Source organism: Littorina saxatilis, linkage group LG11 (assembly GCF_037325665.1).
Source record: "Littorina saxatilis isolate snail1 linkage group LG11, US_GU_Lsax_2.0, whole genome shotgun sequence".
NCBI lineage: Eukaryota > Metazoa > Mollusca > Gastropoda > Littorinimorpha > Littorinidae > Littorina > Littorina saxatilis.
This window is the reverse complement of record NC_090255.1, coordinates 39,020,519-39,092,607: the sequence shown is the minus strand read 5'-3', so window position 1 is coordinate 39,092,607 and position 72,089 is coordinate 39,020,519. Positions and strand designations below refer to the sequence as shown.

General features: G+C 44.8%; 4 protein-coding genes across 4 annotated transcripts in view; 1 reads left to right on the top strand and 3 right to left on the bottom strand.

Moving 5' to 3' along the window:
• LOC138980435 (DENN domain-containing protein 3-like) overlaps positions 1-5,248 on the bottom strand; it is a 56,012-nt gene extending 50,764 nt beyond the window's left edge. The window contains exons 1-4 of the mRNA XM_070353314.1: positions 5,117-5,248; positions 3,777-3,947; positions 2,417-2,631; positions 1,414-1,571 (exon numbers count right to left, since the gene is read on the bottom strand). Of these exons, the coding sequence (XP_070209415.1) occupies positions 1,414-1,571; positions 2,417-2,631; positions 3,777-3,947; positions 5,117-5,140 (568 nt within the window). The 5' untranslated portion in view covers positions 5,141-5,248. The remainder of the gene's footprint in view (positions 1-1,413; positions 1,572-2,416; positions 2,632-3,776; positions 3,948-5,116) is intronic.
• Positions 5,249-8,136: 2,888 nt separating this feature from the next.
• Positions 8,137-22,250, top strand: LOC138979564 (uncharacterized). The gene is made up of 5 exons (XM_070352278.1): positions 8,137-9,083; positions 10,444-10,753; positions 14,062-14,231; positions 14,565-14,681; positions 21,468-22,250. The coding sequence occupies exons 1-5, from the start codon at positions 8,469-8,471 to the stop codon at positions 22,248-22,250; spliced, it is 1,995 nt and encodes a 664-aa protein (XP_070208379.1). The 5' UTR covers positions 8,137-8,468.
• A 2,562-nt stretch (positions 22,251-24,812) lies between these two features.
• LOC138979563 (G-protein coupled receptor GRL101-like) lies at positions 24,813-33,155 on the bottom strand. Its single transcript, XM_070352277.1, has 2 exons — positions 31,667-33,155; positions 24,813-27,463 (listed from the first exon to the last, which is right to left on the bottom strand). The coding sequence occupies exons 1-2, from the start codon at positions 33,153-33,155 to the stop codon at positions 25,335-25,337; spliced, it is 3,618 nt and encodes a 1,205-aa protein (XP_070208378.1). The 3' UTR covers positions 24,813-25,334.
• A 20,930-nt stretch (positions 33,156-54,085) lies between these two features.
• LOC138980429 (G-protein coupled receptor GRL101-like) lies at positions 54,086-63,666 on the bottom strand. Its single transcript, XM_070353311.1, has 2 exons — positions 61,582-63,666; positions 54,086-57,340 (listed from the first exon to the last, which is right to left on the bottom strand). The coding sequence occupies exons 1-2, from the start codon at positions 63,281-63,283 to the stop codon at positions 55,212-55,214; spliced, it is 3,831 nt and encodes a 1,276-aa protein (XP_070209412.1). The 5' UTR covers positions 63,284-63,666; the 3' UTR covers positions 54,086-55,211.
• Positions 63,667-72,089: the final 8,423 nt, after the last annotated feature.

The following is a 72,089-nucleotide window of genomic DNA, read 5'->3' as shown; positions in this document are numbered from 1 at the left end:
CAAGGGGAATGAATCACTGTCACGCTCCGGGCAGACCAAGGGGAATGAATCACTGTCACGCTCCGGGGAGACCACGGGGAATGAATCACTGTCACGCTCCGGGGAGACCAAGGGGAATGAATCACTTTTCTTTATTTGGTGTTTAACGTCGTTTTCAACCACGAAGGTTATATCGCGACGAGGGAAAGGGGGGAGATGGGATAGGGGAAAGGGGGGAGATGGGATAGAGCCACTTGTTAAGTGTATCTTGTTCACAAAAGCACTAATCAAAAAATTGCTCCAGGGGCTTGCAACATAGTACAATATATGACCTTACTGGGAGAATGCAAGTTTCCAGTACAAAGGACTAAACATTTCTTACATACTGCTTGACTAAAATCTTTACAAACATCGACTATATTCTATACAAGAACCACTTAACAACGGTTAAAGGAGAAATCAGAATCCGTTAGTCGCCTCATACGACATGCCCCCGGGGTGCAGAGAAATAAGGATGTGGAAAAGAAGACTTTTGGTAAGTGAAATAAAGGTGATAGATCCAGTCAGGTAGAAATAAGACAACAAGAAAAGAATTGGAAAACTGCAGGGAATAGTAGGGAGAGTTTTCTTGGAAGGAAATATAGGTGAAAGGACTGGTAAGGCAGAAATAAGACAAAAGAAGAGAAATAAAGGGGTGGGGTAGCTTGGTGATAACACTCCCACCGCGTGAAGGTGACACCATGGGAGCAATGAATCACTGTCACGCTCCGGGGAGACCAAGGGGAAATGAATTGCAGCGTCTGGACATTCATTGTACAACTTCATACGATCTGAAAAAGCACCATCAATAATAATGATGATTTTTCTTTAATTTGAAATTGTTGTGTGTACTTTTGCCATGCATGTACAGTCAAACCCGCCCTGGCAATCACCTGTCCAAGACTACCACCATAAAGAATCTCAGATGAGACTTTTCTATGTCTATAAAAAGGATTATAGACAGGCACACACCACCGACACCAAAAACAATGACGACATTAACAACAACACCCATAACAACAACACGATGACAAGAACACCATTGACAAAAACAACAACAACACCAATGACAACAACAGCACCAATAACACCACCAATGAAAACAACAACAACACCAATGACAACAACAACACCACCAATGACGAGAACAACAACTCCAATGACAACAACAAAACACAATAACAACACTAATGACAACAATACCACCAATTACCACAACAACAACACCAATAACAACTGCACCACCAATTACAACAATGACAATAACACCACCATCAACACCCCCACCAACACCACTGACAACAATCACAACATGACCACCAATGACAACAGTCACCACCACCACCACCACCACCAACAACACGACCACCACCACCAACAACAACAACAACACACCTGGAAAGCAGAAGGTGGTGATGGAACGAATGACGTCTTCAGAGATTGGCAGGTCGGCCCCCTTGGTTGTAGCGCTCATCATGCCGGGGTCCATCTTTTTCAGGTGATGCGTGATCATGGCCGGGTTCACAGATACTCCTCGCGACCCCGCCGCAAAACTAAGGAGAGGGGAGGTAGAAAAAATAGTGTGGTCTAAAAAATTAAGACGTTTACAAGACGCTTTCTGAACAGATGTAAATACATAACAACACGTAATGTAAGTATAACTTGCTGTGTGGTGCTAAGTTTATTTTTACACCCCCGGTATAGGGGTGTGTATAGGATTCGGTCGATGTGTTTGTTTGTTTGTGTGTTTGTGTTCGCATATAGATCTCAAGAATGAACGGACCGATCGTCACCAAACTTGGTGAACAGCTTCTATACATTCCAGTCAAACACACGGTTAGGGAGTTATTGGTGGATTAAGATTCTACAAGGACTTATAGAGGGACATATTAATGGTCAAAGGGAAATAACCTTCTCAGTTGGTGGCAGTGAGAATGGTAAGGACGGGGGTGTTTTTCCTACCTCGGAGGAATTTCTTGTTTGTATTATGCCACCTTATGTTATCTGATTAAAATCATGTTTTAACCAAAATATTACAAACCAGAAAAACTGTCACGGGATTATGGCAGAATGGCCAAGGTCTTTTACGTGCCAACTTGGTGACACAGGGGTGGGACATGGCTACCGTCTCAGGGTTTGCACATAAAGTTGACCCGTTTCTGTCCCGGCCAGGATTGGAACACGCAACCCTAGGACCACAAGTCCAGTGCTCTACCACCTGAGCTACCCGGGCACCCAAATGGATCTCTGGTGGTTTTTAATATAAATCTGCTTTCCATTGCGTTTCATACACAGTGCACACACACACACACGCACTCTCAGGCACGCACGCACACACACTCTCAGGCACGCACGCACACACACACTCTCAGACACACACACACAGACGACAGCTTACGGGTTTTTCATCCCTCTGTTGAGGGAACTATCAGTACGCGCCCTGAAGCTGTTGACAGGGGTGCACGGCTGGGCTGCTTTTTGATTGGGCGGGTAGTTGGGGTCTTCCATCAAGAACGGCTCAAAGTACAGCGCCTTGGTGGAAGACACTGCCGCGAGAACGTGAGCCTCGTAATTCTTGTCGAACAAGTTGTCAAGTAGGTCCTCATCGCTGTGCTGAAAAGTGAGACACAGAAGTTGAAAAGTGATGTCTTGTTAGTGTTGCACTGGAACCCCACTTTTAATTTCCCACTGATAAAAGTCCCTCCTCCCCCCCCCCCCCCCCCCCCCCTCTTGACAGCTTGTTACACAAACATTCTTAAATCATAAAAGAATTCTTTTTTCATCAAGACAAGATCAGTACAATTCGAAGTTTTGAAAGTTTGAAAAATGAAAAGCCCGGAAGCAGGGTCACACAAGGTCATGGTTCTCGTAGCAGACGACGGTTTATGCCTATCGCCAGTTCCTCTGAACAGTCAAAAGCCATAGCTAGAGTTCTTGTGAATCACAGCGGTTTGTTTCGTTTGGATTCAGAGGTACATAATAACGAGCTATTGCAGATAAGCTTACAGCGAGTCGCATTCAAATCACAAACTGACGACTACATTGTGAAAAAAGGAAACTGGATCACACGGGTTCACAATGGCTCAGGGGTGAGATAAACCACGCAAAAATAAATTCTTAAAAATTGCTCGCTCTTTACGGAGGGCACCTGAGTAGGATGTTCTCAAGCGGTGAGTGTTTAAATGGAAAGGGTGTTTGTACTGTGTGTAAAAGCCTGACAGTATCTGTGATGGTTTACGGGAGGCGTACTGTGCCTTTAATGAGTTTGGTCATTAAAAATCTCAACATTCTAATGAAAATCAAAATGTTAGAAATTGATCCAAAAATGATTTTATCTTTTTCGTCAACACTACCTGAATCTAAAAATGTATACATAATATATATGTCTGGATCAAAAAAAGCTCAGAAAGTTGAAAAGAATAAAGAAAAGCATGCTTTCCTGCTAAACGGTAGCGCTACTGCCCTATAATTGGCAGTCACTTCAAGCGATCAGCGAGATAGGTAAAAGCCATTGTCTTGGTACAAAAAACAAAATGTGCATTCAGTTACATTCTGCGAAATGAACAGATTGACTAACTGTATTAAGTTCGCTTTGGTGTTTTGTTGGTTTTTTTGTGTGTGCCTCATGAACAGAAAATCTGATAAAGCAAGTCCAGTTGTTTAAGGGCAATTCCACTGTGGTAATCCCAACCCGCTTAATTTCAGAAATCAGTTTGCACAACTTTTCAGCAATCTTAGAAAGAAGAAAAGACAATTACCTCCAATCCCTTTCCTCCTAGGGGCACTAACCCAGTGTTGTCATCAATGCCAACGACCAGCATCAACTCAGCAAACCTGTCGGCGATCCTGATAGCACTCGACCCATAACTGCTGCTCCCCCGGCGCGAACCTCTACTTAATATTCTCTCCTGCCCCCCATCCATGTTTACCTGTGAAGCAAAAACATTTATCATGTGATTAGTTCTTCTGATAATTTATATTAGTCTAGATTAACAGGAAGGTTTATTCATCAAAAACATTTTTCTTAAAGTTATTGAGCTACCAACCCAAAAATATTTGGCCTTATCATGGGAAACCAAGTCTGGCCATGCAAACTTCTTTTTTGCGTCTCCAGACGCAGCATTGTACATGAAAAACATGCATCAGCTGCCTCGGTCACATGTATTGCAAGCCCAAGTAATTGGACATTCTGAAAGGGTGTGCTAGTCTGACACCAGGCCCAATCTGGTCCAGACTGCACATGTTGTGTACCAATTCATTTTACGTACTGGCTATACGCACTCGGAGTGTATACAACACCTGACCACTGTATACACTCCGGCATTAACTTCCGGTCGTGAAGCGAATTTGCCATTCAACACCACTTTGCGATAGGAACAATCTAATGCTGCACGGCCTTTGCTGTGACATAGATTACATTTTCACACTTTCGACACTGAACCGCATCAACACTCGGAGCGTCATTTGACGCCATTTTGCGAAGGTACGCTTCACTTTCGATTCATGGTATCAAAGTATGTTGGGAATAAAAACAAACACACACACGAAACTGATGCTTCATGGCAGTTTATTGTCAGAGTTTGGAACACACTTGGCGTGTGTATCAATCTAGAAACGGTTGTATACTATGTGAATGTACATTATTTGCCAACCCTCGACACTCCAAAAAAGAGATAGCGGAAGTCCATACGTCAGACTGATTTTTCATTGGCTACTTCCTAACGACTTGTTAGCTAGCTGGGCATTTAACTGACTTAGAGTTGTAACGGAGCTTTTCATTGTCGGAGTGTATACAGACACGTCGATTCTGTATACACTCGGAGTGTATATCCTTTTGCCTTCATTTTATACCATTTTGGCATCCTGTGGGTAGACTGAAACTACAACTTCTAACTTCAATTACGCAGCAAGGCCCAAGAGAGAGTGAGCCATCTCTCTTTTATAGAATCCTTGGCATGGCTGCATATCCTAATGTGTATCAAAGTAATATGTTATCTTTTGGAATTCGTGGTGATGGCCTACTTTTCACATGCTTGAAGGGAACGAACATTACATCAATATCAAGACTATCAAAAATGACACGGTCTTTTTCGCAAACCTCTGATTTGACATCAGCTTCCATGATTTCTATGCTTGTGTAGACATGACACAGATGCTGCAATAATTTGCTCCGTGTTACACAAGCAGGGACCAAAACACCGCAAAGACCAAAGTGTGTTGCTGATTTCAACTTTCACTTCCTTCAATTGTGTCACATGACTATGTCGAGAGTAACGTCCCTTCGATAATAATGGAATGCCCGAAAATTATTTCTTTCGAATAAAACAGCAACAATTGTAAAGACTGTCTAAATCATCCTTATGTGGTAATTATCGATCTTGCTTTTCGCCATACCTTATGTTTAATGAGTATTTTTTTTATTTTATTCTTTATTTTGTTGAGCGGAAAAATAAATGTAAGTAGAGTGCATTAGCAGACAAATTCAAAATGGCGGCAACTTTGAAAATGTCAACTTTCACTATTACCATTCTTGCCCTGATCCTTGCTTCTGCAGTCGCGACAGCGACGTATTTCAAGCAGAAAATAGGTGAGCATTTATACTTTAAACGTACACAAAGTAATAACTTGTCTCTGCAACGACTTTCAAACACAGGATCATATAATTGACAAACTCTCTCTGTCACTTGTGTCACTGTCATGTACTATGTAGTGTCACTGTCAGTGTCAGTCTGTGACTGATCAAGTATTCTCTCTCTCTCTCTCTCTCTCTCTCTCTCTCTCTCTCTCTCTCTCTCTCTCTCTTTTTTTTTTTTTTTTTCTCTTTCTCTTCAGAACATCGTCAATTTTTGTAAGAGTAACCTACTTAGCAGTAGCACTTTCAACAATCTCTAGGCATGTGTCAGTTAGAGAGTAAACGTGTACTCAATAGCTATTATTATTAACTGGTCCGATGTCATTCTCATAGTTTTCTGAATAACATTGTACGGTTCGAAATGGCATGTTCCACTTCATACTGCCAATACTGGGCAACCTCAGATACCCCAAGAGAGTGAACTTGTGGACTTTAGAAATGCATTTTGTTTGTTTGTTTGTTTGCTTAACACCCAGCCGACCACGAAGGGCCATATCAGGGCGGTGCTGCTTTGACATTTTAACGTGCGCCACACACAAGACAGAAGTCGCAGCACAGGCTTCATGTCTCACCCAGTCACATTATTCTGACACCGGACCAACCAGTCCTAGCACTAACGCCATAATACCAGACGCCAGGCGGAGCAGCCACTAGATTGCCAATTTTAAAGTCTTAGGTATGACCCGGCCGGGGTTCGAACCCACGACCTCCCGATGACGGGGCGGACGCCTTACCACTAGGCCAACCATGCCGGTTTAGAAATGCATGATCTATCAGTATCAGATTCAGAAGACTTCTGTGCTTGCAAAGACTTCACTAAATTTAAACTTTAAACTTGTGCCTGAGTGTGTTACTTACTACTTACAGTATTAGGAGACGGTGTCAGTGTGAAAAAATATATTACAAATATCTATATATATATACGACTAGTGTCTGTCTGTGTGTCTGTGTGTGAGTTCGCGATGCACGGCCAAAGTTCTCGATGGATCTGCTTCAAATTTGGTGGGCATATTCAGGTAGACCCGGGACAGGACACAACCTGGTCGATATTTCAAAACGTGCTCTCAGCGCGCAGCGCTGAACCGATTTTGGTTCCACCTCAGCTACCCGGGCCCCCATACCGACACACCAAAGGGCTCCGCTACACCACATCACAACGCCAAAGTTCTCGGTGGATCTTTTTCAAATTTGGACACCGTATTCAGCTACACCCCGGACACAATATCATCGATGAGATATTTCAACACGTGCTCTCAGCGCGCAGCGCTGAACCGATTTTGGTTTTTGTGTTCATTTCACCATTATAAGTAACTCTTCCTTATCTTCTCCAGGTTTTCAGCGTTTACCTCCCTTCCTTCGTACGGTGCACTATAGTATGAGTGGGGCATCTTCGGATATTCCCGGTGTTCTGTGTCATCTATCTCTCTATATATATATACGGCTTCTCTGTGTTTGTGTTTGTGTGTGTGTGTGTGTGTGTGTCTCTCTCACTATGTGGGCAACACCTGTGGATTGTTCAGTTCTGTTTGTGATGTGGTCTGGCGGCTTTTGTGTATTTGTATGTACTGGCCCTCCTTTGAGAAGCCATAACAGATCAAAAGGGCTTAGAGATAAGCTCTAAATTGCTCAATCCTGTTTGAGTGGAGTTCGCCTCCAAAGGTGATTAACACGGTTACATTCGTCGACAAGGATGGGACTCGATATGGTCAGGAATGGCATTATGGCCACTGAATCATTTTCGTGCTGCATTCCACGAATCTGGGAGGGACCTAAGCTTGGCGGGTCCATTGTTCGGACCCGGCAAAGCCGGCGTACGGCTCTAAGTATTTCATCCCGGCGAAGCCGGCTACCCGGCGAAGCGGGTATTCCTCTAGTATATATATGTGTCATGCCAAATACAGGGAATTGCCGAATTCGCGGAATCGCATACATTTTTGCCCATTTTGCGTAATCGGCAAAACACTGGCCATTACGCGAAATCGGCAGTGTATTGCCGAAAATCCGTAAAGACTTCTAAAAGTAAAACACTCACATTTCGCAAAAGCTGCAGCCAGTGTGTTACTTTTTGAGTCACCAGAGCATTGTATAATTTACATTGCCCTATTATGGGTTTTAAGGTCTTTGTTCGTCCGTTTCGAGCGTAACAAAAATGCATGAAAACTACACTTTTTGCCATAACTTGCCATAATTTATTGATTATTACGTTATCTATCCATTGTAGCATCTAGCTGTCTAAATTTGATCATATTCAAGGCATTAAGAACTTTTAAACCAAAACGTGGCTGCCGATTTTGTAAAATGGTCAAGTTTGAGAAGCCTTTTAGTTTTACACATTGTCGGCAAAACGCTGCAGATTTTGCACAATGGGCAGCGTTTTGCTGATTACGCGAAATGGGCAAAACTGTTGCTGATTCCGCGAATACTGTCAATTCGACATATGACATACATTGATATCAATTTGTTTATTTATTTTGTTTCAGATTTCTTTTACGAGCACTGCAAGTCTGCAGAGGAGGAGGTGAAGATTTCTACATGGTTGACGTCAGTGTTGACTGCAATAACAGGCTGGCTTTCTGCATGGTCAGCAGAAGCTGGGTGGCCAAGTAGCCGCTCTTCAGTTGACCACACTGACTTGTCCACGGAAGGAGAAGGGTTCGGTACATCGCCGGTCTGCCAGGCCTCTGTCATTCAGATCTTCGCTTATATCTTATTCGTGAATGTTTCGCAGGATTTGAAAAAGCTGTGTGCTGTTTTGGTTGATGTCTGCTCCAATTTCTGCAGTATTTTACTCGATGCTTCATGTGGATGGTTTTGTGCAATGAACGCAACAATGGGGCAATGTTTTTCCTTGTGTGCTGATGCTTTTTGGAGTTGTCTGGATCTGATGCGAGCTGGTTGCAGCCAACTTTGGACACTTTTGTGGAATCTGTGTCAGGACTTAAACTTGTTGGGAGAGAACTCAAACTTTACAGCTGCATTTGTCACAGTTTCTTTCGTATTTTGCCTCTCTGTGGCGTTTCTGTTCTGTTGGAAACAAATACTGTGCAGGCAACATTTTAAAAGTCAACAAATGAATGCAGACTCAGTGTACTATGATTCAGAATATGACGACACTGTTCATAACTTCAGCAGCTACACGCTGCAGAACAAACGGAGCCAGAATGAAAGTTCAGCTCTTTCCACAAGCTTTGGATCAAATTCACCACCATATTCAAGGTATAGCCCAAGGCCTGACACTGTGACGGAAAGAGGGTACTGGGGAAGAAATGAGAGTGGTGACAACATGCAGTGCCTCAGCAGCAAGAGAAGAACGCTTAATCCTGGGAAGCTGATGTTGTACTTGTCGCTAGCGTTGCTGTGTGTCAGCATCCCTTGGGAGTTTTGCCGTCTGTATCAGGCGGCCATTGGTAACCGGGCCGCTGTTGCATCAGAGGTGAGTTTGTTTTCACTGTTGATGTGATGTTGAACGATACGTGTTTGTTTAGGCCAAAAAAAAAATAGGTCTGTTTACGGTAACCCGACCGTCCCTATTTTTTTCGCGCGACCCTAGACTTTTTTTTGGCATTTGGGGGAGAAAAAAAAGAAGAAAAAAAATCTTGGTTTTTTTGCAAAATAACGTAAAAATATGGTTTTTTGGAAGAAAAAAAAAAAAAAAAAAATCCCGACCTACCGACCCTATTTTTTTGGCCTATGTTACCGTAAACAGACCTTTTTTTGGGGGGGGGCCTTAGAGGAATGAAGGTTTGTGTGCGTGTGGCTGTGTGAAATTGAGCTCATTTACATAAAACCCCTTTTTCATCTTTTTCACCTTTTTCACAAGCACTGTACTCGCTGTCTTTTTGTTTTGACAAAAGCTGAAATTTGACCATAGACTGTATAGAATCATGCTGTGATAGGACTGGGTGGCCGAGTGGTAACACATTTGCGCTCGGAAGCGAGAGGTTGCGAGTTCGACCCTGGGTCAGGGCGTTAGCAATTTTCTCCCCCCTTTCCTAACCTAGGTGGTGGGTTCAAGTGCTAGTCTTTCGGATGAGACGAAAAACCAAGGTCCGTTCGTGTACACTACATTGGGGTGTGCACGTTAAAGATCCCACGATTGACAAAAGGGTCTTTTCTGGCAAAATTGTATAGGCATAGATAAAAATGTCCACCAAAATACCCATGTGACTTGGAATAATAGGCCGTGGAAAGTAGGATATGCGCCGAAATGGCTGCGATCTGCTGGCCGATGTGAATGCGTGATGTATTGTGTAAAAAAAATTCCATCTCACACGGCATAAATAAATCCCTGCGCCTTGAATATGTGCGCGATATAAATTGCATAAAATAAAATAAAAAAATAAATCCCTGCGCTTAGAACTGTACTTACGGAATACGCGCGATATAAGCCTCATATTGATTGATTGATAAGGCCAAAAAAAAAATAGGTGTGGTTACGGTAACATAGCCAAAAAAAATAGGGTAGGAAGGTAGGCAATCACTTTTTTTTTTTTTACTTTTTTTTCTAATGTGTACAAATTAAACCTACTTGACAGGGAAATAAGTGTGCGACTCGGGCGATTTCGCTTTTATTGCGTTTTCTGCACTGGTTATTATTATTTTTTTTTTTTGTTGACAAATGTAATAAAAAGTTATTGGGTCGGCCCCTAAAAATAGGGTAGGTTGGGTTACTGTAACCACACCTTTTTTTTTTAGGCCTAAGACCCGATTTTCTCAGTTTTTTGGAAGTCTTAAAATGGGGGTTCCACTGTCATGTATAAATTCCAATTTCTTGTCACTTGTCTCTTTCCCAGGGAGTGCCAGCAGAGTGCAGCGTGGAGTCTCTGTCGCTGCTCCAGACACTCAAAGTCTGGTTGTCACGCCAACTAGCCTGGAGTCATGACAACCCATGTGAGCGTTACTTCAACGCCATGTTTGTCGACCCACTCTGGGATGTCACACCTTTCATGGTACGTTACTGCATTGCCATTTTTCTGCTTCGTTCACGGGCTGTAACTCCCACGGTTTTTACATGTTTGACCGTTTTACCCCACCATTTAGGCAGCCATAAGCTGCTTTCAGTTTCATTCATGCTGACCTACACGCCAACCGGCATAACGGGCAGTAAGTAAGTAAAGCTGCTTTCAGGGCATGCATGCTTGGTATGGTCCTGTTTATACCGAACATTGACATGGCTTACAGTTACAGGATCTCTTCCATGCGCACTCGGTCTTGTGCTTGCATGTACCCACGAAGGGGGATAAGGCACTAGCAGGTCTGCACATAAATTGACCTGGAACTTGGAAGATCAGAAACATCTCCACCCTTAACCCACCAGGCGCAGCCAGAACTCGAACTCACGACCTTCCGCTTAAGGGCCGGCGTTTTATCCACTAGGCCATTGCGCCTATCATAAATCATGTGTCAATGCATCAATGCCATTAATATTAATAAGGCCAAAAAAAAATAGGTCTGTTTACGGTAACCCGACCGACCCTAGTTTTTAGGCCCGACCCTAATCTTTTTTTTGGATCGTCTGAAAAAAACAAAAAAACCGCATCCAAAATAGAGCTGTTTGCGCTCAAACAGCAGACGACAGAAGGGAGGTAAGCTCAAAGTACTGTTTATAGTTATGTTGGGCAAAAACAGGGATTGATGAGAAGAAATGAACTGTGAAACATCATAGAGAGGGGAGAAAAAAAAAAGAAAAAAAAAAGGCGACCTACAGACCCTATTTTTTCACCCTATGTTACCGTAAACAGACCTTTTTTTTTTTTTTGCATAACAATAATAGTAATGAGAGCTTGATGTGGGGTAATAATACCAATGAGAACTTTATGCAGAATGATAATAATGAAAGGTTCATGCGGGAACCACAGAATAGTTTTGTGCTCTCAACGCTGTGCATATTATTACCCAGGAATAACGCTATTTCAACACTTAATACATGTACATCTAAATTGTAACATAATGATAAAACAAAAGTAAAAATTACGACAGCAGGAAAATTGCGACAGCAGAACACTTCCTTCAACATTAATATGATTCATATTATTTGTGGTTCTTGTGAATGATAAGGCCTAAAAAAAAATAGGTGTGGTTACGGTAACCCGACCTACCCTATTTTTTGGGGCCGACCCTATAACTTTTTATTATATTTGTCAAAAAAACACACACAAAAACAAGTAAACGAGTGCAGAAAACGCAATGAAAGCGAAAGCGCCCGAGTCGCACACTTATTTCCCTGTCAAGTAGGTTTAATTTGTACACATTAGAAAAAAAAGTTTTAAAAAAAAAAGTGAGTGCCTACCTTCCTACCCTATTTTTTTTGGCTATGTTACCGTAACCACACCTATTTTTTTTTTGGCCTAAAGCACTACATCAACATTGAATTCACAAATCCTAGCAATATAACAGAACAATACATTTATCTGACATAATTATATATGTGTAGATGTTGTTCTGACCATAGGCCGGTCGACCATCAAATGTTTGTGACATGAAGGAGGGGTTCTGAATGTTTTCGTTTTCATTACTTTTTTGTCCCATCGCTGGGAAATTCGGGGTCTCTTCCTCTCAGTGGAAAGCTAGCAGCAACAGAGTCGCGCTACCCTGGAGTATGTGTGTTTAGGTGTAATCAGCCTCCTGCACATATGGCAGAATGAACGAGGTCTTTTACGTGCCACAGTGGTGACACGGGGGTGGAACATGGATACCATCTCTGAGTCTGCACATTAAGTTGACCCGTGTCCGTCCCGGCCCGGATTGGAACACACAACCCTAAGATCACAAGTCCAGTGCTCTACCCACTGAGCTACCCGGGCACCCAAATGTTTTTGTAGCAGAGTCATTTGGACATATTTTCAATGGGGATCAGCTCGTTACTCCCCCGGCTCCTTACTCCCCCGGCTCCTTACTCCCCCTTAGGGTTAGTGTCGTGTTTTTCCTTTCGTCACTCTCAGTCGCAAAGGAGACACAACGATTTGTGTAGGTTCTGTAGATTTATTAACAGCTGGAACAACGGTGACAATATCTCTCAGCACAGTGTAAGAAAGAACAAGTGCAAGACTGGTAAAGAACAACAATACGTGTGCGCAGCCCTACTTATATAGTTAATGGACATACGAGAATATTCGGGAAACATCGACACTAATCTGGTTAGATCTACACAGTTCCATCTGTTCGATGAGCGTCTACGCTTACGTCATGAGTGACTGCGCACTTAATCAAAGTAAGTTCTATAATGTTCTATATCCTTCCATTCGATTCCAGTGGTATCTAGCGATCTCCACAACACCTCCCCACCTAAACTGATGCTACTCCTCAAGCATCAACAGCAAAGTCTCTCTGTTGGTTTGCGTGTTCTCTTTGACCGTCTTGGATTGTCTGGTCCATACTCTGAAACGGATGGAGTACCTTTGGGTTTGGTCTGTCTCCGAGTTTGTGGCACAGTTTCCAAGATCTCCATGGGGTGATCTGTTACAAGTTCAGAAACAGTGTCCACTTCCTCACCAGGTTCATTGTCTTCCTCAGTGGTGTAGCGTGGCTGTAGCTGTTCCCAGTGTCGTCTCCATACTGGACCATGAGGAATGACCATGACGTTGAAGCAGCGAGTACCCAGAGACTTCTTAATGACTGCTGGTACCCATCGGGGTTGTTTGTCTCGGCGAGGTCCATGGTATAGAGCATACACAGGATCTCCGGCCTTGTACTGTCTGGTTACCTTGACGACAGCTTTCGAGTCTGGAGTCATCTGAGACTTGGATGCCTCCTTGGATTGCTTGCCCTGAGCGATGTGGGCTGGCGAGGACAGCAGAGTGTCGATCCTTGTCCGTAACTGCCTGGAATTCAAGAGTTCACTCGGAGAGAAACCACAGGATGTCGGTGTTCTCCGGTACTGCATCAAGAACTCTTGAAGAGCACGCTTCGGTGGCAAAGAAGATTTTCTCAGTGCTTGTTTGAATGTCTGCACCAAACGTTCAGCGGCTCCATTGGTAGCAGGATGATATGGTGCCCCTGTCAGGTGCGTGATCCCCCGTTCCTTGCACCAGCTCTGAAATTCTTCAGAAGTGAAGGTCGGCGCGTTGTCAGTGACAAGTGTGTGAGGCAATCCAAAATGAGCAAAATCTTCTTCCAGCAGGTCTAGAGTGGCTCTAGAGGACGTGGATGACGTAGGATGAATGCATGGATACTTGGAGTAAGCATCCGTGATCACCAGCCAGTCTCTACCCATGAAGTTGATTGCATGGTCCAGGTGTAAGCGGCTCCACGGCTTTTCTGGTAGCATCCATGGGTGAACTGGAGGCTTGGATGGCTTGTTCTGATGTTCACCACACGAGTCACATCGTCGAGTAGCCATCTCAATAGCAGCATCGATACCGGGCCAGTAAACAGCAGTTCTTGCCAACTGTTTCATGCGTTCCATGCCGAAGTGTCCGAGATGCAGCAGATCAAGGATCTTGGACTGCAGGCTCTGTGGAATCACCACTCTCGATCCATGGACGAGGCATCCGTGGCAGATACTGAGAGAGTCCGACAACTTCCGGAACTTGTTGACATCTTCATTGATCTCAGCGTTCTTTGGTGGCCAGCCTTCACGGACGTAGCGCATCACAGTAGATATCACTGGATCTTTTCCTGACTCTTGACGGAGGATATTGGCATCCACAGGCTGGACTTGAAGACTGAGAACCTTGATGGCACACACCATGTCCATGTCTTCACCACTTTCCTCCCTGTCGAAGTCGATGTCATCTCCATATGGCAAGCGACTAAGGGCATCTGCATTGCCATGATCCGCTGTTTTCCGGTACTCGATGGAGTAGTTAAACTGGTTCAGCCACAGGGCCCACCGAGCTAGTCTGTTAGCTGCGAGCAGTGGAGTCCCTTTCTTTGGTCCGAACAGTGATGTCAGCGGCTTATGATCTGTCACCAGTATGAACTGACGTCCGTAGAGATACTGGTAGAACTTCCGCAAGCCAAAGATGATGGCCAGGGCTTCCTTGTGGATTTGGCTGTAGTTCCTTTCTGCAGCCGTGAGAGTCTTGGACACGTTGGCGATTGGGCGCTCACTTCCATCTGGATAGCGATGAAATAGGACTGCTCCAATTCCAACGTTGGACGCGTCACAAGCTAGTCCCAAAGTCTTGTTTGGATCGAAGTGTACCAGAACTTGATCCGAGGAAAGCACATTTTTCAACTGTTCAAATGCTGCCTGTTCCTCATCTCCCCACTTCCAGGGGTTCGCCTTCTTCGTCAGGCGGTAGAGCGGCTCTGCCATGCTGGCCAGGTTAGGGATGAACTTCCCGTAAAACTGAACTGAGCCCAAGAAAGACTTCAAGCTTGAGACGTCCGTAGGGGCTGGCATTTTCAAAACTGCCTCGACCTTCGATCCTTTGGAGATCCCTTCGGCCGATAAGGTATGTCCAAGGTATTCCACACTGGCTTGTGCGAACTCGCACTTTTCACGACGACATCTGAGTCCTTTGTCGTTCAGACGAGTGAGCAAACGTTCCAGATTGCTCAGGTGGTCGTTGGCGTCCTTCCCGCTGACGAGTATATCATCTTGGAAGACGGCAACACCAGGTAGATCACAGGTCAGGTTTTCCATGATCTCTTGAAAGTAACCAGGTGCTGACTTTATCCCGAAAGGAAGTCGTTGCTGCAGGAGTACCCCACGGTGAGTGCTGAGGGCTAGCCTGCGTTGACTCTCTGGTGCCAGCTTGATCTGGTTGTAGGCATCAGCAAGATCGATCTTGGTGTATCCGAATCCACCTCCTAGCTTCTGCATCAGTTCCTCTGGGAGTGGCATTGGATGACGGTGATCTTCAAGCTGATCATTGATGCCCACTGAGTAGTCACCACAGATCCGTAGCTTGGGCTTCAGGGTGCCCGAGGTTTGTGCCTTACGAATTGGTACCACTGGCGTTCCGTATTCATTGAACTGGACTGGCTTCCAGACTCCTTTGGCGATGCCTTCTTCGTAGCCTTTGGCGAGGTCATCACGAAGAGCGAAAGGTACCGGACGTGCCTTGTGAAAAACCGGCTTCGCATCAGACTTGAACTTCACGTCCAGTTCGAAGTCCTTGAGACATCCCAATTCTTGTTTGAAGAGATTTGGGAATTTATCAGACAGTCTGTGACAATCTCGTTGCAGGGCAGCATAAGGCGCGTTGGAGGTCGCTGGATGCGTAGGTTTTGCACCCTCACTCTTAGCGTGACTCTCTATGCTCCTCAGTCCTAGAGCATTGTCCACAGAAATTCCCAGAGTCTGGATTGCGTTGCGTCCTAGCAGATTCAGATGAGGGATCTTGGTGACGATGTACGGAATTGAGCTTTGCTTACCAGTCACTGGATCCTTGGTTTGGCCCATGAAAGTTCCCAGCACGGGCAGGTCGTGCTTGCTGGCAGACTCGTAACGATGTGTGACGTCATCCAGCTTCGGTTTTCCTAGTTGTCTCCAGACCGGAAGAGAAACAAAATTTCCCGTAGTTGCGGTGTCCAGTTCCATGGTGAACTGTCGGTCCTGGATTGTTATGGGTACATCCAACCTAGGAGTATCTTGGGGAACTTCACCGAGGATCGCGTTGACAAGCTCTGCTTTCGTGACTCTCTTCACGGAAGCTTGGGAATGTCGTTCCCGATTCTGATGTTGCTTTTTTCTACAGACAGCTTCCAAATGTCCTGTGACGTCACAGTATCGGCATTTGGCGTCTTTGTAGGGGCAGTCTGTTGCTTTGTGGGCCTTTCCACATCGGTAGCACTTCCTGTCTGTGGAATTAGACTGCTTGTGGTTCTTTCGTGGACCCGTAGTCTTGTTCTGGTGGACCTTGTTGACTGGCATGGTCTTGGAACCGTAGACAGTTTCCTTGGCAACCTTCGCTGCGTCTTCAGTCTCAATCGCGACTTGGACAGCACGTGCGAAATCCAGCTCTGTGTCCTTGATCTTGAATAGAGCCTTTAAGACAGCCTCATTGTTGACAGAACATATGAATCTCTGTCTCAGAGCTTCGTCTTGTGGGTTTTTGATCGAAGGAAAGTCACAGGTAGCGGCGTCTTGGCGTATGCGCGCTGCTAACTCCTGGAGAGTTTCGCCTGGCTTCCGTTTCATGTCACTCCAGAACTTGAAACGTTCACGCACTATGAAGAGTTTCGGGTCGAACTGTTCTTTCATGAATTTGACAATTTCGTCCATTGTCAAACTGTTGATGTCCTTGGGCGGATTTTGCTGAGTAGCCAGATTTGCCAGTTGTTTGTAGACCGTAGCAGTCTGATTCGTCAAGAAAACTTGAGCCTTGCGCTGCTCCGGCACGGAGTTGGCGACCACAAACGTGCAAAATCTTGACCAGTAGTCAGGCCACAGTTCCGATGTTGCATCAAACGCAACAAAAGATGGGATTGCAGCTGCCTGTGTAGTAATGGGAAAACGTAGATTCGAAGCACTCGGATCATCGTAGCTTTCCTCCCTGGCAGAAGCTGCGGCACCACTGAACACTTTCATCATCATCTCCATCTGGTGCATTTGTTGCTCCATATCTTCCTTGTGCTGGCGTTGCTGTTTCTCCAACTGCTCCCTTAGAAGCGTTATCAGCTGCTCTGTTTCCGTCATTTTGCAGTAATAAGTCACTCCGAATAGACAAGGGAAGTAACTGTCGGCGACGCCAGTTGTCGTGTTTTTCCTTTCGTCACTCTCAGTCGCAAAGGAGACACAACGATTTGTGTAGGTTCTGTAGATTTATTAACAGCTGGAACAACGGTGACAATATCTCTCAGCACAGTGTAAGAAAGAACAAGTGCAAGACTGGTAAAGAACAACAATACGTGTGCGCAGCCCTACTTATATAGTTAATGGACATACGAGAATATTCGGGAAACATCGACACTAATCTGGTTAGATCTACACAGTTCCATCTGTTCGATGAGCGTCTACGCTTACGTCATGAGTGACTGCGCACTTAATCAAAGTAAGTTCTATAATGTTCTATATCCTTCCATTCGATTCCAGTGGTATCTAGCGATCTCCACAACAGTTAGGGTTAGGGTTAGTAACAAGCCGGGGGAGTAACGATACGGGGGAGTAACGAGATGCTCCCGATCTAATCTAGGTCCAGCTGAGCTGTTGTCTGGTTGTCTTCTAAGTTTGGGAATAGTACAAATACACTTATGAGGTGGATACATTAAAACAAAAGCACAATCCTTCTCATGGAGGCAATTCAACTAACCATCACAGATCTGTCCAGGTTAACATTTACATGGGATAAGACAATCTCTCACCTTGTCTACAAAAACTAAAAATCAGCAGCATGGACGCTGAACTGGATTTGTTTATTAATTTATTCCGCAAATTAACACTAGCGGATTTTAAAAAAATACTTCATACAAAAAATCGGGTAATCTTGAACTTTAGCGTGTTAAATTCATAGCTCAGAATTCAGAGGCATTACTTGTAATCATAACAAGTCGTTTTAGATCCTTTTGAAGTTACGGAATGAACTCCGATGAACTGTGCGAATGCATTTCGTTTACATGGGTCAAAGAAGGAATTATCCGTGTGAGCAAACAAGGGAGACAACTCTTTCGTGTAAATGATGTCCCATGGTTGACAACGTACGCCCTTTTCGGTGCATTTTCGTCGATTGAACAACCAAATTAATTAATTATGCTTAAGTTTGAAGCTCAATCCGTCAATTAATTTCACGAAAAATGTTCTTTGGCTTGCTTACATGGACTTGTATCAAAAATAAGTAAAGAATGTCACGGGATTCTGAGCTATGAATTTAACACGCTAAAGTTCAAGATTACCAAAAAGAAAGGTTTTTGGTTTGTGTCTAAGTGCTGGAATAGCCTTATCTCATGTACCGTACATTTTGGCCAGATCTGAAATAGTGAGTCAGATTGCTTAGACAAGAAGGAGTGAAAGTGTCTTTAACTGGTAAGTAATATTCTCATGGGGTGGTATACAAAATATTTTTTGTTTTCTTGTAATCCAAAACATTCCCTACTCACAGCTTGCATGAGTATCACATTATACCTAAACAATCACTCACCTTGAAATCTATGATTTGCAGAAAGTCTAGATGTGTCCATCAACTTTAACAGTGGATTAGTTTTTTGCTAGCGCAGTTCACCGTGTCAAGTATGCAATCACAAAATGAAGGTAATCCTTTATCACAGTTGATGCTTAAACAGTAACAGCTGTTATACCATAACCAAGAATTACAAGCATGAGTGGCAGAAACGTAAGTCTGTTTTTATAGCTCCAGCATAGACGTGTCATAGCGCACAAGAACAGGTTACTGCTTACACGAATAAAAACAAGTAAGGTGCAACTAGCGTTAGACTTAGAGAGTGGAAAGTCATGGTAGTAGGCATTTGAGGCGTGAGAGGGAATACATTACAAATGTTCTACATTTTGAAATTAGTCTTGGTTGTTACTCGAGCAGTTGAGGGTTATACGGTGGTAACTGCGTTGTGGGGTCCCTACAATAAGAGGTCCCTACAATAAGAGGTCCCTACAATAAGAGGTATATAAGAACTCCATTTGTAGACACCTTCTGTTGTCACTATCTGTTTGAAAAAGATAACATTGAAACCGTACTCACCAGAAACACGAACAATAAAAATACTGTATAGTTGGCACACACACAGAAACACACAAAAACGTGTGATGTGGTAAAGGGAGTTTGGATCTTTTTTAATTTCTATTTTGTTGACGGTCCAAAAAAGTTTGAGGGTCGGTGTGTGTGTGTGTGTGTGTGTGTGTGTGTGTGTGTGTGTGTGTGTGTGTGTGTGTGCGCGAGTGGGCATGTACAGCGTTTGCCAGATCCGATCAAACAACAACAGAATGTTTATGAAACTTCGCATTCTTCCAGATAACATCATGAGGATTTTTTCTTGTTTTGTTTTTTACGGTTTATTCCTTTCATGACGTCATATCCGACTTTAAACAAAGTTGATGCTGCACTGTGGCGACCTAATTTTTCAACAACAAAAATTGAAAGTTTGGTCAAACAGTTGACCCAAGGTTTCAGGTTATTTCTGGTTAGCTGAATGTGTTCTTGATGGGCCTAGCCTTTTAACAACTTTCTGCCGAAAGTTGAAACACAGGCACTTGACAGGAGGTAGGCAGGTCCTGTGGCCGGGCTGTGCTCTCCTCGATAGTAAACTACTACAGATTTGATTACCGCCCCTCACCAATGACGTCACCATCGAGTTTCATGTGCCTGTGGTTGAAATAAGCGTGGCAGATGGCATGGTCACTGGAGTCCACGCATAAACATGTGACCTGACACAAAGGCTAATGCATGCTAATTTTATGGAGGAGAGGGTTTTTGTAAGTTCTGGAAAGCGTTATACTTTCTTTGATGTAATGAGAATCGTTACACCTTCTTTTCACATTTAGTCAAGTTTTGACTAAATGTTTCAATATAGACTGAGAATCGATTTTGTCAAGTTTTGACTAAATGTTTCAAAATAGACTGAGAATCGATTTAGTCAAGTTTTAACTAAATGTTTCAAAACAGACTGAGAATCGATTTAGTCAAGTTTTGACTAAATGTTTCAAAACAGACTGAGAATCGATTTAGTCAAGTTTTAACTAAATGTTTTAAAATAGACTGATAATCGAGACGCGGGACGTGGTGTATGTGTGAACGTGCGTGTGTGCGTGTGTGTGAGTGTGTGTGTGTGTGTGTGTGTGTGTGTGTGTGTGTGTGTGTGTGTGTGTGTGTGAGTGTGTGTGTGTGTGTGTGTGTGTGTGAGTGTGTAGACAAATTCCTGAAAAACTACTGGACCGATCTTCATGAAACGTTACATGAGAGTTTTTGCAAATGATATCCCCAGACGTTGTTTACATTTTTTTTTAAATTATTGATGTCTTTGGTAACGTCATACCCAGCTTATTGTGAAAGTTGAGGCGGCACTGTTACACCCGTATTTTTCAATCAATTACTGAATTAGATTGAAATTTTGGTCAAGCAATCTTCCACAAAACCCGGACTATGGGATTGCATTTCAGCTTGGAAGCTTAAAAAATAATGAATGAGTTTGGTCATTAAAAATCTGAAAAAATATGATTAAAACTAAAATGTAACTATTTTAGAATTCGATCCATCTTATTCTTTATCATTTCCTAATTCAAAAAAACATAAACATATATAAAGTGAGAAAGAGATATCTTATGTTAGAATTCAAAACAAACTCACAAGGTAAACAAGAATAAAGAAAAGCGCACTTTCCTGTGAAGCGCTTTACGCTACTGTGCTATACTGGCTTGTCATGTCAAGCGATCAGGGCAGCAACGTTTTTCACGTCAACCAGTGGGTAAGCGCTTTTAGTCTCGGTGTGTGTATGTGCGTGTGTGTGTGTGTTCGTGTGTGTGTGTGTGTGTGTGTGTGTGTGTGTGTGTGTAGTCGTGTTAGAAGCGGGTGCTTTTGGCAGCATGCTGCACCGTCAAAAAGTAAGTGAACAGTTGTATTGCCAGGCATGAAAATTCTCCGTATTTTCCGTATTTTTGAAAAAAATAAACCGTATTTTTTTTTAATTTCCGTATTTTTCCTTTTTTTTTTTTTTTTTCCCAGTCACAGTTATAGTAAAATAGTTTTGGGGCCATGTTTGAATCCAATTTTAAGGCTCAGATAGCCCCAGATTGCACCAAATTGCACCCTTGAAAAAAAAAAAAAAGGGGGAGCATGCCCCCGGACCCCCCCTAGAAGTCTTGGCGCTTCGCGCCTGCGAAACTTGGCGCTACGCGCCTGCAAAACTTGGCGCTACGCGCCTTCAAATTTTTTTTTCAGTATTTTTTTTTTTTTAGTTTTCATGCCTGATTGCCCTGTGACAGTTGTGCACCGTGTCGTCTGTTCCACAGGTACTGATGTCAGTGGCTACCCGCTGTATCGTCCACCCGACAGAGATGCTGGCAGGCGGGATGGGGCGGGCCCTCAGGAACTTCTTCACCCAGATCCCGCTGCACTGGCAACCCGTCTGCATGCTGCTCGCTGTGGCCTTGACCTTAATCATCCTGCTCATGACCTGCAGCTATCGTTTGCACATCCCGCTCCTATTGAGGATCGAACCCCGCACCCCCGTGTTGGTGGGCGCTGGCAAGGGGGAGGTGACGAGAGGCTGTGGAAGAAAGGGGGAGGGGAGGAGGTTTGAGGAGCGACGTGACCGTCAAGTTCAACCCCTTTGCTGTGAGAATATGAACTTTAAATTTCAAGGAAAACGTAGTGATGAAAGTGCTTCTCCGTACGAGCTCTCTCGCCCCAAAAGCGTAAACTTTACTCAAAAGTATCGTAGACTTACTGACATTCCCTCCGTAACTTCTCCTCCAGAGAACTTTTCTAAGACTCGTAGACCTACTTTCGATTCTCGGGGTCAAAAGGAAAACCTGGAAGCCCCAAACCCGCGAGGAAGAAGCCGAGTCGGGAAAACCTTGACGTCACAGCTGCCGAGTGGCGTCAGTGCTAGAACACCCCTGCGTGACGTGGATGTGACGTCAAATAGAGATGTGACGTCAGACAGCGACGAAGACTGGAGTCCCAGTGTTACAAGGAAGAAAGCCTCTAAAGTTCAGAGGAGAGGAAAGGCAGGGGGAGGTCTTGGAAAGAAAAGAGCCAAGTAAACTGGGGAGGGGGTGGGGGGGGGGGGGGTGGTAGTTAAAAACAGAGTTTGAGGCCAGTGGGTTTCATGCAGTGATCTCGAAGTAAATATATTCAATATTCAATATTATAAGATGTTTGGTGGCTTGTTGACAGACCAGCTTTTTTGTTGGTCCAAGGGGACCATAATCGTCTTTTGTTTCATCTTTATCGACCAAGGCCGAAGGCCGCGGTTGATAAATATGAGACAAAAGGCGATATGCTCCCCGAGGACCACCCAAAATATGCTGGTCTGACAACAAGCCACCAAACATCGTTGATTGTGCACTTATTTTCTCACTACCACAATGATGACAAAAACGATGTTTGGTGGTTTGTTGACAGACCAGCTTTTTTGTCGGTCCTCGACTTTAGTTTCATATTTATTGACCACGGCCTTCGGCCAAGGACAATGTCATGTTTTGGGTAAAATAATTTCGTGATGGTTACATACCATGGGTGTATACGCGAGAAGCCCTTCATTAGATTTATTTTTGGGTGATTGCCGCGCTTGAAATAGTATCGAGGAAGAGCCGAGTGACCTAAATTCAATTGGTAAGATAATGTTTTGGTGTGCGAGATCCAGGAACGAAGAAGAAGAAGGTCTGTAAAAACGGATAAAGTGCTGGACCTCCTTCTGCTAATGGCTGTATATTTTATTTGCACATGTAAATGTTTAAACAGATTGACAAATATTGAATGTTTTAAACAAGACTTTATAAAAAGAGCAAACAATTAAAAAAGAATTTTTGTTTAATGAAACTGGTGTCCAGTGGCAAAGACTGTTGTCCCCATATGGTCAAATGTTTGTGAATTATTTTGTGAAGTGTGAGTGTCTTCCTTTCTTGTGTAAAAAGTAACATCCTTATGTTATTACATTGTACATGTATACAAAAAATAAAGATGAAACCGTGCGCGCGCGAGAGAGAGAGAGAGAGATAGAGACTGAGAGAGAGAGAGATAGAGACTGAGAGAGCTAGAGAGAGAGAGAGAGAGCAAAGATTGCTCAGAACATGTTTCGACAAACATGTACTTGATTTTGGTTTGTTGCTCTGACTCTCAATAAAGGATTACAAAAATATTTAGTTTTTTAAGGGTCTGAGAGACTGGTGGAGTGTTGTGTGGAGATTGTTTTTGATAATGTGTTGTCCAAATTGGCCGTGTAGACGTACGCTCTTACGTTGATATTGCACACACGCACACACTCACATACACAGACACGCACACACACACACACACACACACACACATACTCAAAACTCAAGCAAGCACACACACACACGCACAAAAGACAAAATCATCGAAATTTGTACATGAGCCTAAGGATTCGTATGGCTTTATATAGAGATAGACAAGACATGACATTTTGTTCACTATGGATTCTCCATGGAACCAGTGTGTGGGATTCTGCAAGAGCTAACATATATTGAAACTGTTAGGCAGTCTTCACAGACACTTTTAAGTAGATTAAAGTATAGTAAAGGTATTATGATGCACAAAGTAATGTCAGGAAATGCACCGAAGACCTAAAGTTCGAATTGTACCAGGACTTTCTTGAAAATGGCATGTCATGTCTTGTCTACGTGTGTGTGTGAGTGTGTGGTGTGTGTGTGCGTGTGTGTGATAGTACAGAGACAGACAGTCATTGTATCGTGTTGGATCCGATGTCTGCTTGTGCATTGATTTGCCGGTTTGGTTGTTGTTGTTGTGGTATTTGTTGTTGTGTTTGTTGTTCACGATGACTTATGCTTCAAATGAGTATGTCCTACCACACACACACACACACACACACGCACACACACACACCACACACTGACACACACACACACACATATATATATACACACATACGCATACCACTCACTGACAAACACACACACACAAACACACACACACACACACACGTACACAAACACGCGCAATTAAGATAAACGAAATTTCACAGGAACATGGGAACAGATTGACATTTTGGTAATCCATCCGTTTCTTTTCTCTCTCGTATCCAATGCTCCCCGTAATAGAAACTCACAGCTGCCCGTCTTTGGAGGACAGTGGAACCCGCCTTTTAAGACACCCCCACCCCCCCTTTTTAAATTTAGTCAAGTTTTGACTAAATGTTTTAACATAGAGGGGGGAATCGAGACGAGGGTCGTGGTGTATGTGTGTCTGTCTGTCTGTCTGTCTGTGTGTGTAGAGCGATTCAGACTAAACTACTGAACCGATCTTTATGAAATTGGACATGAGAGTTCCTGGGTATGATATCCTCAGACGTTTTTTTCATTTTTTAGATAAATGTCTTTGATGACGTCATATCCGGCTTTTCGTGAAAGTTGAGGCGGCACTGTCACGCTCTCATTTTTCAACCAAATTGGTTGAAATGTTGGTCAAGTAATCTCCGACGAAGCCCGGACTTCGGTATTGCATTTCAGCTTGGTGGCTTAAAAATTAATTAATGACTTTGGTCATTAAAAATCTGAAAATTGTAAAAAAAAACAACAATTTTTTTATAAAACGATCCAAATTTACGTTCATCTTATTCTCCATCATTTTCTGATTCCAAAAACATATAAATATGTTATATTTGGATTAAAAACAAGCTCTGAAAATTAAAAATATAAAAATTATGATCAAAATTAAATTTTCGAAATCAATTTAAAAACACTTTTATCTTATTCCTTGTCGGTTCCTGATTCCAAAAACATATAGATATGATATGTTTGGATTGAGAACACGCTCAGAAAGTTAAAACGAAGAGAGGTACAGAAAAGCGTGCTATCCTTCTCAGCGCAACTACTACCCCGCTCTTGTTGGCAATGTCACTGCGGCCTTTGCCATGAGCGGTGGACTGACGATGCTACGAGTATACGGTCTTGCTGCGTTGCATTGCGTTCAGTTTCATTCTGTGAGTTCGACAGCTACTTGACTAAATGTTGTATTTTCGCCTTACGCGACTTGTTTAGACTTCCTCCCATCATTCTCAGGTGTTCTCTTCATAACCTCCTTAGTCTTACCCCCAGTTTAAGACTTCCTCCATTTTAAGACCTGATTTTCTCAGATTTGTGGAGGTCTTAAAAGGGGGGTTCCACTGTACTCAGTCTTGGTCTCGCTCCTCCTCCAGCTGCTTGAGAAGCCTCTGCTCCGCTTGCCTGTCCCACCTCTCCACCAGCAGGTCTCAGTCCTCCTCCAGCTGCTTGAGAAGCCTCTGCTCCGCTTGCCTGTCCCACCTCTCCTCCAGCAGGTCTCAGTCTTGGTCTCGCTCCTCCTCCAGCTGGTTGAGAAGCCTCTGCTCCGCTTGCCTGTCCAACCTCTCCGCCAGCAGGTCTGTCTTGGTCTCGCTCCTCCTCCAGCTGCTTGAGAAGCCTCTGCTCCTCTTGCCTGTCCAACCTCTCCACCAGCAGGTTGAAGGTGTAGAGGAAAGGGTTGAGCGCCGAGTTGAGCGGCAGTACCAGGATGGCCACTGCCACGTTTACCTCGCCAGGGATGGGGGTTCCTGTGGCCGCCAGCACACCTAGCAGACCGATGGGGAACCAACAGAGAAAGTCGGACACCACGATGGAGGTCAAGCGACGGGCGACGGTCATCTCCTGGGACTTGTAGCGGGCGGTGGATGTGATGGCGGTGTCCCTGATGGTCCAGAAGATGAGCAGCTGGCCCGCAGCGATCAACAGGAAGAGGACCAGGTTGAGGACGATCATGACGGCGAAGGCGTAGTCCTGGCCCGGGAAGCTCTGCCTGGTGATGGGTAGTGGGATGCAGATGCCGGTCTGCCCGTAGAACTGCCACTGTGACGTCACCGGGAGAAGAGGTACAGCCGCGATGATGACCCCCAGGAGCCAGACAGCTACGCAGGCAAGAACCGCAGACTTGGGCTCGAAGTGAAACCTGCTGAAGGGAAAGCGCAGCACCAGGAAGCGATCCAGCGTGATGACGCAGATCATGGTGGCCGAGATCTCACAGGACAGCAGGGACAGGAACCCCGCTGCTTTACACACAACCCCCGACTTCCAGGCCGTCTCGAAAAGGGAGTATTGACCCTGGTAAGCAATGTCCGCTCCTCCTACCATAGCCAGGTAAATTCCCATCAAGAAGTCCGCCGCTCCAAGGCTGCTGACAAAGACGTTAAAACCGCTCGACATGGACGCCTTTTGTACGAAAGAACGAAACAGGAGACATCCTGCGTTTCCAAAACAAGCAAGGCTGCAAAACATCCACAGGAATGTCCGGAAAACGTCCGAGCGAAGAAGATCCTCGCAGGAGGAGATTTCGTCTCGAGGCGCATGGCAGGAATCTATCTCAAAGTTGGCTGGGAGGGTGTCGCTGCAGCACAGCTTATAGTTGTCAGAGTACACGGCCTCTAGCCGTAAGAGTCCCGTGAAAAGGTTCACTGGGAAGCGTTCCACGGGGTTTCCCTGCAAGTCAACAAGACCTAACTTAGGGGTATGGACGAAACCGTCCTCAGTGATGACCTCAATTTTGCTGTTTGAGGCGTTGAGGGTCCGCAGCTCTGGAAAGCCTGAAAAAGCCAGACTGCCGAACGACGTGAGGAATGTGCTGGAAAGATCGAGGACTTGAAGAGTTTGCTGCTGGGTGTAGTTGTTCCCTGCTGTGACAGAAAGCAAAGGGTTTCCAGCCAGACGGAGAACGGCTAGGTTGGTGAGATTTAGGAAGGCATCCATACGGAGAGTCGAAAGCTGGTTGTCACTCAGGTCCAACATTCTCAGGTTGGGCAGGTCCATTACCTGCAACTCCACTATCCCACACGACGCTAGCCTGAGCCACGTCAGATACACGTTGGTGCTGACGTCATTCATCGTCATGCCGGACCCCAAAGCGTCCAGGTAGCGCAGCTGAGGGAAGGAGGGGGCGGGAAAAGGGCGGGGACAGACGAAGGCGTGGCCATGACAGCTGCAGTGGGAGGGACACAGGGCCTGACACAGCCACTCGTCATCACGCTGCGGACACTGGGGCCAGCCGTCACACAGGTGGTCAGGGTGCACACACACGCTGGACGAGCGGCAGCGGTAGAAGCCTGGACACGTCACGTTGTCGCAATGGGCTTCGTCCGCCTTGTCAATGCAGTCGTACACCCCGTTGCAACGTACGAACACAGGCAGGCAGTTGCCGTCCGAGCATCTGAGGTGTGTCTCGGGGCAAAGGTCTGACGGGCTGAGAAGAGTCTGACTGAAGTTGCCTTGACCTGACAGAGACCAGGCTGAGGTGCACGAAGCAGACCCAAATGGCTGTCATGGTACGCAGCCGCGAGGTCTGATTGGTTGAGATTGAGATTTGTTGCGATTTCAACCAATCCGACCCCATGGTTTGTTCCCCATCAATTGGGTGGCAACCACTTCCGTTTCGTGCACCTCAGTCCAGAACCAAGGGAGACCAAGGTGCGAGTAACAACAGCAAATGACAGAGGGGTGGGTGAGGGGGGTGTAAGGCCACAAAAAAAATAGTCTAATTGCTGCGAAATGTTAGCAGAATCAAATGTTTTGGACGGAACAATTACGCATATGAATCACTCGTCTAAATACGTGCAGATGTAACCAAACTGTGGGATGAAACGCTTTTGTTTTGATAACAACTGACAGAAGATGGAATAAAGAGCATTAGGTTACGCACCTCACCTCAGCTGATATTAACTATATCGATGTCTTTCGTGGTCATGAAAAAGCCCGCTGAAGCTCGCGTTTTTCACGATCCACAATTTGCGACCATGTTTTATATCTACTGAGACTCAGCGTACAACCTTTACATATCCCTACACTTAACAGAAAATAGGAATGTGTTCACTGTGGTAGCAAACATGCAGACTCTACACCAGATTCTTGAGGACAAAATCAAATGCTTTCGATATGTAGCATTTACATTATTGTGGCGTTTCTAGAACTTACAATTCCCCAACACTCATGAACAAAAATCACAAGAATACATGTTAAAAGGAACATTTATAAAGCTACTTTAACTTTGACAGCATTTGTTCTAAGAAACTTGTAAATCATTGTGTTTGATCAGAACGGTTGTTCGTACCATTAGTAACCATATGCACAGATCTAGAACCACTACTGAATTCCGCCTTACGTTCTTTTTCAGCTTCATCATTCTATCACCCTGAAGAAGCCTCCCGTGGGGGCGAACATTTGGATCATCATTAATAAACATATTCCATACTAGAGGAATACCCGGCTTCGCCGGGGTGAATCGCGAGACAGAGACAGACAGCGTGGCGGTTCACCACAATCACTTTTGAAGGCGAAGTCCTGTCAAACGGGATTGAGAAGTTTAGAGCTTATTTCTCAGCCCTACATTATCTGTTGTGGCTTCTCAAATGCCAGAACATACAGACAGACAAAAGCCGCTAGACCCCATCACAAACAGAACTCTAAAATCCACAGGTGTTGCTCACACACACACACAAACACACACACACACACACACAGAAGCCGTATATATATATATATATGTATATCTATATCTATAAATATATAGAGATAGGTGACAGTGTATTTTTCGCGTGGCTATAAATTAATTCGACCTTTTCACTTTGACAGTAAGAACAACTTACGGGTGCAAGGGAAGCGTTCTGGACAGCGCAGTGACATTCTAAAAATAGTAACGTAGAAACGGGAATATGGATTGAAGCCACACGAAGGAAGGGAGATAAACGCAAAACACTGGAGAAGATAAGGAAGAGTTACTGGGAATGGTGAAATGAACAGAAAAACCAAAATCGGTTCAGCGCTGCGCGCTGAAAGCACGTGCTGAAATATCTCATCGATGTGTCCGGGGTGTAGCTGAATACGGTGTCCAAATTTGAAAAAGATCCACCGAGAACTTTGGCTTTGGTGTGTCGGTATGGGGGCCCGGGTAGCTCAGGTGGAACCAAAATCGGTTCAGCGCTGAGAGCACGTATTGAAATATCTCATCGACCAGATTTTGTGCAGGGTGTATCTGAATATGGACACCAAATTTGAAGCAGATCCATCGAGAACTTTGGCCGTGCATGGCGATTACACACACACACACACACACAGACAGACAGACAGACACAAGTCGTATATATATATAAAGATTCATCACAAAAAGTTTTGAGCAGATTGTTTTTAAATATTTGCATTTATATATATATACTAGATGAATACCCGCTTCGCCGGGTACGGCTTCGCCGGGAAGAAGTAGAGCCGAGGGACCCGGCAAACGCCGGCTTTGCCGGCGCACCGTACGAAGGAAGGGAGATAAACGCGCAAAACACTGGAGAAGATAAGGAAGAGTTACTGGGAATGGATGTACAGAAAAACCAACATCGTTTCAGCGCTGCGCGCTGAGAGCACGTGTTGAAAATTTTCGCCGGGAAGAAGTAGAGCCGAATACGCGATTGACGCCACACGAAGGAAAACTTCTAAAAATAGTAACGGGAATATGGATTGAGCGTTGTGAACAGTGACCTAAAAATGGATTGACGCCACACGAAGGAAGGGAGATAAACGCAAAACACTGGAGAAGATAAGGAAGAGTTACTGGGAATGGATCTGGGAAGATGAACAGAAAAACCAAAATCGGTTCAGCGCTGCGCGCTAAGAGCACGTGTTGAAAATTCTCATCGACCAGGTTGTGTCCGGGGTCTACCTGAATATGCCCACCAAATTTGAAGCAGATCCATCGCGGAGAACTTTGGCCGTGCATCGCGAACACACACACACACACACACACACACACACACACACACACACACACACAGACAGACTGTGCGCTGCGAGCACGTGTTGAAAATTCTCATCGACCAGGTTGTGTCCGGGGTCTACCTGAATATGCCCACCAAATTTGAAGCAGATCCATCGCGGAGAACTTTGGCCGTGCATCGCGAACACACACACACACACACACACACACACACACACACACACACACACACACACACACACACACACACACACACACACACACACACACACACAGACAGACTGCGCGCTAAGAGCACGTGTTGAAAATTCTCATCGACCAGGTTGTGTCCGGGGTCTACCTGAATATGCCCACCAAATTTGAAGCAGATCCATCGAGAACTTTTGGCCGTGCATCGCGAACACACACACACACACACACACACACACACACACACACACACACACACACACACACACACACACACACACACACACACACACACAGACAGACAGACACAAGTCGTATATATATATGTAGATATAAAACATCAGAAGTTGTGAAAGAAACAATTGACAGTCAGCAGAGACTTTCTTCTGAGATTTGTTAAAATCTCTTAGCAGAGCAAAAGAGAGAGAAGAAAGTATCCCTTCACAGACAGCCTATTGGGAGCATCAGACCCTCCTCAAGGGGGACGGCCGAGATTTACAAAGCAAAGTCCCTTTGTGGGGGACGTAACACAATGAAATCTAGTCCTGAGGAGGGCCATTGTTTTAGTACCTAGTCCAGACATGTGTTTTGACACTATTGTGTCTCATCCAGGGGCGGATCAGTTGCTTTGTAAGGGGGGGTGCACTTTGAATTGAAAGTGAATGTGATCGAAGCGCCCAAATTTGCTAGGGGGTCCGGGGGCATGCCCCCCCGGAAAATGTTTTGGCCCTAAGAAGCAAAATGGTGCCATCTGGTGCCATTTGAACTTAGAAATGGTCATAGAATCAGCTTTCCAAATTTTTTTATTTTTTGCTGGAGGGGGGGTGCACCTGCACCCTGTGCACCTCCCCCCCTCGTCCGCCCCTGTCATCAGTGGTCAGGTGGTACAGATGGCGTGAGCTATCAACCCATGGTATCCAACTAAGAAGCAAACCACTTTCTGAATGGTAGCTTCTGTTGGCATGGGAGACTACCCTCATCTGACAACCCCAAGGGGATATCTGTGAAGGGAAACACTTTGGGCAAAGTGTAGAATTAATATTTATTAAGAAAGAATTTAGAAATTTAGACAAGTTTTAACCAAGACATTAGGTTAAAACAAAGGAAATTTGAAAAAGCCTAAAGGGAGGTATATATATTTATACAATACTAATAACTACATTATCATTACAAAAGTCCAAAATAAAAACGAGAAAAATAAGGAACGAGAGAGAGAAATTGAAGTTTTACGCCCTCACGACAAATCCATTAGGGGCAAGTTCCCGGGTGTTACCTCAACTTCAGATTAGATACCAAGTTATATGCGTGTTTAGATGTAACCAGCCACTTATGGCAGAATGGCCGAGGTCTTTTACCTGCCACTGTGGTGACACGGGGGTGGGACATGAATACCGTCTCTGAGTCTGCACATAAAGTTAACCCGGGTCAATCCAGGCCTGGATTGGAACCCGTGACCCTAGGATCACAAGTCCAGCGCTCTACCCCCTGAGCTACCCGGGTCCCCCGGCCCCCATAAGGAACGAATTCTTACCATCAAAAGATATAAGAGTGGGTGGCAGCATTCTGACGATTGTCCTCGTCAGCAGGTGAGCGTGGTCGCACAGCTCGTCTGATCCGTCCCAGCAGTCCCGTCTGACGTCACAGTAAGCGGTCTCGGCCACGCACTGACCATTGCGGCACGTGAAGCCCGTACACTGCTCGCTGTGCACACACCACGCCTCGTCTGACGCGTCGTCACAGTCCTCCCTGAAGTCACACACCAGAGAGTACGGCACGGTACTTCGTCCGTCCTCACACACAAACATGGCCACCCTTACGTCACCAGCTGTGAAAGATACGTCACTATTACTGCCTGAAATATTGTATCTTGCGTCATCTTCAGCTAGATCCGCGTTATTCTTCCTGGGCACGGACGCGCCACTGACGTGAGGGATGGAGATAGAACAATCCGAGTAAAGCTGACGGGTTCCGCAGTGGCTCTGTGGATCGCAGGACAGAAAACTGTGTGTCATGTGACCACCGTTTTCGCATCGCACGAGCGACTGGTTCGTGGTTTTCCGGGTCAAATTCCTCAGCTCAGAAAAGTCCACAGCCCGTCTTGGCTCTGCCGATGAATTACGCCTTTCGAATTGACACGCGTAGGCAGTGGCGTACCTGATCTTGCAGTCAGCGTAGCAAAGGTGGCGGTTACAGCCGGGGCTGTGGTACAGACACACTCTACCCTGCACTGTTCGGTAGAAGAGGTGAGTGAGGTTGACGGAATACGACACTGTGTTGTCCGCCCAGAAGTAGGCATGGCGGTAGTAGTCCGCGACGTTCAGGTCATAGCCGTGAATCCCGACCCAGACAAAGTTGCCGACAGAACGACTGACGTTGCCAACGACTTGGTAAAATTTGTTCCACTCTGCCAGCGTCTTCATCATAGCAAGGTCGCCGCCCAGTTGCCGGCAGCTTTCCTGGCCGTCATACCACGTCAATACTGTCCCGCGTGTCCTCTCTCTGGGGAACATTTGGTAATCCTTGTGCAGCTCACGCTCAAACTCGGGACAGTGCCGCGCGTCTTGAGAGCCCAGGCATTCGACGAGAGAGTTACAGTCCAGGTGCTGACGAAACGAAGCGTAGTCTGGAGAGGAACAATTGAACAGTCCGTCCCCATTGCGTTGTGGATAATTGGACACAGGGTGAAAAGAAAACAGCATTTGGAAGCCTTCTGACTGGCGATATTCCCTTTCTGAGACCAACTCAACAAAGACGGAGGTGTTGACGATCTGTGCAGGGATGACTTTGAGTGCTGTGCCTGACGTGGTCCACAGTCTCGCCAGCTCTCCTTCCTCCGTCACAGCGTATAAGTTGAGGTGCTGATTCTCTTTGAAGGAGAATACGGGAACACTGACCATCGCCACGTGGTTTTTAGGGAGGGTCAGGTGATACGAAGCGTTCTTCCCGCATGCGTCAGGATGGTCTTGGCAGCTGTTGTCAACGTACCCAGAAACTGCTGATGTCCATTCAATATGTAACATCACTTCCGGTAAAGACCGTGTCGTTTTCGGGTGCTCATTTTCCGAGGGCGTAACTCGAGAGTGATTTGTTAGCACACACGTGAAGAAAAATAAAAAAATAACCGGAAGTATTTTCCTCGTGGCTGTCAGTGCAATCACATGGTGTTGATAAATGATGTTCAGAAAAAAAACTACAATGTTAAATCTATATCTATCTTGCCTCAGTTTGTCCATGGGAAAAGCAAGGAAAAACAAGAAATTCCTCCGAGGTAGAAAAAACACCCCCGTTGGTCAAAGGGAAATAACCATTCTCACTGCCACCAACTGAGAAGGTTATTTCCCTTTGACCATTAATATGTCCCTCTATAAGTCCTTGTAGAATCTTAATCCAGCAATAACTCCCTAACCGTATGTTTTACTGGTCCCAATTTTTGTAAGGACCGTCTCAGGAATGTATAGAACCTGTTCACCAAGTTTGGTGACGATCGATCCGTTCATTCTTGAGATCTATATGCGAACACAAACACACAAACACACAAACAAACAAACAAACAAACAAACAAACACATCGACCGAAACCTATACACACCCCTATACCGGGGGTGTAACAAGGAAAAGTTAAGTCTTCCACACCCCATAAACATCCGACTGGGCCATTTCCGGAATTCGCCTACTGGCAAGCGAACATAAACAAAACGACTCCCCCCCCCCTCCACACACACACACAACCAACGCGCCTAAAACGCGAAGCATAGTTCGATTTAAGTAAGGCTAAAGCACAAACTGCCCACCTACCTGAACCAAAGTTCCCCATTCTTTTTTTTTCTTTGTTTTTTTCTTTTTTTAAGTTCCCCATTCTATAAATATATTTAGTTAGCTAGTTATTTCAATAGTTTCCTTTGTCTAGATAAAGATTAGAGATTCAAATGATAAATATTGTATTATTTTTCCAGTTGTGTATTTAGCTACTTATTCAGTCGGTTATTTATTTTGGTATTTTGGTATGATACAAAAGTCTAAAAATATTCTACATAAATAAAAAGCAAATACGCATACAAAACCGCTCCACTCCAACCATATTCCGCGTAAACTAAGGCAACAACCCCCAACAAAATCTTTACTTCCATCCCCATTTTGAAATACCGCAACAACAGACTTCCAGGATTATAACACGATCATATGTGTTCTTTGTTTGCATATCATTATCTGTCCAGTGTTTTGCCCCCCCTCCCCCCCACCCCCCCCCCCCCCCCCACATAGCATATTAACTCTACCTGTCCGAAGATAGGCCAATTGGTCCAAAGAGGACGTTAAACTAATTAGTCAGTAAACAAAAAAACGTCACAGACGCCACTTCGACGTACAGTGGTGCATGTGATGAAAAGACTTACCCTGGGTTAGCAGAAAGTGACCCATCATTGCAGGATGGATTTCATACCAGCTGTAGTCTCTACTGCAGGATATAAGCTTGTATGTGCCCAGCAAGAAGTGGATATATAGAGGTTACAACACGAGTGTTTTTTTATATGGCTTGTATTTCAGTCAAGACCCAGCGGGAATATCAAAGGGACTCACGAGCCTATGGCTTGTATTTCAGTCAAGACCCAGCGGATGAATATCAAGGGACTCACGAGCCTCTGGGGAGTGAGTCCCTTTGATATTCCCGCTGGGTCTTGACTGAAATACAAGCCATATAAAAAATCACGAGATCATGAAGATCTAAAAGACAAAGTGTGACGGAAACATCAAGCTTTAGTTGTCTGTTCAGATGAGGCACCTCTGCACATACGTTCATACCTAATATATATATATATGTCACACGCTTTCCTTCTTTGCCACTACTAAAGCAAACGTGTGCAAGATTGTATGTTACACGCTTTGGAGCATGGCAAGAACGGATTCAAACTCGAAATCGTCCCTCCAAAAGCCCCAAAATGCACACACGACTTTTATTTCTCCTGCTGTTGTCGTGTCTTCTCTTTACAAATTTTTCAACGCTGAGAATACTGAAAACGGCATCCCAGACTACAGTACTGTTTCCATACGCGAGTTTAGCTTCCCTTGGAAAGTGGCTCGCTCAGGAGGCCTGTTAGTCTGAAACTAGAAGGACAGAGTTCTGAACATAGATGACAAAGACCCCGGAAAGAACAAACATTTCGCGGATGCAGACACAGAAAGACGTCATGAAGAATGGAATGCTTCAAAAGATACAGACTGTGACGATGACTGTGACGTCATTCACAGATACCGAGACGTCATTCATAGTTGTTCGTTCACTTTCGTCAAAAAGTAGATCTCTCCACAATGGCTGCTCCTGTGTTTAGGTTTATCAAGCGTGAGTACGCAAAACGTGTTTGTTCTCTTCTCTGTTGAAGCTGTGAGACATAATCGCCATTACGAGCTAGTCGTGTGACAGAGAGTGTTCTTGCACACTCGACTGCTGCTGTTTCACTCCGGCTAAAGCCGTCGTGAAACATCTACAGTCTCGTGTGCAAGAAAACTCTCTGTCACACGACTAGCTCGTAATAGCGGGTAATATAAATTCTAAAGGCACGTCTGTTAATCTATGTCAAGTCGGTGCATAATGGTGGCTTGGTTGTCCCCGTCAGTTGAAAGCCTCTTACACGGATTTGACTGAATACCTAGTGGTTACACACGCATCTCCTGAGATCGTGGACACCTTCATCGTCTAGAAGGGCCTTCTGCACCACAGAAGAGCTAGAAATACTCGCAAAATGCATAAAACAGCTTGTACTGAGAACACTCGTAGTCGATGATGTACCGATAAGGGCGTGTGTACCGGGCACGCTGTAACTTCACATGAGCATAGTCTGAACATAGCAGTGCTGGTCGGACGGACTGGGTTTTTAACGATTGCTAGTTTGACTTTTGTTTTCAGTTGAGAGCACGAGCACACACACTCAAACACATACGGCTTGTCATGTTGATCACAAGAGAGAAATAGAACAGCGAATAGAAGGAAACATAACAGATTACGTCCCCTTAATATGACGCGATGGACGACAGACGGACTGGGTTTTTAACGATTGCTAGTTTGACTTTTGTTTTCAGTTGAGAGCACGAGCACACACACTCAAACACATACGGCTTGTCATGTTGATCACAAGAGAGAAATAGAACAGCGAATAGAAGGAAACATAACAGATTACGTCCCCTTAATATGACGCGATGGACGACAGACGTCATGAAATCTATGACGCTACGATGATAGTCTCAGCAAGTCGAGACTAAAACTCAACGACTCTCGCGCAAGTTCTCAAAAGCGTGGTTACCCCTGGCACATCCGGTCTATAGGTACATGTGCATTTTGGAATGTTAAAGACGACAGAAAGTAGAGCCAGCTATATATGATGTATTTCGTGCACCCTTATTTATCCTCTATTTTATGTGTTATAAGAGTGCAATAGTTACATCATAGATGTAACAAGAGAACAATGGAAATACAAGAAATATACCTAGAGGGCCCCAAAGGGGGGGTATCATCACGATCACGGGAAGGGAAATTTTAGCTTTCACGATCACAGTTACCTTGATTTTTGTTTTCACGATCACAAACACCTTGAAGAATAGAGGATCATAGAGTGATACAGCTGTGAAAAATGTACGTTGAAAATAAAATGCTTTGCAATAATGCCCATCACGATCACGAAAACAAATGACGATCACGATCACGAGACTTGATTTTTGTGTCATCACGTATCACGGGCAAAGTCCCATCACGATCACAGAAATGGAAATTTCGGCAATCACGGTCACAGAAAGGTAAAAGAACGCCAATCACGATCACGATTTTAAACCCTTTGGGGCCCTCAGAGTACATTTACACAGACAAAGAAGGGAGGTCATGGGATATTATAAGATGTTTGGTGGCTTGTTGACAGACCAGCTTTTTTGTTGGTCCAAGGGGACCGTATCGTCTTTTGTTTCATCTTTATCGACCAAGGCCGAAGGCCGCGGTTGAGAAATATGAGACAAAAGGCGATATGCTCCCCGAGGACCAACAACAAAATGCTGGTCTGACGACAAGCCACCAAACATCGTTTTTGTCATCATTTTGATTGTGCAACAAAATGCACAATGACCCACAAGGAGACGAATTTTTAGAATCCAACTCCGGGCCACAAAGTATCGTCACAGTAGCTCGAGATAACACGTCAACCTTGTATGTGACGTCAAACGTAGCTTGGTGACGCTTTTCTTCCAGTCTGAAAATGTACAGAGCTGCGATCATACGTGTGAGTTCAGTAAGTGTTGAGCATATTTCTTTTCTTTTTAAGTGATTATGACTTTTCGTTGTGGATTTTGCGATTACAGAGATAAGTTGCAAATTGACCATGAGTCGCCGCGGTAATTATCAACATTGATTGGGTCTTTGAGAGTGAATGCTTACAATCGTTGTCCTCGGAAACACAAATCCAAAGCCGCGATGGTTCCACACATCAAACAATCAGCCTGATTGGCTTTTACTTTGACAATCCACGTTTCACCTGAAAGCTCAAACCCATTCACCACCTCGATTTATTGCCTGGGGAACATGAGATTTATTTCCAAGGTGCTTGTGAATGAAAACTCGTGAAAATTATGACAAACGTATATATTGCATTCTAGAAAATCATTTGCATGTAATTGTTAAATGTCTGAATTATCAAGGCACAAAAGCCAGAGCATGATGATTGATTATATACAGTATCTATTTCTATATGGGAAACATTGAATGAAATATTTACTTCAAAAGTGTTCATTTTGTAAACGCCTGGAAATAACTTAATCAATCTCTACATTTTTCAAATAGTCATTAGTCGCATGAAAAATGAGATCTTCAAATACATCTTGAAGTTAATATTATGTCTGTTCTCAAATGATCGATAGTCTTTTGAGCTATCTCTCTGATTGCGCGAGCGCACACACACACACACACACACACACACAAACACACACACACACACACACAAACACGCACGCATGCACGCACGCACGCACGCACACACACACAAAACACGCATGCACGCACACACACATACACAACACACACGCACGCACACACACACAAACACACGCACGCACACACACGCACGCACGCACGCACGCACACACATACATACACTCACACACACACACACACACACATACACACACACACACACACACACACACACACACACACACACACACACACACACACACAGTGACATAAGCAGTAATTGTAACACTTCAAATGAAGGCGAAAAGTGATTTAATAACATTACTCTCTTTAAATGGATTGTTTTGATAATGGATGAATTTTGTGTGGATTTTGAAATTAATCTTGCGAGATCAATTTTGTTCCAGGTGGAGTTATACCTAAACCTGTCTAAGATGAATGGAAGCGTAGTCTTTTTTCCCATCGGAGAAGGAAGCCTTAATAGAGTTCATGACTATCACTTTACCTGAGGTTTGTGCGAAAAATTTACAGTTTTATTCATTTTGATTTTGTAGCAGCTGAACCCTGTGACCTTTATCAGTGAATAATATATGTCTTATTCCTGCTTCCATTAAATAAATGTATTGGAGGGTGTCTTCTTAAAACATTTTCGTACTAAAATTATGTTATGGTATGTATTGTATTGTGATTTTTTACGGAAAATATTTTTCGCCAAAGCTACTAAATCAAATCCCACATTTGCGATAAATTCCGGTACAACCGGAGTTTGGACGCACAGGTCTGAGCATTTGGGGTAGGCTACGTTTCACCGTGATCACATTCTAACGGGCCTTTCATACCACCAAATGTACGCGGGACTTGCTGAGGGTTTTCCAAGAGTGTGAGAGCACAATGTCCTGAGAACACATATCACTGTGTCTAGTGTGAGAGCGCAATGTCCTGAGAACACATATCACTGTGTCTAGTGTGAGAGCGCAATGTCCTGAGAACACATATCACTGTGTCTAGTGTGAGAGCGCAATGTCATGAGAACACATATCACTGTGTCTACCAAGTGTGAGAGCGCAATGTCCTGAGAACACATATCACTGTGTCTAGTGTGAGAGCGCAATGTCATGAGAACACATATCACTGTGTCTACCAAGTGTGAGAGCACAATGTCCTGAGAACACATATCACTGTGTCTACCAAGTGTGAGAGCGCAATGTCATGAGAACACATATCACTGTGTCTACCAAGTGTGAGAGCGCAATGTCATGAGAACACATATCACTGTGTCTACCAAGTGTGAGAGCGCAATGTCCTGAGAACACATATCACTGTGTCTACCAAGTGTGAGAGCGCAATATCCTGAGAACACATATCACTGTGTCTACCAATCATTAAACAGCACCGCGTATAACACAGCTAAGAAAAGTTTGTGTTCAAGTTTGTTGAAGGTAGTTTATACCATTAATGTGTTCTAACTAAGCGGACATTGCTAAAGGCTTTTTCATCTTTGTCAGTCTGCCATGATCCACAATAAACCCTTTTGTGGTCACGTGACTGCCATGTTCAAGTCTTCATGGGAAGAATTTCCCATACATTCTCTATATAGACCTTCCATTCCGGAGCCATATATGTCGTACCACCAGTTACACCGTTAAACGAACGATGGCATTGAGTAGGTGAACCATTCAAAACACAGTGATTCGTTAGAAACAGAGTGGAAGCCTATGCCTTTAGATCCTCTAGCTTGCGCCACTGAGCTTGGCTAAAACCTACAGATCAACTGCTGGTTCCTGTTCAAATCCTCTACTGAAGAACCTGATCTGAAGCCATTAAGAGGGTGTGTTTTTTGGCATAAGAAGAAAACAAAGAAAGACAGAACCCTACCATCGCTAGTTCAAGTTGAATTGGCCGGCTCATTTTGCATCTAAATATACAAACCAGACCCCATGGAGATGTTTCCGTCAAACACGAGAAACGGATTCCACCTTCTGCTCTTTTCTGCCACGTTACAGTTGTGTTCACGCACTGTCGTGTTGTCAGCTACAACTGTTCGCAGTCACAGCTTCGCCTACTTGACCACTTCCACAGAACGCCCAACAACAACTCAGCTGACAAAGGCTTCTTTAAACGTCTCAGCATGTTCCAGCACCTCAACAACCCTCGATCCTAAACAATCTAAAACCTACAGAACAACAAGCCAACTCTCGGTCAACCTAAATTCAGACTTTCCAGTTAGTACTCACGTGGCGCCAGCTACAACATTAAAAGGACTAAACGGGCCTGATGATTCTAAAACCGACAGAGCAACAAACCAACCATTAGTGAACGCCAGTTCATATCAGTCGGTCACCACTCCTGTGGAACCGGGGCTCAGTGAGCAGACTATGTCCTCCAACCTGAGCAGGCAGACCCTAGAGTTTGTCTTATCCCTGCGATCGTGCCTCCAAGGAGAAAAGCTGAGATTTTCCGGGAGCAGTTTTGTGCTTCGCGGGATCGTAAACGAGGACGGTTTGGAGGCTACCCCTGATGCGAGATGTCTGTGGAGTGTCCACGCCCCCGAGGGGTATTACCTTATAGGCAAAATGCAGAATCAATATGAAGAGTATGCTGTGGGCTCGGCTTATATCATAATAAGTGAAGAAGAAGGATTGACCAGCACAGAACTGACCTTGACTCCTTCTGATAAGTCTCTTCATTCACATATCTTTGTGGAGTCAGTGCTTTATTTTAAAGCATTCGCTCCCCAATTCGCGAATTTTCTCTCTCACTTTGAAGCCACCAAGGAACACGTTCGACAAAAACTGGAAGTGGTCTTTACGTCATCGACGACAGGCTACGTCACACCGTGGAACTATGACGGCGTGCATCAAGTCTTTTGTAATGTGAACGCTTCTTACCTGTTGATCGTGCCTGAAAACCACGTCGTCATGGTCAGTTTTGCCAGAATGGACATGGACAGGCTGTACACCCTTTGCGCACGACAGCGTGGTCTTGTTCTGTATACTGTGCGGGAAAACGGCACGAGAAGCCAAGAGATGAGATATTGCGGCACGCACGTGATACCAGCACATATTTTCAACACATCGTTGCTCATCTGGTTCGATACCAGGTACGGCCGCGGTTGTGAAGTAACTGGTACGGGGTTTAAAATGCTCTTCTCCTTTCATCCGCGGTCTCAAAGTCCCCGCCAGCTTCACAATGGACTCTTCCAGTGCTCGACACCACTGTACAGCAGCTTTCGTCAGCACGTGCACTGCAACATGGAGAGGGAGTGCGAGGGGGGAGAGGATGAGGGAGGCCACTGTCCGTTCAGCAGCCCTGCGTGCGAGGGAATGGTGGCCTCAGGACACAAGTGCTACCAACTCATTGACTGGGGAGCAACGCTGTCGTGGATAGCAGCCAAAGTGCACTGTCGGAGGCTGGGCGGACAACTGGCCATGATGAAGACGGATTCAGAGTGGAACGACTTCTCCAAGCTCTATCACCAGGGCAAGAACGTTTATCGCGCCTTCATCGGTCTGACGTCGGCAGACTCCTACACCCCGGACGTCTACAAACGCTCGTTGTTTTGGGTTGACGGGTCTGCGGCACAAAACATAAATGTGTCCTTGGGAGTCCAGGAAGGGATGAGTGATTTCTCCTTCGACATAGAGAACAGGTTGTGCTTCAACGTTGAATTCTTCTGGACATTGAAGCCAGCTGTCATGGAATTCTCCGCGCCGTGCATTGACAGCGAGGTTTACCGATGTTTTGCCTGCCAGCATGAGGTGCCACCTGCGGAGCAGTCAGACATGACGGCAGCATTCCCCACAATACCCTTTCCTTGGTCCAACCCACGCGCAACCAACATCTCGCTCTTTGCCTGTACAAGTGGTCACGTGACCCACGACTTCTTGTCCTGTGACCGAGAGACAAAGTGCGGGAGGAATAACGACATTCAGTTCTGTCCCTTGCAAAACACGCATCCTAACGCAATCCTTGGTGTGACCGTGGATGGCATCGGTGACGTTTTAGTCGTGGGCAATGACGTCACAGTGGCAATGTTTCCGTGTGATGACGGCAGGAGAACTCTGCCCTACAGCTTAGTGTGTGACTTCAGGGAGGACTGTGTCGACGCGTCAGACGAGGCGTGGTGTGTGCACAGAGAGCAGTGTGCAGGCTTCACGTGCCACAGTGGTCAGTGTGTGTCACAGGACCGACACTGCGACATGTACAAGGACTGTTGGGACGGCTCAGACGAGCAGTGCAGTTCCTACAAAACGATAGAGATTCCCGTCCTCTACCGCTACCCTCCCCCTGTCGTCGTTGACTTCAATGGCACGGGGCACTTATCCCAGCGACGGCAGGGCAGCCTCAACTTAGGGTGTCCCGAAACCCACTTTTCTTGCTCAGACGGTTACTGCCTGCCCGTGTACCTGTTCTGTAACGGCGTGGCGGACTGCCCGGGCAAGGAGGACGAGGTTCACTGCCTGCAGCACCAGTGTCCAGGCTTCTACCGCTGCCGCTCGTCCAGCGTTTGTGTGCACCCTGACCACCTGTGTGACGGCTGGCCCCAGTGTCCGCAGCGTGATGACGAGTGGCTGTGTCAGGCCCTGTGTCCCTCCCACTGCAGCTGTCATGGCCACGCCTTCGTCTGTCCCCGCCCTTTCCCCGCCCCCTCCTTCCCTCAGCTGCGCTACCTTGACGCTTTGGGGTCCGGCATGACGATGAATGACGTCAGCTCCAACGTGTATCTGACGTGGCTCAGGCTAGCGTCGTGTGGGATAGTGGAGCTGCTGGTAATGGACCTGCCCAACCTGAGAGTGTTGGATCTGAGTGACAACCGGCTGACGACTCTTGGAATGGATATGTTGCACAAGCTGCACAATCTGCGAGAACTTAATCTAGCCGGAAACTCTCTCTTGAACATGGAAGAAAACCATTTGTTCTCGAATAAGCAAAATCTTCTGCATGCTCTTGATCTCTCGCGAAACCGTCTTCGCACTTTTAACAGCAAAGCGTTTGCCAGCTATCCGAACATTCAGACTCTGAATTTATCTTTCAATGACATTAACGTGGTCCATGATGACGGGTTTCAATTTCTCCCGAGCATTGTACACGTTGATATCAGACAGAACCCTCTGAAAACGTACCCAAAAGACCTTTTGAGAGAATCCATCCATTTAAGAACAGTCTTTTCTGATGACTACAGACTATGCTGTCGAGAAACTCTTCGCGATACTTTCCACACTCTCGGGTCATGCAAGGCACCAGAAGACAGGGTGTCGTCTTGTGAAAACCTTCTGAAATCAGAGAGTTATCGGACACTGCTGTGGTTTGTGCTGACCATGATATTTGGGGGGAATGTATTGTTTCTGTCGGTTCGGGGTTTTGTGCGAAAAACGGCACTGTCGACTGCGTTTAACATTGTTTTGACCAATCTTAGCGTTGCGGATCTGTTAATGGGGGTTTACTTGCTCATTGTTGGTGCAGCCGATGCTGCCTACAGAGGGCGCTACTTGTCTGTGAATGAAGAATGGAGGCTCAGTCCAACGTGTATCTTTGCTGGCTTTCTGTCTTTTCTGTCGTTCGAAGTTTCTCTTTTTCTCGCCTTCCTTCTCCTGCTGGAGAGACTGGTCTGCCTCTTTCCTTCAGTTATACCGGTCAAGGTCGATCGTCGCGCTGCGGTGGTGACGTCAGCCGTTGTCTGGGCTGTGGCACTCGTCATTGCTGTCGTCACGGTGTTGCCAGTGACGACACATTGGGAGTTATACAGCCAGAACGGCATCTGTGCGCCACTGCCGGCATCGGATGTGGATTTCCCTGGCCGACGGTACGCTTTCGGGGTGAGAACAGTGCTAAATCTTACGCTCAGCCTTGCCTTGGCTTTAGGGCAAGGGTTTCTCTTCTGGTCGCTGCGGCCTGGTTCTGTTCTGGACAGGACAGGCAGCATGGAAGCTGAAGTCGCCAGGACGCGTCGAGTAACCACCATCATCGTCACACAAATCGTCAGCCATTTTTCTATCGCTGTCCTGGGTCTGATGGGATATGGGAACACGTCCGGGTCCGTTGCCGACGAGATGATCGTTCTTGCTGCGATAGTGTTCGTTCCTTTGAATGCAGCGCTGGACCCCTGTTTGTTTTGTTATAAGATTTTCTTTGAGAAACGACGAAAGAGGAAGAAGGAGCTCTTAATAGAAAGGCTGAAAGCTCAGTCGCTGTCAACGAATAAAACAGGCAGCTTGGCTAAATAAATCAATGGTCGGTTACAGCATGCAAGTCAATCGGCGATTGTCTCGTAAAGGATCACGGGGATTAAATTGTACGATTGAATCGCGACAGTGTGCCTGCACCATTAGAAGATTTCACGATATTGGGAACCTCGCCAAGGAAGAGTAAAAATGGTAGATTTTGCAGGCAGATAATTGTTCTGTCTTGTGTTTTTCTCTGTGTGTGTGTGTGTGTGTGTGTGTGTGTGTGTGTGTGTGTGCAACGTTATTTATGGCTTTATTTGTGCAATCTGTTGTACTTTCACTGAGCGTTTTGCTTTGCTGTATGTGTTGCCAAAGCCAGTAGTGCGTGTGCGTTTGTATGTGTGTATCTGGCTATTTGTCTCTCCTGTCCGTGTGAGTTCGGTCGAGCATTGTGTGTGTCTGCGGCGTAAGTGTGTGTGTGTGTGTGTGTGGTTGTGTGTGTGTGTGTATGTGGTTGTGTGTGTGTGTGTGTTGATGTTTGGCCCTTGTGAAGAGAGAGAGGGGCGTGGGGGGGGAGGGGGCGGAGAAAAAGGTGAGCGAGAGAGAGAGGGGGTGTTTGCCAAAGCCAGTAGTGCGCGTGCGTTTGTATCATTGTGTATGTCTGCGGCGTAAGTGTGTGTGTGTGTGTGTGTGTGGTTGTGTGTGTGTGTTGATGTTTGCCCTTGTGAAGAGAGAGAGGGACGGGGGGGGGGGGGGGCGGAGAAAAAAATGAGAGAAAGAGAGAGAGGGAGAGAGAGAGAGGAGAGAGAGAAAGAGAGAGAGACACAATGACAATGACAAATTTTTATTTTTCGAGGGTGACAAGAATAAGCATAGATATGCTTTTTTGCACCTGGCATCTTTGCAGAGAGAGAGAGAGAGAGAGAAAGAGAGAGAGAAAGAGAGGGAGAGAGAGAGAGAGAAAAAGAGAGGGAGAGAGAAAGAGAGAGAGAGAGAAAGAGAGAGAGAGAAAAAAAGAGAGGGAGAGAGGGGGATAGAGAGTGAGAGAAAGAGGGAGAGAGAGAGAGTGAGAGAGAGAGAGTGAGAGAGAGAAAGAGAGAGAGAGGGTGAGAGAGAGGGTGAGAGAGAGAGAGAGAGAAAGAGAGAGGGAGAGGGAGAGAGAGTGAGAGAGAGAGAGGGGGAGAGAGAGGGAGAGAGAGGGAGAGAGAGAGAAAGAGAGGGAGAGAGAGAGAGAGAAAAAGAGAGGGAGAGAGAGAGAGAGAGGGAGATAGAGAGAGGGAGAGAGAGTGAGAGAGAGAGAGAGAGAAAGAGAGAGGGAGAGGGAGAGAGAGAGAGGGAGAAAGAGAGAGAGAGAAAGAGAGAGAGAGGGAGAGAGAGAGAGAGGGAGAGAGAGTGAGAGTGAGAGAGAAAGAGAGAGAGAGGGAGAGAGAGAGAGGGAGAGAGAGAGAGAGAGAGAGAGAGAGAGAATACGAATACGAAAGTTTATTCAGTTTTAGGCCAGAGCGAGAGAGAGAGAGAGACGAGTCGAGGGAGATCGAGAGGGTGTTTGGGTTTAAAAGATCAACTGATGACCTACTCCATTAATTATATTCGTCGTAAGATGAGTGTAAGCTTACATATGGGAAGACAACACTGTGTGGTACATTTGATTCTCATTAATTGCCATCAGGATCCAAGTAGGGGAAGGGCTCCTAATATGGACCGGCTCCTAATATGGACCGGCTCCTAATATGGACCGGCTCCTAATATGGACCACCTCCTGTTCTGACAAACTAACGGCGCTAGAGCGCTCAAAAAAGTTTTATTCGCTGTATTCACCCTCTCTGGATAACTTGCACATGTCAAAACAGTTGCAAAAACACAAATCTCAAAACCGTTAGGCTTTTTCTCTTTTTTTCAATTTTGGCAGCGTTCCCTCTAAATTTGCCGCCTAAAACGGACTCGTTTCTGTCCACAGCCAAAGCTTTTATCACACAAAAATTGCTATATTATATGACAGCTAAGATCGCATTTGTTACATTTTAGCAGTGTTGACCCCGAGTTTCTACTGCAAACAAAAAATAATAGCAAAATCTCAAAGTATGTGCGAGTCCCCTAATATGGACCACCTTCAACAAATCGAAGAAAATAAAAGCTAAAGGCTATTATTATTGCTGGAAATAACCTATAACTAGCCTTCGAGATTTAAAAAAAATATAAGAAAAAGTCTTTTTTTCTTGGAAATTGATAATTTCACTTATTTTCATTCTGTTTTTGATCAGCTTCTTTGGTTTCCTGGTGTGCTTCAAATAATGCTCTCATCAACCCGAAACAGATAAATCTAAAGCATATTTGAATTAGTCTGACTTGTACACTAAGTTGTATCATGTTATTTTGAAGTATAGGGGGCTTTTTACAGTGATTCGTGTAGGCCGCTTCACTGGTCCATATTAGGCGCCCAGGCTCCTAATATGGACCATTTGAGATTTTTTCTGTATTTAATTTTTGCTGAATGTCTATCAAAGCTATTTCACTCTAATTAGGCCTAACGGTTAACCTAAGAGAGAAGGACTACCAAACACAAAATGAAACTTCTTCGCAAGAAAACAAGCTAGTTATCAGCATCAAACAAAAAGTGGTCCATATTAGGAGCCCTTCCCCTGCTGACATTTTACACTCAAGTTGAGCTTCAACTCATAAATGTTGACACTGATTTACAATTAGAACATCATCTGAAAAGGCATTCCTGTCTTTAATCTAAGTACAGTGCAACCCGCTTATAAGACAGTCAAGGGGGGGGGGGGGGGGGAAGGGGCCTTTCTTATATCCGAGTTTTTTCTTATCCGCAGACCTCAGCAATAACAATTATTAAGGCAACATAGAGAATACTACATTGCCTGCTGTGCCGACACCAGATTTACACGAGCTGCTTTATTAGATATTTAACTTTTTTGATCTTTTTTAATTTCTATTTTGTTGACGGTCCAAAAAAGTTTGAGGGTCGGTGTGTGTGTGTGTGTGTGTGCGCGCGAGTGGGCATGTACAGCGTTTGCCAGATCCGATCAAACAACAACAGAATGTTTATGAAACTTCGCATTCTTCCAGATAACATCGTGAGGATTTTTTCTTGTTTTGTTTTTTACGGTTTATTCCTTTCATGACGTCATATCCGACTTTAAACAAAGTTGATGCTGCACTGTGGCGACCTAATTTTTCAACAACAAAAATTGAAAGTTTGGTCAAACAGTTGACCCAGGGTTTCACGTTATTTCTGGTTAGCTGAATGTGTTCTTGATGGGCCTAGCCTTTTAACAACTTTCTGCCGACAGTTGAAACACAGGCACTTGACAGGAGGTAGGCAGGTCCTGTGGCCGGGCTGTGCTCTCCTCGATAGTAAACTACTACAGATTTGATTACCGCCCCTCACCAATGACGTCACCATCGAGTTTCATGTGCCTGTGGTTGAAATAAGCGTGACAGATGGAATGGTCACTGGAGTCCACGCATAAACATGTGACCTGACACAAAGGCTAATGCATGCTAATTTTATGGAGGAGAGTGATTTTGTAAGTTCTGGAAAGCGTTATACTTTCTTTGATGTAATGAGAATCGTTACACCTTCTTTTCACATTTAGTCAAGTTTTGACTAAATGTTTCAAAATAGACTGAGAATCGATTTAGTCAAGTTTTGACTAAATGTTTCAAAACAGACTGAGAATCGATTTAGTCAAGTTTTGACTAAATGTTTTAAAATAGACTGATAATCGAGACGCGGGACGTGGTGTATGTGTGAACATGCGTGTGTGCGTGTATGTGAGTGTGTGTGTGTGTGTGTGTGTGTGTGTGTGTGTGTGTGAGTGTGTGTGTGTGTGTGTGTGTGTGTGTAAGTGTGTAGACAAATTCCTGAAAAACTACTGGACCGATCTTCATGAAACGTTACATGAGAGTTTTTGCAAATGATATCCCCAGACGTTGTTTACATTTTTTTTTAAAATTATTTATGTCTTTGGTAACGTCATACACAGCTCATTGTGAAAGTTGAGGCGGCACTGTTACACCCGTATTTTTCAATCAATTAGAATTACTGAATTAGATTGAAATTTTGGTCAAGCAATCTCCCACAAAACCCGGACTATGGGATTGCATTTCAGCTTGGAAGCTTAAAAAATAATGAATGAGTTTGGTCATTAAAAATCTGAAAAAATATGATTAAAACTAAAATGTAACTATTTTAGAATTCGATCCATCTTATTCTTTATCATTTCCTAATTCAAAAAAACATAAACATATATAAAGTGAGAGAGAGATATCTTATGTTAGAATTCAAAACAAACTCACAAGGTAAACAAGAATAAAGAAAAGCGCACTTTCCTGTGAAGCGTTTTACGCTACTGTGCTATACTGGCTTGTCATGTCAAGCGATCGGGCCAGCAACGTTTTTCACGTCAACCAGTGGGTAAGCGCTTTTAGTCTCGGTGTGTGTATGTGCGTGTGTGTGTGTGTTCGTGTTCGTGTGTGTGTGTAGTCGTGTTAGAAGCGGGTGCTTTTGGCAGCATGCTGCACCGTCAAAAAGTAAGTGAACAGATGTATTGCCCTGTGACAGTTGTGCACCGTGTCGTCTGTTCCACAGGTACTGATGTCAGTGGCTACCCGCTGTATCGTCCACCCGACAGAGATGCTGGCAGGCGGGATGGGGCGGGCCCTCAGGAACTTCTTCACCCAGATCCCGCTGCACTGGCAACCCGTCTGCATGCTGCTCGCTGTGGCCTTGACCCTAATCATCTTGCTCATGACCTGCAGCTATCGTTTGCACATCCCGCTCCTATTGAGGATCGAACCCCGTACCCCCGTGTTGGTGGGCGCTGGCAAGGGGGAGGTGACGAGAGGCTGTGGAAGAAAGGGGGAGGGGAGGAGGTTTGAGGAGCGACGTGACCGTCAAGTTCAACCCCTTTGCTGTGAGAATATGAACTTTAAATTTCAAGGAGAACGTAGTGATGAAAGTGCTTCTCCGTACGAGCTCTCTCGCCCCAAAAGCGTAAACTTTACTCAAAAGTATCGTAGACTTACTGACATTCCCTCCGTAACTTCTCCTCCAGAGAACTTTTCTAAGACTCGTAGACCTACTTTCGATTCTCGGGGTCAAAAGGAAAACCTGGAAGCCCCAAACCCGCGAGGAAGAAGCCGAGTCGGGAAAACCTTGACGTCACAGCTGCCGAGTGGCGTCAGTGCTAGAACACCCCTGCGTGACGTGGATGTGACGTCAAATAGAGATGTGACGTCAGACAGCGACGAAGACTGGAGTCCCAGTGTTACAAGGAAGAAAGCCTGGAAAGTTCAGAGGAGAGGAAAGGCAGGGGGAGGTCTTGGAAAGAAAAGAACCAAGTAAACTGGGGAGGGGGGGGTGGTAGTTAAAAACAGAGTTTGAGGCCAGTGGGTTTCATGCAGTGATCTGGAAGTAAATATATTCAATATTCAATATTATAAGATGTTTGGTGGCTTGTTGACAGACCAGCTTTTTTGTTGGTCCAAGGGGACCATAATCGTCTTTTGTTTCATTTTTATCGACCAAGGCCGAAGGCCGCGGTTGATAAATATGAGACAAAAGGCGATATATGCTCCCCGAGGACCACCCAAAAAATGCTGGTCTGACAACAAGCCACCAAACATCGTTGATTGTGCACTTATTTTCTCACTACCAAAATGATGACAAAAACGATGTTTGGTGGTTTGTTGACAGACCAGCTTTTTTGTCGGTCCTCGACTTTAGTTTCATATTTATTGACCACGGCCTTCGGCCAAGGACAATGTCATGTTTTGGGTAAAAATAATTTCGTGATGGTTACATACCATGGGTGTATACGCGAGAAGCCCTTTATTAGATTTATTTTTGGGTGATTGCCGCGCTTGAAATAGTATCGAGGAAGAGCCGAGTGACCTAAATTCAATTGGTGAGATAATGTTTTGGTGTGCGAGATCCAGGAACGAAGAAGAAGAAGGTCTGTAAAAACGGATAAAGTGCTGGACCTCCTTCTGCTAATGGCAGTATATTTTATTTGCACATGTAAATGTTTAAACAGATTGACAAATATTGAATGTTTTAAACAAGACTTTATAGAAAGAGCAAACAATTAAAAAATGAATTTTTGTTTAATGAAACTGGTGTCCAGTGGCAAAAACTGTTGTCCCCATATGGTAAAATGTTTGTGAATTATTTTGTGAAGTGTGAGTGTTTTCCTTTCTTGTGTAAAAAGTAACATCCTTATGTTATTACATTGTACATGTATAAAAAATAAAGATGAAACCGCGCGCGAGAGAGAGAGAGATAGAGACTGAGAGAGAGAGAGATAGAGACTGAGAGAGCTAGAGAGAGAGAGAGAGAGCAAAGATTGCTCAGAACATGTTTCGACAAACATGTACTTGTTTTTGGTTTGTTGCTCTGACTCTCAATAAAGGATTACAAAAATATTTAGTTTTTTAAGGGTCTGAGAGACTGGTGGAGTGTTGTGTGGAGATTGTTTTTGATAATGTGTTGTCCAAATTGGCCGTGTAGAAGTACGCTCTTACGTTGATATTACACACGCACACACATACACATACACACAGACACACACTCACATACACAGACACGCACACACACACACACACACAGACACGCACACACACATACTCAAAACTCAAGCAAGCACACACACACACACACGCACAAAAGACAAAAGACAAAATCATCGAAATTTGTACATGAGCCTAAGGATTCGTATGGCTTTATAAAGAGATAGACAAGACATTATAAGATGTTTGATGGGTTGTTGACAGACCTGCTTTTTTGTCTGTCCGAGGGGAGAAGTCGATATGCCCCCCGAGGACCGACAAAAAAGCTGGTCTGTCAACAAACCATCAAACATCGTTTTTGTCATCATTTTGGTAGTGAGAAAACAAGTGCACAATCAACCTAGGGAGCCATGCTTTGAAACACGGGTCCCGTGCTGATAACCACACGGGTCCCGGTTTGATAACCACTGGCAATCAAAGATGGCGTGTGAAAGCAACTTTCTGTGTTTTTGAGTTCATTAAATGAGTTGGGATGAATATGTCAGGTTTGAGGATGCACATTTCTGTAGGTTCATCTCGGTATTCCACCCCCTCGGCTTTCTGTTGTAAATATTAAGCTGAGCACGGTGATCGAATGTGGAAGCTACGTTTGGTCAAAGGTCACAGAAGATTTGCGTCGTGCAGCGAAGGAAAGAATCGCGATCTTGTTTCCGACTCGGTACCTCTTTGTTTTTCATTAGACCTGTCATTCTGCTTGCTCGGCTTTGTTAGATGTTTGCATATCGTGTTGCTATTTTCTTTGCTTTTATTATTGTTTCTTACTTGTGCTTCGTTTATCGATACAACGTCTTGTGCACGGGTCAAAATGTGTGTGTCAGGTGTCGTTTTACTTGAACTTGACGTTCGTGTTTCTCCGAACGTCTGTGTATCGAAACACAGATACTACACACACTCCGTGACTTTGTAAGAAGACATAACATATCGGTAGGTTTCATTTGTTTGTGACGAATTTATTGAAGTAGTTTTGTTTTTTTGTTTACTTTTGCCAGTTTGCCAGTTGGTTTTTGGAACTTTGCAAAGCAGTGTCTTGTCGTCTGTTTAGGTCTGGGGAAACGCCAATGAAAAGAGCCGAAGAATCCTCGAGCGTTTCTATTGGGTTTGCTTTTGATTATCCATGTAATAGGGCTTCCTGCAACTATGGTTGTGACAAATGGATTTGTACATAATTCAGTATTAAAAGTATTTAACAAATATGTACAGATTGGCTTGCCATACTTTTAGTTAGCATGAGTCGACTGCGTGATCGTAGTGTCACCTGTTGAAATAGTGAGCTGATTTTTGTGAACTGTATTGTCATTGGCTACTATTGACCAATGAGAGAGAAGATGACTAAAATATGACAACCTTGAAGTGGCCATATTGATATTGGGTAGAACATCTCAGATCGCTCTCGGGAGAGGGTGTGTTTACTCTACACTGTTGTAAGATGTTTCTCAAGGAGCAGTGAGTCAACTGTTTAGTGACTCCTGTTGGAATGAATCTGATATGATTCAAATGCTGTGAATACAGGTATTTATTGAATTGTATTTTGTTCAGTAACCTTAACTTGTGAAATGACTGTGAGAGTCATGTTGTGAAATGGGTTGGAAAGCGTGAGCTGTTGTCAGCCATTTTTGAAAAGGAGTGTTGTATGTTCTTTTGTAATGAAGTTACTTGTAAATGAGCTGATGTAAATAATATAACAGCATAAGTTAGTTGACGGATAATTGAATAATATTGAGAAAGAATGGAAGTATTATTATGTGGAGAAGTTTATCTAAGAATTGAAACTTACGGTAGCATAAACTTTCTACACAGCATCCCGGTGGGAGCAGGACGCGCTCGACCGGAAGGGTAGACGAGATGAGAAGAGGAGCGTCCCCTCCTTGCTGCCAGGACGAGTAGAGTCGGCGCAGGGTTGTAAAGCAGCGCTGGAGAACTTGTATCCGGTGGAACCCCACCCCATATCACCATGAATGTCGACATGTCATGGGTGTGATATGGTGCAAGTGTCGGACCCGCTGATTCGCGAGTAAACAGAATTGTGCGACCTAGGAGAGTGTGCGCACCCAGAGAACTGAGTGTGTAGAAACTGAAGGATTGTGCGAATCCAGAATAACTTGTAACCACTGAACTGTGAGTTGACAAGAGAGGTAACCAGCTAAGTTGTGTAGAAAAGGATTGGACGAATCCAGAATAGTGTGTGCGGCCACTGAATTGTGAGTTGACACGTGAAGTAATTAGTTAAGTATGTGTGATCCTTGAACTGAGAGTCAACAAGGACGACATCATCGAGGAAGAGGCTTTCATTTCATCCTACTCAAGCTAATAATATGTTGTATTGAATGAAAGAGTCTTTTGAGTGAATGTGAGATATTATATTTATATTTTGTTGTGATTACGGGTGAATACTTGTGATTGCTTGAATATAGGTACGAGGGCAAAGGGCAGAAATTGTGTTCAGTCTTTGTGCCTTGTTTGAGTGTTGTGTGTGTGTGAGACGGGAGTTTGTAAACAGAGCAGCACACGCATTTTTCTGTTAGGAGCATAAACACACACAGACAATTACACGAAAAAACCCGCCGTAACAAAGGTAACCGGGGATTTATTCCCCGGGGAACATGAGATTTATTTCCCAGGTGCTTGTGAATGAAAACTCGTGAAAATGATGGACATTTTGTTCACTATGGATTCTCCATGGAACCAGTGTGTGGGATTCTGCAAGAGCTAACATATATTGAAACTGTTAGGCAGTCTTCACAGACACTTTTAAGTAGATTAAAGTATAGTAAAGGTATTATGATGCACAAAGTAATGTCAGGAAATGCACCGAAGACCTAAAGTTCGAATTGTGACTTTCTTGAAAATGGCATGTCATGTCTTGTCTACGTGTGTGTGTGAGTGAGTGTGCGTGTGTGTGATAGTAATCGCCATAGTACAGAGACAGACAGTCATTGTATCGTGTTGGATCCGATGTCTGCTTGTGCATTGATCTGTTTGGTTGTTGTTGTTGTTGTTGTGGTATTTGTTGTTGTGTTTGTTGTTCACGATGACTTATGCTTCAAATGAGTATGTCCTACCACACACACACACACACACGCACACACACACACCACACACTGACACACACACACACACACATATATATATACACACATACGCATACCACTCACTGACAAACACACACACACAAACACACACACACACACACACACACACACACACACACACACACGTACACAAACACGCGCAATTAAGATAAACGAAATTTCACAGGAACATGGGAACAGATTGACATTTTGGTAATCCATCCGTTTCTTTTCTCTCTCGTATCCAATGCTCCCCGTAATAGAAACTCACAGCTGCCCGTCTTTGGAGGACAGTGGAACCCGCCTTTTAAGACACCCCCACCCCCCCTTTTTAAATTTAGTCAAGTTTTGACTAAATGTTTTAACATAGAGGGGGGAATCGAGACGAGGGTCGTGGTGTATGTGTGTCTGTCTGTCTGTCTGTCTGTCTGTGTGTGTAGAGCGATTCAGACTAAACTACTGAACCGATCTTTATGAAATTGGACATGAGAGTTCCTGGGTATGATATCCTCAGACGTTTTTTTCATTTTTTTGATAAATGTCTTTGATGACGTCATATCCGGCTTTTCGTGAAAGTTGAGGCGGCACTGTCACGCTCTCATTTTTCAACCAAATTGGTTGAAATGTTGGTCAAGTAATCTCCGACGAAGCCCGGACTTCGGTATTGCATTTCAGCTTGGTGGCTTAAAAATTAATTAATGACTTTGGTCATTAAAAATCTGAAAATTGTAAAAAAAAACCACAATTTTTTTTATAAAACGATCCAAATTTACGTTCATCTTATTCTCTATCATTTTCTGATTCCAAAAACATATAAATATGTTATATTTGGATTAAAAACAAGCTCTGAAAATTAAAAATATAAAAATTATGATCAAAATTAAATTTTCGAAATCAATTTAAAAACACTTTTATCTTATTCCTTGTCGGTTCCTGATTCCAAAAACATATAGATATGATATGTTTGGATTGAGAACACGCTCAGAAAGTTAAAACGAAGAGAGGTACAGAAAAGCGTGCTATCCTTCTCAGCGCAACTACTACCCCGCTCTTTTTGGCAATGTCACTGCGGCCTTTGCCATGAGCGGTGGACTGACGATGCTACGAGTATACGGTCTTGCTGCGTTGCATTGCGTTCAGTTTCATTCTGTGAGTTCGACAGCTACTTGACTAAATGTTGTATTTTCGCCTTACGCGACTTGTTTAGACTTCCTCCCATCATTCTCAGGTGTTCTCTTCATAACCTCCTTAGTCTTACCCCCAGTTTAAGACTTCCTCCATTTTAAGACCTGATTTTCTCAGATTTGTGGAGGTCTTAAAAGGGGGGTTCCACTGTACTCAGTCTTGGTCTCGCTCCTCCTCCAGCTGCTTGAGAAGCCTCTGCTCCGCTTGCCTGTCCCACCTCTCCACCAGCAGGTCTCAGTCCTCCTCCAGCTGCTTGAGAAGCCTCTGCTCCGCTTGCCTGTCCCACCTCTCCTCCAGCAGGTCTCAGTCTTGGTCTCGCTCCCCCTCCAGCTGGTTGAGAAGCCTCTGCTCCGCTTGCCTGTCCAACCTCTCCGCCAGCAGGTCTGTCTTGGTCTCGCTCCTCCTCCAGCTGCTTGAGAAGCCTCTGCTCCTCTTGCCTGTCCAACCTCTCCACCAGCAGGTTGAAGGTGTAGAGGAAAGGGTTGAGCGCCGAGTTGAGCGGCAGTACCAGGATGGCCACTGCCACGTTGACCTCGCCAGGGATGGGGGTTCCTGTGGCCGCCAGCACACCTAGCAGACCGATGGGGAACCAACAGAGAAAGTCGGACACCACGATGGAGGTCAAGCGACGGGCGACGGTCATCTCCTGGGACTTGTAGCGGGCGGTGGATGTGATGGCGGTGTCCCTGATGGTCCAGAAGATGAGCAGCTGGCCCGCAGCGATCAACAGGAAGAGGACCAGGTTGAGGACGATCATGACGGCGAAGGCGTAGTCCTGGCCCGGGAAGCTCTGCCTGGTGATGGGTAGTGGGATGCAGATGCCGGTCTGCCCGTAGAACTGCCACTGTGACGTCACCGGGAGAAGAGGTACAACCGCGATGATGACCCCCAGGAGCCAGACAGCCACGCAGGCAAGAACCGCAGACTTGGGCTCGAAGTGAAACCTGCTGAAGGGAAAGCGCAGCACCAGGAAGCGATCCAGCGTGATGACGCAGATCATGGTGGCCGAGATCTCACAGGACAGCAGGGACAGGAACCCCGCTGCTTTACACACAACCCCCGACTTCCAGGCCGTCTCGAAAAGGGAGTATTGACCCTGGTAAGCAATGTCCGCTCCTCCTACCATAGCCAGGTAAATTCCCATCAAGAAGTCCGCCGCTCCAAGGCTGCTGACAAAGACGTTAAAACCGCTCGACATGGACGCCTTTTGTACGAAAGAACGAAACAGGAGACATCCTGCGTTTCCAAAACAAGCAAGGCTGCAAAACATCCACAGGAATGCCCGGAAAACGTCCGAGCGAAGAAGATCCTCGCAGGAGGAGATTTCGTCTCGAGGCGCATGGCAGGAATCTATTTCAAAGTTGGCTGGGAGGGTGTCGCTGCAGCACAGCTTATAGTTGTCAGAGTACACGGCCTCTAGCCGTAAGAGTCCCGTGAAAAGGTTCACTGGGAAGCGTTCCACGGGGTTTCCCTGCAAGTCAACAAGACCTAACTTAGGGGTATGGACGAAACCGTCCTCAGTGATGACCTCAATTTTGCTGTTTGATGCGTTGAGGGTCCGCAGCTCTGGAAAGCCTGAAAAAGCCAGACTGCCGAACGACGTGAGGAATGTGCTGGAAAGATCGAGGACTCGAAGAGTTTGCTGCTGGGTGTAGTTGTTCCCTGCTGTGACAGAAAGCAAAGGGTTTCCAGCCAGACAGAGAACGGCTAGGTTGGTGAGATTTAGGAAGGCATCCATACGGAGAGTCGTAAGCTGGTTGTCACTCAGGTCCAACATTCTCAGGTTGCGCAGGTCCATTACCTGCAGCTCCACTATCCCACACGACGCTAGCCTGAGCCATATCAGATACACGTTGGAGCTGACGTCATTCATCGTCATGCCGGACCCCAAAGCGTCCAGGTAGCGCAGCTGAGGGAAGGAGGGGGCGGGAAAAGGGCGGGGACAGACGAAGGCGTGGCCATGACAGCTGCAGCGGGAGGGACACAGGGCCTGACACAGCCACTCGTCATCACGCTGCGGACACTGGGGCCAGCCGTCACACAGGTGGTCAGGGTGCACACACACGCTGGACGAGCGGCAGCGGTAGAAGCCTGGACACGTCACGTTGTCGCAATGGGCCTCGTCCGCCTTGTCAATGCAGTCGTACACCCCGTTGCAACGTACGAACACAGGCAGGCAGTTGCCGTCCGAGCATCTGAGGTGTGTCTCGGGGCAAAGGTCTGACGGGCTGAGAAGAGTCTGACTGAAGTTGCCTTGACCTGACAGAGACCAGGCTGAGGTGCACGAAGCAGACATGGGTACCACCCAAATGGCTGTCATGGTACGCAGCCGCGAGGTCTGATTGGTTGAGATTGAGATTTGTTGCGATTTCAACCAATCCGACCCCGCGGTTTGTTCCCCATCAATTGGGTGGCAACCACTTCCGTTTCGTGCACCTCAGTCCAGAACCAAGGGAGACCAAGGTGCGAGTAACAACAGCAAATGACAGAGGGGTGGGGGAGGGGGGTGTAAGGCCACAAAAAAATAGTCTGTTTACGGTATCCCGACCGACCCTATTTTTTCGCGCGACCCTAGACTTTTTTTTGGGCATTTGGAAAAAAAAATTATAAAAAAAAAGTCTTTGTTTTTTGGCAAAATAACTTAAAAATATATTTTTTTGGGGGAAAAAAAATTTCCCGACCTACCGACCCTATTTTTTGTGTGCCTATGTTACCGTAAACAGACTTCTTTTTTTTTTTTTGGGGGGGGGGGGCCTAAGAGCTCTATAATGGTGAAGATAACGGTGAGCGCTGTGCGTCACAAGTCACCTTGGCCGAGGTGCACGAGAAAGTAACAAACCGGATGGGTGTCAGCCGTGGTGTTCGATTGGTTGTAATTGAGATGTGTTGTGATCTCAACGAATCAGACCCCGCGGTTTGTTCTCGCCCGTTTGGGTTTCACCCACTTTCACTTCGTGCATCTCCGCCCTGGTACCTATGACAACAGAGGGCAAAGGTCGCTTTTTACATCTAGTTCACTTTTGACTTTATGTTTTCGGGCAGACCGAAATTTCTGCAGTAATTGATTTGTTATACTTTCTATAAAGTTTAAAAAAAAATATATATATCTGTTCTCACCGATACAAGAACAGCTCAAGACAGTACGAAGTTTTGCTTATGTAAGCTTCATCAGGAACAAACAAACAAACACAAAAGGCAACAAAAACTGAGCAGACGCAACACGGAACGAACAAGGTTTGAAAAGAATATGGAGGGGAACATATAAACAGTCACTTTGTTGTTTAGATTTATACTTTCTATATTTACTGATTTAACCATGATCAAACACGAAAAACACACAACATTATCTGCCTTTACCGCTACAGCAAAATAACAACATACAAATAAGTTTACTCAATTATATTCCAAATCCAACTAATTGCTGCGAAATGTTGGCAGAATCAAATGTTTTGGACGAAACAATTACGCATATGAAAAAAACAAGAAGGGCAAAGCCCATACGACTCACATGCTTGACCTTGACCTTTACAGCAATGACATCATACACTAAGAACTGCTTTACACATTTTTCCTACCAACAAGGTCAAGGTCATCCAAGGTCATGCAACACAAAGCTGTTAATTCAAGACATAGGAAGTACAATGGTGCTTATTGGCTCTTTCTACCATGAGATATGGTTACTTTTAGTGGTTCACTACCTTATTTTGGTCACATTTCATAAGGGTCAAAGTGACCTTGACCTTGATCATATGTGACCAAATGTGTCTCATGATGAAAGCATAACATGTGCCCCACATAATTTTTAAGTTTGAAACAGTTATCTTCCATAGTTCAGGGTCAAGGTCACTTCAAAATATGTATACAATCCAGCTTTGAAGAGCTCCTGTGACCTTGACCTTGAAGCAAGGTAAACCAAACTGGTATCAAAAGATGGGGCTTACTTTGCCCTATATATCATATATAGGTGAGGTATTGAATCTCAAAAACTTCAGAGAAAATGTGAAAAATGTGAAAAATAGCCGTTTTTTAGGCAACATTTATGGCCCCTGCGACCTTGACCTTGAAGCAAGGTCAAGATGCTATGTATGTTTTTTTGGGGCCTTGTCATCATACACCATCTTGCCAAATTTGGTACTGATAGACTGAATAGTGTCCAAGAAATATCCAACGTTAAAGTTTTCCGGACGGACGGACGGACGGACGACTCGGGTGAGTACATAGACTCACTTTTGCTTCGCATGTGAGTCAAAAATGAAAAAAAAATCCCTGCGCTTAGAACTGTACCCACGGAATTTGTTTATTTGTTGCTTAACGTCCAGCCGACTACGCAGAGCCATATCAGGACGAGGAAGGGGGGGATGAAGGGGGCCACTTGTCAAGCGATTCCTGTTTACAAATGCACTAACCCATTACTTGTGTCCCAGCAGGCTTTAGTAAAACTAAATTAATACCTACTGGAAGATTACCAGTTTCCAGTATGTTAAAATAGGCTTAACCTATCTACTGCTGGACTTACATCAGAACACTAACAGATTAAACTATACATGAATCGCGAGACAAGCGGCAAGAGAAGAGATTTTTGGAAAAAATACAGGTGAATGAGCAAGAAGGCAGAAAAAAGAAAAGAATTCATGAAGAAAAAGAGAGCATGACAGGAAAGAGGAACCAAAAATCTACCTAACAGCAAACTAGAAAGCTCCTGCGTTTCCAAAAACAGGAGGGGCCTTTAATTTCATAACCGCAGTGCCCCACTGCGGGAACCCACGGAATACGCGCGATATAAGCCTCATATTGATTGATTGATTGATATGAATCACTCGTCTACATACGTGCAGATTTAACCAAACTGTGGGATGAAACGTTTTTGTTTTAAATAACAACTGACAGAAGATGGAATAAAGAGCGTTAGGTTACGCACCTCACCTTAGCTGATATTAACCATATCGATGTCTTTCGTGGTCATGAAAAAGCCCGCTGAAGCTCGCGTTTTTCACGATCCACAATCTTCGACCATGTTTTATATCTACTGAGACTCAGCGTACAACCTTTACATATCCCTACACTTAACAGAAAATAGGAATGTGTTCACTGTGGTAGCAAACATGCAGACTCTACACCAGATTCTTGAGCACAAAATCAAATGCTTTCGATATGTAGCATTTACATTATTGTGGCATTTCTAGAACTTACAATTCCCCAACACTCATGAACAAAAATCACAAGAATACATGTTAAAAGGAACATTTATAAAGGTACTTTAAAGGCACAGTAAGCCTCCCGTAAACCATCACAGATACGGTCAGGCTTTTACACACAGTACAAACACCCTTTCATTTAAACACTCACCGATTGAGAACATCCTAGGTGCCCTCCGTAAAGAGCGAACAATTTTCAAAGAATTTATTTTTGCGTGGTTTATCTTACCCCTGAGCCATCGTGAACCCGTGTGATCCAGTTTCCCTTTTTCACAATGTAGTCGTCAGTTAGTCATTTGAATGCGACTCGATGTGAGCTTATCTACAATAGCACGTTTTTGTGCACGAAACAAACGGATATATAAAACATCAGAAGTTGTGAAAGAAACAATTGAAAGTCAGCAGAGACTTTCTTCTGAGATTTGTTAAAATCTCTTAGCAGAGCGAAAGAGAGAGAAGAAAGTATCTCTTCACAGACAGCCTATTTGGAGCATCAGACCCTCCTTAAGGGGGACCGAGATTTACAAAGCAAAGTCCCTTTGTGGGGGACGTAACACAATGAAATCTAGTCCTGAGGAGGACCATTGTTTTAGTACCTAGTCCAGACACGTGTTTCGACACTATTGTGTCAGTCTCATCAGTGGTCAGGTGGTACAGATGGCGTGAGCTATTAACCCATAGTATCCAACTAAGAAGCAAACCACTTTCTGAATGGTAGCTTCTGTTGGCATGGGAGACTACCCTCATTTGACAACCCCAAGGGGATATCTGTGAAGGGAAACACTTTGATTTAAGGCCAAAGTGTAGAATTACTATTTATTAAGAAAGAATTTAGAAATTTAGACAAGTTTTAACCAAGACATTAGGTTAAAACAAAGGAAATTTGAAAAAGCCTAAAGGGAGGTATATATATTTATACAATACTAATAACTACATTATTATTACAAAAGTCCAAACTAAAAACGAGGAAAATAAGGAACGAGAGAGAGAAATTGAAGTTTTACGCCCTCACGACAAATCCATTAGGGGCAAGTTCCCGGGTGTTACCTCAACTTCAGATTAGATACCAAGTTATATGCGTGTTTAGATGTAACCAGCCACTTATGGCAGAATGGCCGAGGTCTTTTACCTGCCACTGTGGTGACACGGGGGTGGGACATGAATACCGTCTCTGAGTCTGCACATAAAGTTAACCCGTGTCAATCCAGGCCTGGATTCGAGCCCGTGACCCTAGGATCACAAGTCCAGCGCTCTACCCCCTGAGCTACCCGGGTCCCCCGGCCCCCATAAGGAACGAATTCTTACCATCAAAAGATATAAGAGTGGGTGGCAGCATTCTGACGATTGTCCTCGTCAGCAGGTGAGCGTGGTCGCACAGCTCGTCTGATCCGTCCCAGCAGTCCCGTCTGACGTCACAGTAAGCGGTCTCGGCAACGCACTGACCATTGCGGCACGTGAAGCCCACACACTGCTCGCTGTGCACACACCACGCCTCGTCTGACGCGTCGTCACAGTCCTCCCTGAAGTCACACACCAGAGAGTACGGCACGGTACTTCGTCCGTCCTCACACACAAACATGGCCACCCTTACGTCACCAGCTGTGAAAGATGCGTCACTGTTACTGCCCGAAATATTGTATCTTGCGTCATCTTCAGCTAGATCCGCGTTATTCTTCCTGGGCACGGACGCGCCACTGACGTGAGGGATGGAGATAGAACAATCCGAGTAAAGCTGACGGGTTCCGCAGTGGCTCTGTGGATCGCAGGACAGAAAACTGTGTGTCATGTGACCACCGTTTTCGCATCGCACGAGCGACTGGTTCGTGGTTTTTCGGGTCAAATTCCTCAGCTCAGAAAAGTCCACAGCCCGTCTTGGCTCTGCCGATGAATTACGCCTTTCGAATTGACACGCGTAGGCAGTGGCGTACCTGATCTTGCAGTCAGCGTAGCAAAGGTGGCGGTTACAGCCGGGGCTGTGGTACAGACACACTCTACCCTGCACTGTTCGGTAGAAGAGGTGAGTGAGGTTGACGGAATACGACACTGTGTTGTCCGCCCAGAAGTAGGCATGGCGGTAGTAGTCCGCGACGTTCAGGTCATAGCCGTGAATCCCGACCCAGACAAAGTTGCCGACAGAACGACTGACGTTGCCAACGACTTGGTAAAATTTGTTCCACTCTGCCAGCGTCTTCATCATAGCAAGGTCGCCGCCCAGTTGCCGGCAGCTTTCCTGGCCGTCATACCACGTCAATACTGTCCCGCGTGTCCTCTCTCTGGGGAACATTTGGTAATCCTTGTGCAGCTCACGCTCAAACTCGGGACAGTGCCGCGCGTCTTGAGAGCCCAGGCATTCGACGAGAGAGTTACAGTCCAGGTGCTGACGAAACGAAGCGTAGTCTGGAGAGGAACAATTGAACAGTCCGTCCCCATTGCGTTGTGGATAATTGGACACAGGGTGAAAAGAGAACAGCATTTGGAAGCCTTCTGACTGGCGATATTCCCTTTCTGAGACCAACTCAACAAAGATGGAGGTGTTGACGATCTGTGCAGGGATGACTTTGAGTGCTGTGCCTGACGTGGTCCACAGTCTCGCCAGCTCTCCGTCCTCCGTCACAGCGTATAAGTTGAGGTGCTGATTCTCTTTGAAGGAGAATACGGGAACACTGACCATCGCCACGTGGTTTTTAGGGAGGGTCAGGTGATACGAAGCGTTCTTCCCGCATGCGTCAGGATGGTCTTGGCAGCTGTTGTCAACGTACCCAGAAACTGCTGATGTCCATTCAATATGTAACATCACTTCCGGTAAAGACCGTGTCGTTTTCGGGTGCTCATTTTCCGAGGGCGTAACTCGAGAGTGATTTGTTAGCACACACGTGAAGAAAAATAAAAAAATAACCGGAAGTATTTTCCTCGTGGCTGTCAGTGCAATCACATGGTGTTGATAAATGATGTTCAGAAAAAAAACTACAATGTTAAATCTATATCTATCTTGCCTCAGTTTGTCCATGGGAAAAGCAAGGAAAAACAAGAAATTCCTCCGAGGTAGAAAAAACACCCCCGTTGGTCAAAGGGAAATAACCATTCTCACTGCCACCAACTGAGAAGGTTATTTCCCTTTGACCATTAATATGTCCCTCTATAAGTCCTTGTAGAATCTTAATCCAGCAATAACTCCCTAACCGTGTGTTTTACTGGTCCCAATTTTTGTAAGGACCGTCTCAGGAATGTATAGAACCTGTTCACCAAGTTTGGTGACGATCGGTCCGTTCATTCTTGAGATCTATATGCGAACACAAACACACAAACAAACAAACAAACAAACAAACAAACACATCGACCGAAACCTATACACACCCCTATACCGGGGGTGTAACAAGGAAAAGTTAAGTCTTCCACAACCCATAAAATTCCGACTGGGCGATTTCCGGAATTCTTCTACTGGCAAGCGAACATAAACAAAACGACTCCCCCCCCCCCTCCACACACACACACACAACCAACGCGCCTAAAACGCGAAGCATAGTTCGATTTAATCAAGGCTAAAACACATACTGCCCACCTACCTGAACCAAAGTTCCCCATTCTTTTTTTTTTCTTTTTTTTTTTTTAAGTTCCCCATTCTATTTAGTTAGCTAGTTATTTCAATAGTTTCCTTGGTCTAGATAAAGATTAAAGATTCAAATGATAAATATTGTATTATTTTTCCAGTTGTGTATTTAGCTACTTATTCAGTCGGTTATTTATTTTGTTATTTTGGTATGATACAAAAGTCTAAAAATATTCTACATAAATAAAAAGCAAATACGCATACAAAACCGCTCCACTCCAACCATATTCCGCGTAAACTAAGGCAACAACCCCCAACAAAATCTTTACTTCCATCCCCATTTTGAAATACCGCAACAACAGACTTCCAGGATTATAACACGATCATATGTGTTCTTTGTTTGCATATCATTATCTGTCCAGTGTTTTGCCCCCCCTCCCCCCCCCCCCACACACATAGCATATTAACTCTACCTGTCCGAAGATAGGCCAATTGGTCCAAAGAGGACGTTTAAACTAATTAGTCAGTAAACAAAAAAACGTCACAGACGCCACTTTGACGCACAGTGGTGCATGTGATGAAAAGACTTACCCTGGGTTAGCAGAAAGTGACCCATCATTGCAGGATGGATTTCATACCAGCTGTAGTCTCTACTGCAGGATATAAGCTTGTATGTGCCCAGCAAGAAGTGGATATATAGAGGTTACAACACGAGTGTTTTTTTTATATGGCTTGTATTTCAGTCAAGACCCAGCGGGAATATCAAAGGGACTCACGAGCCTATGGCTTGTATTTCAGTCAAGACCCAGCGGATGAATATCAAGGGACTCACGAGCCTCTGGGGAGTGAGTCCCTTTGATATTCCCGCTGGGTCTTGGCTGAAATACAAGCCATATAAAAAATCACGAGATCATGAAGATCTAAAAGACAAAGTGTGACGGAAACATCAAGCTTTAGTTGTCTGTTCAGATGAGGCACCTCTGCACATACGTTCATACCTAATATATATATATATAATATATAAATTCTAAAGGCACGTCTGTTAATCTATGTCGACAAGTCGGTGCATAATTGTGGCTTGGTTGTCCCCGTCAGTTGAAAGCCTCTTACACGGATTTGACTGAATACCTAGTGGTTACACACGGATCTCCTGAGATCGTGGACACCTTCATCGTTGTGTCGATATTGCTATCATGTGATCGTCACATGATACATATTAATAGACTGTGAACTACGTCACTATTATGTGTGTGAATGTACGCGCGAGACATGCGCAGTGTTGTACGATGTTACCGCCAAGATGGCCTAGAAGCCAAACAATAAAGTGAAGCCATTATCTCTTCAACTGTTACTGCAGTGTCCGTTTCTGTACATGGAACCCGGAGCGAATGCGTCCATAAACATTCAACTAACACAGACACAAAACGATACATGGTGTCAGAATCATCATGGCAGAAGACGGAGTAGCAGCGCAGCCGAGGTCGGTAACCGTCAAAGTTCCGTTACCTCAGAGACTTGAGCTTTCAGCACAAGGTTTGGAGGCGACTTGGCGCAAGTTCAAGCTGTCGTGGGAGACATACGAACTAGCATCGCGTCTTGATTCTCAGGATGAGAAGTATCGAGCCGCAGTATTCAAGACTTGTCTCAGTGATGGTGCAAGGGACGTGTTCGAAGGTTTGCCTTTCGAGGCTGCAGACGACAAGGACAAAATTACGAAGATAATTCCCTTGTTCGAAGCCTACTGTGTGGGGGAGACATCAGAAGTCTACGAGACTTACAAGTTTCACCAGCGAAAGCAAGAGAAGGGGGAAACGATCGACACGTACATCGGAGCACTCCGACAACTAGCTAGCTCCTGTAACTTCAAGACATTCGAAGAAAGGATGCTACGCGATCAAGTCGTTATTGGACTGTCAGATGACACGGTTCGGGAAAAACTCTTGCAAGAGTCAGGTCTAACTTTGAAAAAGTGCATTGAGATCTGCAGAGTGAGTGAGGCAGCAGCCCAGCAGGCCAAGAGTATGGCTGGTGATGAAGCCCTACATCGTGTCGGTGTGCATGTGAGAAAAAAGACAAACAGTCAGAAGGACAAGGGTGCTACCCCGAAGTCGAAGCATGATCGTCATGATGGTAGAGGTATGGGCGAAAGAGACAGTGGTGTGAAAGCGTGTGTGTATTGTGGCAAATCGCACAAGAAAGGCAAGGAACACTGTTTCGCATATGGCAAGACTTGCAATCGTTGCAAAAAGAAGAACCATTTTGCTCGTCAGTGCAAACAAAGCTCAGATAGGCAAGTGCATGAAATGTCTGATGAAGAGAGTGATGATGATGATGGTCATTTTGTTCTGACGATGAGTGAAAATGATGATGAACATGTTTTGTCTGTTGATGATGTTGATAAATCTGTGCATGCAAAAATGCTTGTTGGACATGACAGAGTGACGACATCGTTGCAACTTGACAGTGGAGCCACTATCAACAGTTTGTCCGTAGAGACGTACAAGACTGTGACGGGAGACGTAGCGTTGACAAAGCTGACCAAAAGCAACAAACGCTTGTTGATGTATGACAAAAGACCAGTAACTCCTCTAGGTGAGCGTATTCTGCCTGTGGTCAATCCAAAGAACGGCAAAAGCTACAAAGTGCGCTTTGTGGTAGTGAACGCCAAAGTGAAGGATATCTTGGGCTGTAGAGCAAGCCAACACATGCAGTTGATCACGGTCAATGTCGAGAACATTTCAGCCATAGGCACAGGGGATAAGCATGTTCTCACAGGGTTTGATGACGTATTCAAAGGGGAGGTTGGGGCTCTGGACGGAAAGCTAACGTTTGAAACAGACCCATCGGTTCCTCCAGTGAAGCTTCCATGTCGTCAGTGGCCCATAGCTGTCAAAGAGAAGGTCAAAGCAGAAATTGATCGTCTGCTTGAGTTAGGGGTCCTCGTTCCGGTGAACACACCAACTGATTGGATTAGCAGCGTAGTTGTGACGTTGAAGCCCAATGGTCAGGCTAGGTTGTGCATAGATCCAAAACCCTTGAACAAGGCATTGAAAAGAAATGATTACCCCATGAAGAGCATTGATGACGCGTTAGAGTCGATGGTAGGCGCAAAGATTTTCTCGCATTTCGACATGCGCAATGGCTTCTGGCACGTTGTCCTGGACGACGAAAGCAGTCTCTTGACAACGTTTGAAACCCCTTTCGGAAAATTTCGCTGGACTAGAATGCCGTTCGGTGCGTCGGTATGTCCAGAGGAATTTCAGCGCCGTGTCGATGATGCGCTGAACGGACTGCCGGGCGTGTTCGCAGTCCATGATGATGTCATTGTGTGGGGGTCGGGAGACACAGAGAAAGAAGCAGCAAAAGACCATGACCAGAACGTTCGGTTGTTCTTGCAGAGATGTCGCGAGAAGAACATCAAACTGAACAAAGAGAAGGTCGAGTACAGGAAAACTGAGGTCTCGTATCTGGGTCACGTGATCTCAAAGGACGGGTTGAAGTGTGACATGAAGAAAGTCGATGCAATCAAGTCGTTTCCGCAGCCAGAAGACAAAGCGGCGGTTCAGAGACTTCTGGGGATGGTAGGGTATCTCCAGAAGTTTGCACCACGTCTGTCGGAGGTCGCAGCGCCTCTGCGTGAGCTGGTGAAAAAAGACGTGCATTTCCGCTGGGATGAGAACCTGCACGGGAAAGCGTTTGATGAGATCAAGCGCATGTTGACTGAACCACCGGTTTTGCGATTTTTTGACCCTGGTGCGAAAACTACTCTTCAGTGTGATGCGTCTGAGTTCGGTCTGGGGGCGTGTTTGTTGTCAGATGGACAACCGGTACAGTTCGCGTCGCGAGCGCTGACCCAAACTGAACGCAACTATGCGCAAATAGAGAAGGAAATGCTTGCGATTCTCTTCGGGCTGGAACGTTTCGAGCGCTATGTGTATGGTAGACATGTTGAGGTGGAGTCGGATCACAAGCCGTTGATTCCCATTCACAACAAAACCTTGTTGGCAGCGCCAAAACGTCTGCAACGCATGTTGCTGAGAACGCAAAAGTTTGACTACACTGTGGTGTACAAGAAAGGTACAGAGATGTATCTCGCTGACACGCTCAGCAGAGCTGTGGTCAGGTCACACAAAGCAGGGAAAATGAAGAGCGAACAGATTTTCCAGACAGAAATAGAGCAGGAAATCGAGAGCATTGACATGGCCGCGCATGTGTCCGTGTCTGAAGGGCGACTCGAAGAGTTGAAAGAGGCAACAAAACGTGATAAAGATTTGTGTCGGCTGATGCAAATAACACAAGAAGGTTGGCCTGAGTCGAGACAAAGCTTACCGCTAGGTCTTCAACCTTACTTTCCATTCAGAGAGGAAGTATCGACTCAGAACGGTCTTTGTTTCAAGGCAGAAAGGATCATTGTACCAACAGAAATGAGGGAGAAAGTCCTACACTTGCTCCATCAGGCTCATACTGGGATTCAGGGTTGCATGAGAAGGGCAAGAGAACTGGTCTATTGGCCAGGAATGAACGCAGACATAGAAAAGTTGGTGAGCAAATGTGCAACTTGTCAGACACACCAAAGCAACCAACAGAAAGAGCCCATGATTTCCCACCCAATACCTGAAAGGCCCTGGGAAACGCTAGGGTGTGATCTCTTTGACTTTCAAGAGAAGTCGTACCTGGTAGTGGTAGACTACTACTCTGATTTCTTTGAAGTCGATCGCCTTGAGAACAAAACAGCAGAAGAAGTCATCTACAAGACAAAAGCCCATTTAGCCAGACATGGAATCCCTGATAAGATCATCTCTGATAACGGTCCGCCGTATAGCTCAGACAAATACAGAGATTTCGCTGAGGCTTGGGGATTCGAACACATAACCAGTTCGCCATATTATCCGCAATCCAACGGAAAGGCAGAAAATGCGGTCAAACAAGCAAAAACTCTGATCATGAAAGCTGTAGAAAGCAAAACAGATCCGTACTTGGCTCTACTAGAGTTAAGGAACATACCATCGGAGGTGATGAAAACCTCTCCAGTGCAAAGACTGTTCAGCAGAAGAACCAAAACCAGAATTCCTACAGCCAAAACTCTGCTAAAACCGCAGACGTGCACAAACGTGACTGGCAATCTGATCAAAAGAAAAGAAAAACAGGCAAAGTGCTATAACAAAGGTACAGCAGAACTAGAAACCCTACAGCCAGGTCAAACCGTGAGGGTGAAGTTAGGCAAAACTTGGACAAAAGCAAAAGTAGAGCAACAGGTAGATGTCAGGTCTTACAAACTGCACACAGAAAATGGTAAAGCATACAGACGCAACAGGCGTCAAATCAGAACAACTGGAGAAACACTGACCAACACTGGTCCAAGGGAGACAATCACTCGAAAAACAGACCTTGATAGGCAGAGACAGCTAAATGACCAAGCAGTGAAAAACTACAGAGCAGTAGCTGATAGTCAGACTCAGGTGACCAAAGTCAGTACTCCTGTGAGTGCGACAAACACACCTGAAACTAAAACACCTGTGAAGATTCAGCCAAATGAAAAGAAAACTGAACGCATCAAAGTCAAGTTCATGAAGTCACAAACCGCAGGTAAAACAGACACAGGTCAAAGTCAAACCACTTCTCGTGGACGTCAGGTTAAACCACCAGCTTACCTGAATGACTATGTCAAAACCTAAAGACTGAAGACTGTAGGAGACAGTTCAGTATTTGTTGTTTGTGTGTTTTGTTTGAAGAGAAAAGATAGACAGTGAAGAAAGTAAACATTTGGTGGTATTGTTTATGTCCCGCGTTGTGAGTGAATGTGATAAATTTAATTCAAGGCGTTGAATTATTGTCCAGTAAAGTTTCATTGTCCAGAGAGAGAATGTGTTGTTATTATTGGAGTTGTGAAATGATGCTCTAGTCAAGATGTCCAGTCAGTGTGAATGTGTGAAATTAATCTAGGCGTAAAAATAATCTCAGCCTATTGGACTATGGTGAGAATGAGAATTTTATGTGCAGAGAATTCATTTTCCCGTGAAGTTTGGACAGTAAAAGTCTTTGGACTTGTTTATGTAAAGAAAAGGGGATGTGTCGATATTGCTATCATGTGATCGTCACATGATACATATTAATAGACTGTGAACTACGTCACTATTATGTGTGTGAATGTACGCGCGAGACATGCGCAGTGTTGTACGATGTTACCGCCAAGATGGCCTAGAAGCCAAACAATAAAGTGAAGCCATTATCTCTTCAACTGTTACTGCAGTGTCCGTTTCTGTACATGGAACCCGGAGCGAATGCGTCCATAAACATTCAACTAACACAGACACAAAACGATACAATCGTCTAGAAGGGCCTACTGCACCACAGAAGAGCTAGAAATACTCGCAAAATGCATAAAACAGCTTGTCCAGAGAACACTCGTAGTCGATGATGTACTGATAAGGGCGTGTGTACCGGGCACGCTGTAACTTCACATGAGCATAGTCTGAACATAGCAGTGCTGGTCGGACGGACTGGGTTTTTAACGATTGCTAGTTTGACTTTTGTTTTCAGTTGAGAGCACGAGCACACACACTCAAACACATACGGCTTGTCATGTTGATCACAAGAGAGAAATAGAACAGCGAATAGAAGGAAACATAACAGATTACGTCCCCTTAATATGACGCGATGGACGACAGACGTCAGGAAATCTATGACGCTACGATGATAGTCTCAGCAAGTCGAGACTAAAACTCAACGACTCTCGCGCAAGTTCTCAAAAGCGTGGTTACCCCTGGCACATCCGGTCTATAGGTACATGTGCATTTTGGAATGTTAAAGCCATATGTACTCGATGACTATACACGCTAATTGCTTTACCAACAGCTGGAGACAGACTAAATTAAGTTCCCTGCAAAATATTGTGGTCTAGGACCCCTTAAATGTTGAGATATTTGAATTTTCATTTTGATCTGGATCGTCCTATTTATAGATTTGGCAACACATGTAACGTTGATGCAAGGGAGAGAACACCGCGGCTTTGTTGACATCCTCACTTTTTCAGAGGCTAGAACAAGCTGTAATGCATGTATTATGGTCCGCGCATGGTGACGTATCGTCATTATATGGTCTTATGGTGCGTTTGACATCGATTGTGGGCAAACTACACTTTGTAAACACGGGAGTGCGTTAGTATGCCTTTAAAGACGACAGAAAGTAGAGCCAGCTATATATGATGTATTTCGTGCACCCTTATTTATCCTCTATTTTATGTGTTATAAGAGTGCAATAGTTACATCATAGATGTAACAAGAGAACAATGGAAATACAAGAAATATACCTAGATCTACCTAGAGTACATTTACACAGACAAAGAAGGGAGGTCATGGGATATTATATATATAATGTTTGGTAGCTTGTTGACAGACCAGCTTTTTTGTTGGTCCAAGGGGACCGTATCGTCTTTTGTTTCATCTTTATCGACCAAGGCCGAAGGCCGCGGTTGATAAATATGAGACAAAAGGCGATATGCTCCCCGAGGACCAACAACAAAATGCTGGTCTGACGACAAGCCACCAAACATCGTTTTTGTCATCATTTTGGTTGTGCAACAAAATGCACAATAACCCACAGGGAGACGAATTTTTAGAATCCAACTCCGGGCCACAAAGTATCGTCACAGTAGCTCGAGATAACACGTCAACCTTGTATGTGACGTCAAACGTAGCTTGTTGACGCTTTTCTTCCAGTCTGAAAATGTACAGAGCTGCGATCATACACGTGTGTGAGTTCAGTAAGTGTTGAGCATATTTCTTTTCTTTTTAAGTGATTATGACTTTTCGTTGTGGATTTTGCGATTACAGAGATAAGTTGCAAATTGACCATGAGTCGCCGCGGTAATTATCAACATTGATTGGGTCTTTGAGAGTGAATGCTTACAATCGTTCTCCTCGGAAACACAAATCCAAAGCCGCGATGGTTCCACACATCAAACAATCAGCCTGATTGGCTTTTACTTTGACAATCCACGTTTCACATGAAAGCTCAAACCCATTCACCACCTCGATTTATTGCCTGGGGAACATGAGATTTATTTCCAAGGTGCTTGTGAATGAAAACTCGTGAAAATGATGACAAACGTATATATTGCACTCTAGAAAATCATTTGCATGTAATTGTTAAATGTCTGAATTATCAAGGCACAAAAGCCAGAGCATGATGATTGATTATATACAGTATCTATTTCTATATGGGAAACATTGAATGAAATATTTACTTCAAAAGTGTTCATTTTGTA

Excerpts from the sequence above, each read along its gene's own strand:
- LOC138979563 (XM_070352277.1), bottom strand. The coding sequence starts at position 33,155 with ATGTTACATATTGAATGGACATCAGCAGTTTCTGGGTACGTTGACAAC. Across the intron at positions 27,464-31,666 it reads CACTCTTATATCTTTTGATG|GTCAAGGCAACTTCAGTCAG; the intron begins GTAAGAATTCGT and ends GGTCTCTGTCAG.
- LOC138979564 (XM_070352278.1), top strand. The coding sequence starts at position 8,469 with ATGAACGCAACAATGGGGCAATGTTTTTCCTTGTGTGCTGATGCTTTT. Across the intron at positions 10,754-14,061 it reads GCCAACCGGCATAACGGGCA|TGTCCGAGATGCAGCAGATC; the intron begins GTAAGTAAGTAA and ends TCCATGCCGAAG. Across the intron at positions 14,232-14,564 it reads GGTGGCCAGCCTTCACGGAC|TATGAACTGACGTCCGTAGA; the intron begins GTAGCGCATCAC and ends ATCTGTCACCAG.
- LOC138980429 (XM_070353311.1), bottom strand. The coding sequence starts at position 63,283 with ATGGACAAACTGAGGCAAGATAGATATAGATTTAACATTGTAGTTTTT. Across the intron at positions 57,341-61,581 it reads CACTCTTATATCTTTTGATG|GTCAAGGCAACTTCAGTCAG; the intron begins GTAAGAATTCGT and ends GGTCTCTGTCAG.